This window comes from Pygocentrus nattereri, chromosome 14 (genome assembly GCF_015220715.1).
Source record: "Pygocentrus nattereri isolate fPygNat1 chromosome 14, fPygNat1.pri, whole genome shotgun sequence".
In the NCBI taxonomy this organism is placed as follows: domain Eukaryota; kingdom Metazoa; phylum Chordata; class Actinopteri; order Characiformes; family Serrasalmidae; genus Pygocentrus; species Pygocentrus nattereri.
The window spans coordinates 37,155,961-37,228,049 of record NC_051224.1 but is presented as its reverse complement, the minus strand read 5'-3'; the positions used below and the strand labels follow the sequence as shown (position 1 = coordinate 37,228,049).

At 39.5% G+C, this 72,089-nt stretch overlaps 3 protein-coding genes across 4 annotated transcripts; 1 reads left to right on the top strand and 2 right to left on the bottom strand.

The window, feature by feature from the left end:
• The first annotated feature begins 16,761 nt into the window (after nt 1-16,761).
• Nucleotides 16,762-25,003, top strand: alkbh7 (alkB homolog 7). Its single transcript, XM_017721968.1, has 4 exons — nt 16,762-17,156; nt 19,419-19,592; nt 20,782-20,906; nt 24,277-25,003. The coding sequence occupies exons 1-4, from the start codon at nt 16,860-16,862 to the stop codon at nt 24,395-24,397; spliced, it is 717 nt and encodes a 238-aa protein (XP_017577457.1). The 5' UTR covers nt 16,762-16,859; the 3' UTR covers nt 24,398-25,003.
• Nucleotides 25,004-25,895: 892 nt separating this feature from the next.
• Nucleotides 25,896-36,114, bottom strand: gtf2f1 (general transcription factor IIF, polypeptide 1). 2 transcript variants are annotated; one of them, XM_017721967.1, is made up of 14 exons: nt 36,029-36,114; nt 35,395-35,463; nt 33,872-33,918; nt 33,626-33,698; nt 32,780-32,973; nt 32,460-32,630; nt 32,041-32,249; nt 31,389-31,545; nt 31,136-31,194; nt 30,339-30,476; nt 30,161-30,234; nt 29,453-29,591; nt 28,758-28,890; nt 25,896-27,282 (listed from the first exon to the last, which is right to left on the bottom strand). In XM_017721967.1, exons 2-14 carry the CDS (start codon nt 35,404-35,406, stop codon nt 27,078-27,080), a joined length of 1,611 nt encoding a protein of 536 aa, XP_017577456.1. In that variant the 5' UTR covers nt 35,407-35,463; nt 36,029-36,114; the 3' UTR covers nt 25,896-27,077. The 2 variants fall into 2 exon arrangements, with proteins under 2 accessions (XP_017577456.1, XP_037400701.1); XM_037544804.1 differs by having other exon boundaries at nt 30,164-30,234.
• Nucleotides 36,115-38,899: 2,785 nt separating this feature from the next.
• Nucleotides 38,900-65,016, bottom strand: LOC108442092. Its single transcript, XM_037544625.1, has 17 exons — nt 64,908-65,016; nt 60,944-61,252; nt 59,067-59,384; nt 58,490-58,795; nt 57,502-57,913; nt 56,686-56,699; nt 54,484-54,635; nt 50,222-50,537; nt 48,158-48,475; nt 47,121-47,426; nt 46,469-46,750; nt 45,820-46,137; nt 44,776-45,081; nt 44,124-44,405; nt 42,754-43,080; nt 40,202-40,519; nt 38,900-39,176 (listed from the first exon to the last, which is right to left on the bottom strand). Exons 1-17 carry the CDS (start codon nt 64,999-65,001, stop codon nt 39,013-39,015), a joined length of 4,542 nt encoding a protein of 1,513 aa, XP_037400522.1. The 5' UTR covers nt 65,002-65,016; the 3' UTR covers nt 38,900-39,012.
• Between the last annotated feature and the right edge of the window lie 7,073 nt (nt 65,017-72,089).

The window sequence follows — 72,089 nt, the reverse complement described above, 5'->3', positions numbered from 1 at the left end:
TTTCAAGATGTTCTATATAGAACCATACACAACACATTCTCCATCAATCTGAAGATCTGTTTAATGATGTAAAGAACCCTTTGCATGTGGTTCTTGCTTGTTCATAGTTCTATATAGAACTGTTGTCTAACTGTTTACTCAAGAACTTACGTTTTCTTCAGACATAAGTGAAAATACCTATAGGTTCCAAAACTGGAGTTCAAAAAATGATTACAATGATTAAAAGCTACAGAGAACAACCACCTGGAAGACCTGATAGACACCAAAACTGCCCCATCAGATAAACAGCACTTTCATCTCTGAGAGAGAGGAGAAAGCCAAGGTGCTTCAGATCTGAAAACATCCACAGGTGTTTCTGTCCATCCTTCCACTCAGCGCTGTGGGTCTGAAAGGATGTGTAGCTGATCAAGTAGAACCTCACTGAGAAAAGGAGACGGACACATCAAACAAGGAAGCTGAACGATGGACTGACCACCCCCGAGGGCAGACCTCAACACCACTGAATGTGATTATTTGGATTGTGAGAAACAGAAAGTGCAGAATCAGCTTCTAAGGCTAAGTTCACATTACATGCCTCGCGGCTCAAATCCAATTTTTTCTTAGATCCGATCTCTCTGACTCAATGTTTTCACACTGGTTTAGGTAAGTGATTCAAATCTGATGTTAATGTGAACGAACCGGCATCCAGAAATGACCCTCATGAGCTCCTCCTACTCAGTAACGTCACGTGACAATCACTGCAACATCAGCACAAACTAACGAGCAGAACGAGCTTCACTGAGAAGATCATTAACTCTGATCGGCTCTCAGCTTCATTATTAGAGCCAGACGAAGGAGAAAAAGGTGAGACGAGCTGCTTTTCCACCGTTTACAGGCTTTAACTTCTGTTTGCCGCTGTTGCCATGGTAACGCTGAATGATGGCGCAGGCGCAGTGGAGAAAAAGCTCATGAATTCCGATCTGAGGGCCACATTAATGACGCGCGGCCACAAATCAGATACGTATCCGTGAAAGCGAGTCTCCTGAAAAGAATGGAAGCTGTAATAAAGGTAAAGAGTGGACAGAGTAAATACTGAAAAATTTGTTGTTGAGGCTTTTCTGTTAGGATATTCTATTAAATTTGCATTTGCTGTGTTTCTTATCGCTACAAAACGAATAACTTGTATTTAATGGCTGTTTTGACTGGAAATTAAATAAATAAGGGTGGGCTGTGTGTTTCTGGACAAGGCATCACTCAAACCTGCAGTGTGTTAACGATTGTATTGCTTCTTTCAGTTGCTGCGACACGCTATTCTTAGTAGCAGACACGGAATTAATGGATGGAGATTTCCCATCAGTGTCTGCTCTCTCTCTCTCTCCCTCTCTCTCTGTCCACCAATGCTGACTAATTCCATTCTGAAAACGTGTCTCATTGACTGACTGTGTAACGAAATGCTGAATGACAGAAAGTCAGTCATCTGAAGAGTGATGGTGTGTTTTAAGACACCTCTGCCTAGAAATGAACAGATTGGTTCCATTTTAACCTGCATGGTATTTTTTTAACAGTATTCAGAAAACTGCTCCAATATTTCTTCCAAAATCAAGGATATTTGTAGGAAGCTGGTCCATCTTTGTAAAAAAAACTGGAAAGGCTTTCAACTGTACACTTAAAAAGTTGAAATAAACATGTGAAGAACCTTTAAAGAAATAAAGATTAAAGAACCTCCACATAATATAAATTGGTATAATGGTGGTTGTTTAGTCTACATCGCTGATGACACTGGAACTCAGATTTCAGTGGAGCCACATCATCCCATCTCATCCCAAAGGTGGTCAAAGGAGCTTCATCACTTTGATACATCCCAAAGGTGTTCAAAGGAGCTTCATCACTCCAACTTATTCCAAACGTGTTCAATGGATCTTCATCACTCCACATCATCCCAAAGGAGTTGAAATGACCATCATCACTCTGATACATCCCAAAGGTGTTCAAAGGAGCTTCATCACGTTAATGCATCCCAAAGGAGTTCAAAGGAGCTTCATCACTCCAACTCATTCCAAAGGTGTTCAAAAGAGCTTCATCACTCTGATAACATCCCGAAAGTGTACAAAGGAGTTTCATCACTCCAACATATTCCAAACATGCTCAGTGGATCTTTATCACTCCAGTTCATCCCAAAGGAGCTTCATCACTCAATCACATAAGATGGCCAATGGAGCTTCATCACTCTAACTCATTCCAAAGGTGTTCAACAGGTCTTTATCCCTTCAATTCATCCCAAAGGTGTTTAGAGAATCTTCAGCACTCAAACTCATCCTACAGATGCTCAGTGGAGCTTCATCAGCCTAATTAGCTCCAGTGTAAGAGACCAGGAGCAAATAGGACCAGGACACCAAACATGTTGAGTTCACTTGACACTTAAACACGTAAACACGTTTGACTTTTTGCCAAACTATTATTTACATTGAAATGTCTGACCATTGACAGCAGAAATCAGCATATGCTTCATAAAGCTTTTACATGCCACACAAACACATAACATTCATATTTGGCTTTTCCTGAAAAGCTGTCAGTTAATTTGAATGCACTGCTGGACTAATGTCCTGAGAGTGGCCATGGGAGCTGTCCGTGGTGCTGAAGCAACATTTGTCCGGTCTGTACATGTTAATAGGAGTCGCCTGCAAACATACAGCATGATCAGACTGAATCACTGGATTAGACTTATCATCACATCATTGTTTGTACATTATAAACTGTGAACAGGCTCCTGCCAACAAAATAATTAAATTATCTATTTACAATTAACTAATGAAATAACAAACTAAATTGGTAACAATAAATGAAATTAAACCATTAATAAACAAAATGAAAATAAATGTTAAAAGCATTGTTGTTATTATTATTATTATCATTATTATTATTATTATTATTATTATAGTTGTCATTGTTGTTGTAAGTTATTTAGTTATTTTTATTATAATAAAAGTAATGAAATAGCCATGCTAAATAATTTTATATAATTAATATAATCATATGAAAGTATTCAATAAAATACTGTGGTACCATATCAGTATAAAAGAATATTATAATGTTGTAGTGCTTGTAATACCCTTATTAATCCTTAACAAGCCCATAAATAGCTGTTAGTCAACCTACTGCTGGTCACTTCATCATTAAGCAGTAACTATGGTGAATTAATCTTTTTTTTTCAGAGTGCTTACAATGTTCGTATTAAGCTTTATTAGGCCAGCTAATTAACTGGCTGCTCATTGTTTATAAAGCAAGTTATTACTGAATAATGCGGTAATAAGCTGCCTATTAATTTCTGACTACTGACATAAACGTTTAATAGGCACATTTCAAGGACTCTATAATGTTTCCTACAATGACGTGTTACCGAAGACATTAATAAACATGTAATAAAAACATAATAGTAATAATAATAATAATAATACTAATAACTATGTGTGTGTGTGTGTGTGTGTGTGTGTGTGTGTGTGTGTTTGATGGCATGTGAAATTATCTCCTGCCCTTCCAAATGAAAAACCTAGAGGAGGAGCAGACTGGAGTTCCAAACAGTGGCCTAAATTCATTAATCAAACCCCAGAGGACGCTTGCAACACACACATATACATCATCAGATCTCTACCCGTGTGTGTGTGTGTGTGTGTGTGTGTGTGTGTGTGTGTGTGTGTGTGTGGTCATGTGTCACAAACAGATTCTGGAATGTCTTCTAAATGGCAGGAATTTTTGTTTCCCATCTGGTGATGGTTCCACTGTCCAAATATCCACAAACCCCTACAGAGAGAGAGAGAGAGAGAGAGAGAGAGAGAGAGGGTGATAGAGAGAGGGTGATAGAGAGAGGTGGAGAGAAGGAGAGAGAGAGAGAGAGGGTGATAGAGAGAGGTGGAGAGAAGGAGAGAGAGAGAGAAAGAGAGGGTGATAGAGAGAGGTGGAGAGAAGGAGAGAGAGAGATAGAGAAAGAGAGAGCAAGAAGGAAAGATCATAACTCATATTAGAGCTTGACTGATATTATGTGATCAGTATCAATACCAGGAGCTAAACTAACTGATATAATCAGCAAAAGTTTTAAACAATGCTTCCAAGTCATGCTTTATGAGAAATTGTACTACATAACTTTTTATACACAAACAATTATTCAAATTGGAGCACTTCAGCGTCTGTTCAATGCCCTTACATCATGTTTCCAGACTAAAGTTGGGTCATTTTTGTAATCATTTTTCATGCTATCTGGCCCCTTAGATTAATTAATTGAATTAATTAATTAATTGACCATTCGAAGTCACAGATGTTTTGAATTATTGCTACTATTTCCTCTGAAATTCTGAGGAAAGCACAGATTCTAAGCCTTCAATCCATAGCATATTTGCCTTTGAGATATTTTATTATGCTTTGAACTTGATAAGTTTTCATCAAATATTCAGCCGAGGTAGTGTGGGTCTTCGATAGGACTGTACTGTAAAGACTCCTCCTTAGCAGCCTATTGGTCACACAAATGGAGCAGTCCTAATTTAGTGCATGGCCAAAAAAGTCCCGTTGGAGCCCACTGTATTGTTCTCTTGTAGTACGATAAACTACATATATACAAATACTTATAAATAAAATATGATGTATGGACGATATATGGTTTGTGGATAAATGCTTTCATTAATGAATCGGGTAATAAGGTAATGAGGACCAATTCAACAGCGTGAACAACTTACATTTGAAAACAAATTCTGCTCTAATGGCTTTGTTTTTCAACATTTTCCTAATTCGTGCAGAGAGAATTGTGGGTAGCTGAAGGCCTGGAAGGATACATCTGTGTCCTCAAAGTCACTCAGAATGCAGGTTCTGTTTCTAGGCTGTATAAGAAGAATTCCTCACTTTGGAACGGCCTGTTATGGCGTAGTGGCTGAGAAATGCAGCCTACCTCAGCTACAGCCTGGGCTTCGGAACACAGCTTTTGTGTGTGTGTGTGTGTGTGTGTGTGTGGGTGTGTTAGGCAGAGGTGGACAAAGTACACAAATCATGTACTTGAGTTAGAGATACCCAAGGTAAAATATTACTCCAGTAAAAGTAGAAGTTCTTACTCTAGACCTCAACTTGAGTAAAAGTGCAAGAGTATTTGCCTTCAAATGTACTTAAGTATAAAGTAAAAGTACTAAAGTATTTGCCTTCAAATGTACTTAAGTATAAAGTAAAAGTACTAAAAGAGTAATTCTGGCTCTGATGTCCTGTTATCATTTTTATAACCAGACTGGCTTCATGAACTCATTTCAGGTGAAAGTCCTCCAGCGTCTCTCTTGGTAAACCAGTCTTTTAATAGAACGTCATTAATTAGTGACGCTGACGTCTATTAAAATGATCATAAGCACCAAACACTGAAGGTAAACAGTTTCCATCAGGGAGAACCGAGTGGCTCTGAAATCACTTTTTACACACAAACAAAGTTTCAGTTTAAGATTACTTTATAAATTAGTTACAAGTTGAATAAAAACTTCCTTTAAATACAGGTTCACAAATAACTTTTCCTTTACTGTATTTACTGTGTTGATCTGTAGGCCTCTGTTCATAAACATAAACTAACCAAAACTAATTTACTATAAAATGAAAGTGTTTGTATGAATTCAGAAAAAAAGAAACAGGCCAGTCACGACTGCATATGTGGACATATTTCTATATTGTGCTCTATTTACACAAAGTTAGGTTAGTTCATCATTTATGTTGAACAGACTCTCCCAAAGTTTTACGCTGCTGCGCTGACGTTGAACCGCGTGCTGCACTGGGTCGGTATGACCAACAGGTCAAAACCAGCTCTAAACAAAGTGACCGCTGGGCCCTGATTGGTGCTCTGGCTTTGCGCTTCTTTCGTTTTGACATGTTACGTTTTTTATACACACAGAAACTAAAAGGAACGACTTCTCAAAATGTAGGAGGAAAAAGTCGGATATTAGACTCTGAAATGTAGTGGAGTGAAAGGAAAAAGTTGCCCAGAATGGAGAAACTTCAGGACAGATACAAGAAAAAAAACTACTTAAGTACAGAAACTAATTACATTTACTTAGTTACAGTCCACCACTGGTGTTAGGTGGGAATTAAATGTCAATCATGATTTGTTGAGATGTTGGCCCATTTTATCATTTTATGGAAAATGACCAAACTGCGATTAACAGAATATTATTTTTTTCTAGAAAATATGTAAAACTCATAAAAAAGTAACCCTACTGGACCGAAGACTAAAAAACAATCAATAAGAAAATCACACACTGTATCCACACAGTGACTTAGTTTTCAGATTTGCGCTCAGTGGAGCTCTAAGAAGCGGGAACTCCAGTCTGGACATGAAGGAGTTACAAGTAAAACAGCAGTAATGCGTTTAGACTTGAAAGGGTTAAAACACTGTAGTGCTAATGAATCTTTAGCTGTGTGAAGCTGCATGTTCAGGCATGCTGGTGTGTGTATATGTGTGTGTGTGTGTGCGTGTATGCGTGCATGTGTGTGTGTGTCCTGGTGTGTTCAGCCTTGTCACACAGCCGGAGTTCAGCAGGCAGTCGCTCCAGGATGCCAAATCCTCTCCTTTTACACCAATAAAATCCCCCCTCCCCCAGCGCATCATTACAGCATGCAGTGCTAATCTAACAAAGCTACAAACCGAGAGAGATAGGGAGAGAGAGGCAGAGAGAGACACACACACAGAAAAACAGAGAGACAGAGAAAGAGAGAGGCAGAGAGAGAGATAAACAGAGACAAAAAGAGAGAGAGAGAGGGGGGGAGAGAGATAGAGAGAGATAGAGAGAGAGAGAGAGAAACAGAGAGATACAGAGAGAGAGGGACTGAAAAACAACCCTCAAAAAGACAGAGGAAGGAGCGAGAGATAGAGAGAGAGAGAGAGAGAGAGAGAGATAGAGAGAGAGAGAGAGAGAAAAACAGAGAGAGAGGGACTGAAAAACAACCCTGAAAAAGACAGAGGAAGGAGCGAGAGATAGAGAGTGAGACATGGAGAGAGACGGAAAGAAATCAGGGAAAGAGAAAGAGGGAGAGGAGGGACAGATAGAGACACAGGGAGGGACTGAAAGACAGGGAGAGGAAGAGAGAGAGAGAGAGAGAGAGAGAGAGAGAGAGACAAACATGTAGAGAGACAAAGTCTTGTTTCCCGAGTTTACACTCAGTCAAAGCTCACAGTGTAAACCGCTGCACTACTAAATCCTCGCTTGGTGACGGCGTGTAATGCTGCCACACTAATGGCCATAAAGAATACACAAACGGTTCAAAGACTAAGATTATGTTGCTGTGTAGCTCTGCTGCAGCCGAACTCAATGAATCATGAAGATGAATAATTCATAAATAGCACATACACTGAGTTCTGCGCTCCTTATTTAACCTTTCTCTGCCAGCTTTAACTCCTACAGCTCTCACAGCAGCACTACAAACACCCACCCTGTACCTTTGCTCACAGCAGGACAGTATATCAGAAACACTAACCATATAGGTAAAATTTTACACTGTCAACAAATGCTGTAATTTTACGATACTTTAATAAAAATGACAGCAACATACTGGTTTGGTATGTTTTATCATACACACACACACACACACACACACACACACACACACACACACACACGCATATATTTAGGGGATAGGGTTCGGAACAGATTCCTCCCAATAGAAAGCACCCTATAAGTTATGATTTTGTATATATTTGGTTCATTTTGATCTCAATTAATGCCTTTTGTTGAAATAGGTCGCAAATAATTGCAAATACCTAAGGTCTGAACACTTAATAGGCTTTTTTACAGTGGGACTGCAGTTTAAACTAATTTGGTTTGCCCATATGTACACCAGAGAATATCCTGTCCATAGTCATAATAATAATAATAATAATAGCAATAATAAAAATAATAATACAGGTTCCACTGATTGCTTGGTAATAGACTATCGTTAACAGTGAACATGCTGCCAGCTCTGTGCGTCAGTATCCTGTATGTATATAAGATGAGCATGTGGAAGGGGGAACTGGGCCATTTCTCTTCATGTGGAGTAGTTTATTTGGGGAAAGGCCACGTGGCCCGCTCGCTCGGCTGCTAGAGCGGTTGGGCTGATGCAAACGCAGCACAATACATTTTTAAACAGCACAGAATCACTCAGAGCCCCAAAGCAGGCCAACCGCTCCTAAGAAAGCCTGTATTCAGCCTTCAGCCCCACTGCACCTGTCTCTAAGCCTGTCGTTTTCTGCCCCTACCCAACAGACAGCCTTTTACCCTTAAATAACAGCCCACAAACAATAATAAACCGAGATAAGAAAACACAGACACGCCAAAAACAGAAACAGTGATACGATTCCATAGAACAGCTGTGTTTTCAGCGTACCATTTAACACAGATGCCATTAAAATTAAGCAAGTAATACCACTCATATACTTCATATACTTCATACAGTGGACAGATGGAAACCATGCAGCAAAGACAGCCTATTTTGAGTTAACTGTTCTTGTGCTGTCACAAAAAGCTACACATTTACACATATCCACCTACTCAGCCAACAGCAGTTTAGCTCCACCCACTCACCCTGAAGTTATAAGGAGTGTTTCAGTCTGGACTGCTTTTAGAATGTGGCACAATACAGGGCGGCCAATCAGAGCAGACCTCATTTCCATGTATTAGTCTTAGCGGCACAGCCTGTTTAGTTCTTCTTTTTTAGGAATTCAGATTTTTATTAATGATATACAACAACAGGTACAGCACGGCTCACATATACAATTTGTAAAGTAGCCATTCACTACAAAATCAAAAGAAAGAGAAAGAGGACAACAAATAATAACAGCAATACAAGGTCCTTTGCACGCTCAGTTCAGTTGCATGTGATTCCAAAATTCCTCCCATAGGTTCTTCACTCTCCCTTCACCATTAATTCTTCCCAACATAACTTCATAAGATCATTTTGTCAATCCACTCTTTTAAATCAGAAGTTTTAGGGCCCTTCCAATTACGCAATATTACCCTGGTGGCTGTAATTATTCCCACTTTTATTACATTAAATTCATTATTTGTTATGTTAGCAATTTCTGTTCTATCTCCAAGAAGGCAAAGCCGGGGTTGCTGAGGTAATGTAAGTCCCAACCATTTTCCCAATATTTCAAGAATTTTACCCCAAAAAGGATATGTAATTGAGCACTGCCCGATCATATGAAAAAGTTGCCCGTCCCTTTATGACATTTCCAGCACAAATCATTATCAACTACGCCCATTCTCTAAAGTCTGGTCTGGATGGTGTCTAGTAGTACCTGTGAAAAATCTAATACTTCTGCCTACACTTGACAGAATTCTCAACCATACATCGTAATCAATAGTACAACCTAAAACATATAGTTTTGAGATTCCCACACGTATCACTAGTTAACAGATTAGATGTCCTATAGAATATCGATGCTTTGTGAGCTTCATGTTGCAGATTTAAATATTCAATCACAGGGTTACATTCTCTGGTATGGAATTTATCCTGAACACAGTGCCTTATCTGTAAGTATTTCCAAAAATTCCTGCTGTCTCAGCCTGTTTGATTCTAAGGGACAAAGAGAGGTTATAAAGTGGTTCAAATATAATTAAGACTGTTTCTAGTGCATAAAACCGCCCAAACCTGATTAAGTGTAGAAGAAATACGGGGGACTTTTAGCTAAATAAGCCAGCCACTCAGTGTCTCCTGACAGAATGAGACGATCTGGGTGGTACGATCGCTGCAGCAAGCATCTTGTAGAGTTAAATAGGCCAACTTCTTCGCTAGAGTGTGAGAGAGAGATGAAGTTGTCAGAGTTCACTGCAGCCAAAAAAGAACTGCTCAGACTGTTTAAAAGTCGTACTGTGTTGGTTTCTTGGTAGAAAATGCAAAACCAATTTCAAAGACTGAACTTTGGAGGTGTGGAAAAAATGTTACATGTAGTTGTTGAGGCTGTGTATTTTTTTAACATACTGTATTTGTTTTGCTTCCTTCCTAACACTGAAAAAAGCATATATACAGTATGTTGTACTAACTGGCTGTTTTGAGCAGTAGTTAAATATATGCAGGGGTGGTCTCTGACTTTTGCACATTAAGTAGAGGAAAATACGCTACAGATGCCGCAAATACGGGTTAGGTTGAAAAACTGTCCAGTCTCCTCCATCAGAGACTCAGTATGGGTGTGAAATCATACATAGGGCTTTACTTGTATTACAATCAATACAGTGGTACACAGTCACATGACTAACATGCTCAGTCTTGGAGCTCTAGTGATTTCCTGTGTTCCTCAGAGCAGCTGCTGTCAATCAAATCCACTGAGAGTAGGCCTCCACAGGGAGAGGAGAACGAAAAACAACCCGGCAGTGAACTGCGTGTGTGTGTGTGTGTGTGTGTGCGTGTGTGTGTGTGTGTGTGTGTAAAAAGATGCCCCATCTAACCTTTAAGTAGGACTACTCAAGTAATGATTATTATGTGACTCAAACAGTCCATCAACTAACAACTATCACTCAATTAATTGACTGTACTGCCTTCTTCTATTCCTCTCTCTTTGACACCACCATCATTCCAAGTCTGGTAGGACTGGGAGTCTATCCCAGAAATACATTTCTGGAGTCATACAGCCCTCAAGCTCTGTCCGTGCAACAAGCAATTTCTTTTTCTATAGTGCAGTGTAACAGCAGAAACCACATCGCCCCCTACATTCCCGTAGTATATTACAATCTGTCAGATTAAGGGATGCATGATGAGGTACCGGCTGATGACTGCTGTTTCAAAGATCATCAACATCGGGCCAATGCTTATATGTGGCCAATATTTCAAACTGATATTTGATCATGCGTTTATTGTATTCCGAATAAACACTGTTATTTTTTAGGTGACGTTAAGACAGTGCAGCTAAAATGTCTCCCATCGTGCACACAAGCAAAAAACCTGCAGCTACTCAGCCGTTTGAACAGCTCCTTCATAAATCAAAACATTTTGATGAAAACAGTCCAAAAGCTACAGCTATTACAGCAAAGGTGATGGAACGTATCGCACTGGATGATCAGCCTCTCTCTGTTGTGGAGGATGTTGGGTGTCAACAGCTGCTTGAACATCTTGAGCCACGTTACACCAAACCCAGTTGTTGTTATTTGTTGGATGGTCACAGATTAAAAAATGGACCTCCATTAGCCTTATCCCGGACATTTTGGACATATGATGTGAGTGCTGTGAGTATTTTCAGTTTAACCGTGCGGAGGATACACAACAATTTAGAATTAAGTCCACCGTACACCGGATGCGCTGTGCCAAGTAGCATCACGTAGCAGAGCGCTGCTACAGAATGCTGGCAGTGAGAGCTGATAAAAGCTAGGTTTAAGTTAATAATTACACTCTACTCGAACAAATTGAAATAAAACATAAAACATTCAAAATCACTTTGCAAACTTACATGGCATCAGTTTACTGCCTCACGTACTGGCTGTTTTCGAGCTGAAAAAGGCTATGATATTAACGTTAGCTGAAATATCTTACTGTTAGCATTTGTCTGTTTATCTATAAAACTGGCTGCTTTTCTCTGTGTGAATTTACATGTGAAGTACTGTGGTTTTCTGTGGTCTCATTATGGCTTTAATTCAATGTAGTAATGGTATAATGCTCACAGAGTGCTGGGGTGTGTCGACGTTGCACATTGACCTTCATAAAAGCAAAAGTTTCGGATTTTTGGATGGTGCGTGACAGTGCGTCAAATTTATGGTGGGCCTTAAAGCAGGCAGTTTTGGTTGCTCAAGATATAAATATATGTACATGTAAAATATGCACTGCTAGATATGTACATATAAAAGATCAAATACCGGCATTGACCCAGAATTCTCATATCAGTGCATCGGTAGTCAGAATGACTGTATGGATGAAATGAACATTATAGAGCACTTTTTAATGAAACATTAGAAGCCGTATCGCCCCCTACGCTTCCTGTAGTGTATTACAATCTGTCAGAGTGACTGTGTGGATCATATGAACATTATAGAGCTTTTTAAATGAAACAGTAGAAGCCATATTGCCCCCTACACTTCCTGTAGTGTATTACAGTCTGTCAAAATAAATATACAGATCCTACAAACATTATAGAGCACTTCTTTATGTGAAACAACAAAAGCCACATCACCCCCTATGCTTCCTGTAGTGTACTGCATTCTGTCAAAATGACTGAGTGGGTCAAACAAACTTTACAGATCATTATAGAGAACTATTTTTTTTTCATAAACAACATCAAGGTGCAATTTTTTCCATCATCAACAGTTCTGATGGCTAATTACCATTGTTCATTACGGACGTTACAGATTATCTAGTGACTTTAACGGTTGATAAATCAATTTTAAAAGTTCTAATACATAGAATCAATAATGATCAATCATGAAAGGCATATACATATTTTCACCACATTGGCACACATGTAGACAGTACACGCCAAGTTATTTTCCTTATATAGTAAAAAACCCAGGCCGTATCTTGTCTTTCCTTCTGTCAGCCCTATCTTCCACCCACAGAGCTATAGAGTGTAGGGTAGATATATAGCACTCTTGCTAGTGCCTTGTACTGTGTCAGCACTCAGGCTCACAGTGGCTGTAAATCTCTCTGAGTTACAGACTGCCTAATGCCCTCTTACTGCTATAAACAGCCCTGTCTGACCATTACAATTAAGGGTGATTACAGTCATTACAGCCAGTTGGCCTAATTGATGAGGAAAAACAGTCAATGTGGAGTATGTGCTTGTGTGCGTGTGTATTTGCTGCTAAGCGTCCTGTCGTGAATCACCTGTCAGTCACTCGAACTGACTCAATGCACTTTCTGACACTGTGACAACAGTAGTCTACTTCAGCGGTCGTTTGTTTTGGGGGGAACTCAGAACATTAAAGAGGCAGTATTTTTTCTTGTCTTTTGGCTTCTACATCATAGGTCATGCACAAGCAGAAAGCAACATAGCTTGGCGGTTGTCATGACCACCGAATTGAAGATGTCATCATCCAATCGGCATTGTGAAGGCCGTTGTGGATGTTTTTGAGCGAGCCCTGCCTGTTGGTGCACGTTGATGTAATAAAAACTCTGAAGACATTTTAAGGATGGAGCAAAAGTTTACCTTTTGATGAAGAGCTATGGGACAATGAAGAAAAGGCTCATTTTGATGTCCATTTGACTTGAAAGCACCACTTCATGCCCTGTGGTGAACAAAGAAGCGTTCTAGAGCCGATGCGTTTAACCTCTGTGATACAAAGAGCCGAAATACACTCCCTGCTATATGCAAGCTATCATAAGGCTGGCAACATTACTCATAAAGCAACATCATCAGAAGCAGAAGTTTAGAGGCTCTGGCAGTTTTAGACTATAGTCTGAGTAGCTGATTTTGGTATATAACAGTGTTTAATACTAGACTTACTGTCATATGATGTCATTTCAGTGCGCAGGAGTGTACAACATTATGACCACCTCCTTGTTTCTATGCTAATTGTCCATTTTATGAGCTCTGCTTACTGTATAGCTGAACTTTGTAGTTCTACAGTTACAGACTGTAGTCCATCTGTTTCTCTGATACTTTGTTACTCCCTTTTACCCTGTTCTTCAGTGGTCAGGACCCCCATGGACCCTCACAGAGCAGGTACTACTTGGGTTACGGATCATTCTCAGCACTGCAGTAAGACTGATGTGGTGGTGGTGGGTTAGTGTGTGTTGCGCTGGTCTGAGTGGATCAGAACATAATTTCTTTTTCAAGAAAATTTGTGAATTTGGGTTCTTTGAGGCCAGAGTACAGAAACCCAGCAACTACCATTAGGCGTTTGGTTGGTGTGTTCTACTTAAATTTACTAAGCTGTTCCCTTGACCGCTCACGTCTAGTACACAGACGCATTGCTATGTAAAACGAAAACCTTCAGCTCTTCCACTTCCACTCTTCTGGGAAGCTTTCTACAAGATATGGAGAATGTCTGTGGGAAATGTTGCCCATTCATCCAGACAAGCATTTGTGAAGTGAAGGGTCTGGCTCACAATCTCCATTCTAGTTCATCTCAAAGGTGTTGGGTGGGGTGGAGGTCAGGGCTCTGTGAAGGCCAGTCAAGTTCTTCCACATCAAACTAATCCAGCCATGACTTTATGGACCGTGCTTTGTGCACTGGGGCTCAGTCATGCTGGAACAGAAAAGGTTCTTCCCCAAACGGTTCCCACAAAGTTGGAAGCATAGAATTGTCTAAAGTGTCTTGGTTCTGCAGAAGCATTAAGGTTTCTCTTCACTGCAACTAAGGGTTATAGTCCAACTCCTGAAAAACACTCCCATAACATTATCCCTCCTCCACCAAACTTTACAGCTGCCATAGTGCAGTCAGGCAGGTAATGTTCTCCTGGTATTCGCCAAACACAGACTCATCCATCAGACTGACAGTGTGATTCATCACTCCACAGAATATGTTTCCACTGCTCCAGAGTCATGTTATCTAACATAAGTATTTTATGTGTGTGCATATTCTCTGTGTTAAACTCTAAAAAATGCACATTGTAAGATATGCAATAAAATCATGTAAACATGAAGTTAATGAAAGTTTTTTTTCCTGACACATTTAAATAATTTAATGTTTAAAAGCAGGCAGTTAACATAGTAACAATTATGACTGTATTGGGTGTTTTCAAGCACAAATAACACATATATGTATGAAAGATATATTATGCAAATATGCCTAATATTTGCTTCACACACACACACACACACACACACACACACACACACACACACACACACACATTTTTTAAAGCAGCTTCTCCTTCTGGGTTGTGGGCAATATACGTGCATGTATATTTTAAAACATTTGCCTGGCTCTTTATGATATATGTGCATATAAGGCCATGTATAAGATTTCCATATGGGTCTGCTATTATAATAAAAATAATCATCAGACATGAAACAATCGAAATGTTACTGTAGAGATTAAACAATATTTTAGGACCTAAATCTTTCAAACAAATGTTAGGACAGCAGGCAAAAATAATTGGCTTTACAGTTTTCCGTGGACACTCAACTCCTTTATAATGGACCAGCTCACAAGAAGTGCTTCAATATGAATACATTGTGTTCTTTTCCATGCTGATGATGATTGAGTCAACAGCGCCCTCTGACGGTAGCCATAGGGAGTAACAGACAAGGCCTATTCAGCTTTGGTCAGTACTCAGGGTGAAAGACGGAGAATGAAATGTGATGTGAAGAGACAGAAAAAATTGTTTTAGTGTATTTTTTTAAAGTCATTATAAACAAGGGCAGTGTGTATTTGTGTTGCACTCTGGCTGGATACTATAATGGCCTAGTTTACCTATAAATGGATTAAACTGTTGATTTCTGGCTGCAGCAGATTTTTTTCTTAACTTTAAAAACATCTGCATCCTAAAATCAACCTGTAGCAAGGGTAAATGTTGTGTCTAGGCTAAAGAATGAGTGCTAAATGTGTATTAACCTATTCATGTACAGCAACATTTAGTATAAAGCCTAATGGTTTTGCTTTCTAATGGGAGCTGGCTTAATGGTAACAACAAGAGGCCACTAGTTTCCTATAGAATTCTGGTAAATTCCATTAGAAACCCATTAAATGCATTAAGAATCAATCAGAGGTCACATATTAAACCATTACATTGTAAAAATCCAGCCATCAGTAGACGCCAAACCACAGTACTAGCAGGAACCAAAAAAAAGAAACGAGTTTAATGGGACAGCCTGGTACAATACATCCCTGCTAGAAGCACCAGCATAGGACAGCATGGATGCCGGCAACATCGGCTTATATTGTGTTCTGGGTGCTGGGATGCTGGGTAACCAGCTGAACCATCACCACGCCAGGATAAACCAGTATTAACCAGCTTGGACCTGCAAGAAATGCATGCTGGTCTATGTTGATGAGTCTAAGATCAGCATGACCAAATACCGATTGCGGACTAGAGGGACATACAGCCCTGGAACACTGGGGCCTGTGGAGCAGTGGAACTGGGTTCTCTGGATGGAGCTCTATCTCTGTGGTGAGCCGGAGTGATCCAGAACCGATCATCCAGCATCAGTACCTCACTACATCTCTTGTGGCTGAATGCAATCAAATCCTCACAGCAACGTTCCAACATCTAGTGTAAAGTTTCTCCAGAAGAGCAGACACTGTTATTGCAACAAATGTGGACAGGCTTCCTATTTAAGAGGAACTTCACCAATTTTTCAAAATTTCTACAAAACATAACCGTTGAGATATAAAAGTCATTCCGAGTGGTCCGGCGTGAAACCCTCCGCTCTAGAGAAACTTCAGAATCGTTTCGTAGTGGTGGTGACGGGAACCAGACGTCCGCCTCCAAAAGCTCCCTCACATGAAATGGTTATAAATACCCTACCTGGTGTCAGAGACATTGTTTCACGACAGTTTTGTGAGAACGTTTTGGCCTAAAATGTCTTGTTAAGCCATTTACTTGAATCCATTCGTGGCCGAGGGGTACATGCAAGGCGTTGTGAGACAAAATAGTCACCTAGAAGAGACGTGTAGGTTCGCCGGTGGATTTGGACAGTAAATAAAACGGCTGTGACTGTTTCTATCACCACCACTGTAAACAAACCTGAGTCTGTTTCTCTACAACGAACGATTTCTGGAAACTCCGGAATTCTGGAAAAGTCGGTGGAGTTCCCCTTTAATACTCTTGATTACCGAAGAAACACTCGCGCTCCAGCACAGCAGGCGGCGCCTTGCGGAGACGCCAAGTAAATAAGGACTACATTACCCACAGTCCCTAGCAAATTCCAATATGGCTTCACGGGTTACAGGACAGGGAAGAGGTCGTGTTAAATAGCAGATTTTTACTAGAATAAGTGAGCTTTTCTGTCAGTGTACGGAAGCATGAGGCTAGTTATCAGAGTGCTGAGACAGTTTGAGGGGAAAACGCGGCTCGGTCCGGTAGTTTGGCTCAGATCTGTGTCGGACAGTCCGCCTGTACGCAGTGATGTGAGCGATATTAAGGCGGTTAAAGGAGAGCAGAGCTGGCTGTGTGCGTCCTCTGCGCCTGTTTTACAGACAGTGCGGGGACACGTCGAGGTGAGAGAAAACTTCATCACAGAGGAAGAGGAGAATGCTCTTCTCAAAGAGCTAGAGCCAGGACTGAAGAAGAAGAGATATGAGTTCGACCACTGGGATGACGTACGTACCAGCATTCACAAACTGGACTTACGTTACTGATGACGCTGATCAGCCTGAGCATTACAGCCTCCTCCTTGTTTCTACGCTCACTGTCCACTCTATCAGCTCCACTTACTGTATAGGGTCACTTTGAAGTTCTACAGTTACAGACTGTAGTCCATCTGTTTCTCTGATACTTTGTTCCCCTGTTCTTGTTCTTCAGTGGTCAGGACCCCCGTGGACCCCCATGGACCCTCACAGAGCAGGTACTATTTGGGTGGTGGGTCATTCTCAGCGCTGCAGTGACACTGACGTGTTGGTGTGTGTTGCACTGGTCTGAGTAGATCAGACACAGCAGTGCTGCTGGAGTTCGCCTCAAGTTCATAATATAAGCAAGACACCGACAACAGAGTGATGTACAAATTAGTGTGTGTTGTGCTGGTACGAGTAGATGGGACACACAGTTTTTAAACACCGTGTGCACTCATACTCCACCCTGTTAGACACTCCTACCTTGTCGGTCCACCTTGTAGATGTAAAGTCAGGGACGACAGCTCATCTGCTGCTGCACAGTTTGTGTTTGTCGTCCTCTAGTCAGCTGTTGGCTGGATATTTTTGGTTGGACTATTCTCAGTCCAGCAGTGACACTGATGGTGTTTACACAGGTGCAACACCGCTGTGTCTGATCCACTCGTGCCAGCACAACACACACTAACACACCACCACCATGTCAGTGTAACTGCAGTGCTGAGAATGATCCACCACCCAAATAGTACCTGCTATGTGAGGGCTCCTGAGGGTCCTGACCACTGAAGAACAAAAGGGGGTAACAGAGTATCAGAGAAACAGATGCTAAAAATACTACAAAATACTAAAATACATTAAATAAATTGGCCATTTTTATACATTTTCAAAACTATTTGATTATAACATTTTATATTAACATTAATATAATAATAAATCCATCATGATGAAGAGTGAATAGAGGATAAATAACCGATTGTCATCTAGGTGAGCAATTATACAGTTTCCAAAGATCAAGATCACGGAGATAGAAATGAAAATAATGAAATATTAAAAATAAGAACACCTGAATAAACTTCGTTTTTCTTTAGTTTTTACGGCACACTGAATGCTAGTGAAGACACAAGCATGCTTTCCCTTAAAGGGCCCATATTCTACATTTTCCTGATGGTTATTCGTTTATCCTACAGCCCACCTATGAGGTTCATCTGGGTTTATGTATCAAAACCAGGCATAATTCCTTATTAAACATCCGTTTCCGACCTCTTCTTATCTCTCAGAATTAAACAGGCTGGTTTTGCTGCTGTGTCATTAAGACTGAATATACAAATAAGCTCTGTTATGATTGGCTGGCCTAGATTATGGAAACACTCCTTACAATAGGAAGCTATATGGAATCGTGCATTTCATGACATCAAAAAAGAAAGTTAAAAAAAAAATAATAATAATTTTGCAGCTTAGTTTCTGTATATGGACAGGTACAGTACGGAACGGTACATTTTATACAATTAATATTTAAACGTTTATATTTACATGCTACATCAAAAATGATAAGGGCCCATAAATTGTATTGGAGCTTTTAAAACAGTTCCACATCAGAGACACCTGGTGGACAAATGGAGGAAGTGCAGCTGTAAATCTACTCTGTCCTTGGAGGATGCTGCAGGTTTTAGGCTAAATGGTCCATATCTGTCCTTTTTTTTTTTAAACAAACATGTAATGTGTTTCTAAAGTAATAATAGTAATTAGTAAAATAAACGTGAATTTGGGGTTTTAGAAGTAAAAAAAAAAACCAACATGTTGGGGCTATATTGAGAATAGATCACAGCTATGGAATGTAAAGTAAAAGCACTCAAATCTAGACCTGGAAAGTTTCATGAAGAGTGTGGAGCTTCTGCTGTCGAAAGAGTATTCCAAGAAGATTCCAAGACTAACCATTTTATTAAACAGTAGGCCATAGGTTATCATTTCATAATTATTAGACAGCATTATAATCTGAAGTTATAGCTCTGGGTTCTAAAAACAGCTGTTGGTTTTGAGCTATTATTGGTCGGTTTCTGTGAATTAAACTCACTTAACTTAAGAGACTTTGTAAAAAAAAAAAAAAAAGTTTGCAATGCCCATGGTATTTTACATTAAACCACCCAGTTCACTCTAGGCTTAGGCTTAATCTATGAACATTATTGTAGAATTAGAATGTTATAATAATATATTCTGCATCATTAGTCATTTTCACCTTTGCTTGATCTCTTCGCCCAGGCCATTCATGGTTACAGGGAGACGGAGCGGCTGCAGTGGGGGAGTGCATGCGCTGCATTGTTGGGCCGTGTTAGAGCCGTTGCTTTTCCAGAAGGAAGTCCTCTGCTGGGGCCTGTGCATGTCTTGGACCTCGACAAGGCTGGCTACATCAAACCTCATGTGGACAGTGTAAAGGTATGGCTTTCCATTCCAACTACTTTTGTTGGCCAGACGTGATTTGCCCAGTCCTGCAAGCTTAAATGAAATATAACATATTAGAAGAAAGAAAGAAAAAAAAAACTAAATGTATGCAAATAATATCATGAAAACAAGAAGATGAATTTCATTGAGAAGAAAGTACAAATAAGGAAAACATTTACTTATTTGTCCTTATTGGTAATGACAAACAAAGCTTTCCAAAGGCTTTTAACAACAGTGCACATTACTGACACCTGGTGGTGAAAAGCACGAACAGCAGCTATGCATCTACTGTGGGGGATGATTCAGGATAAGAATCCAAGTCTTTATTTTTGAAAGCATGTCACAGGTTTCCAAGCTACTGCAGGTAATTATTGACATAAAGATGACACTGGGGTGTGTTAGCTGAATCAAAATGATATCATCTTAGAGGCTTATGATAGTTTACAGCTGGCTTTATAGCAAATCTGATAAACTCATGCATAATCTTATTGACTTATTTACGTTTTCCTAGCTTTCTACTCATTTTTTCATAGTGTTCTGGGCTTCATATACAACATATAAATCAGGATTTAAGTGATCAGCATTGGCTTAAAATTAGTGCAACCTGCACTGGTTCGCTTCTGTTAAATCAGTTCCCAAAGCTGTTGTGTGACTGTGTGCCGAACCACACTTTGGATGTTGTGTGTTTTTTGTGGGAAAGCCGTCGACGCATGGCTTCAAAGTAAAGTGGGTCGCTTCATTCCAGAGCTTCGGTATCAAAAGTGACATCATTAGTGCTTTAATTAGTGTTTACAAATGTTTTGTTAGGAATAATCTTCGTAGATTTTAGTAGTCATTTACACTCTTAAAATTAAAGATGACAAAAATGTTTTTTTTTTTAAGTGGTGCCATAGAAGCGCCTTACAGTAGACGGTCCTCCAAAGAACCTATTTTGCAAAAGTGCATGTGTAAAAACCCGTTTTTTTTTGGATGTTTAAACAACCTCACACTCCTCCACAGTGTAAGAGATAAAACTAGATTCATGCCAAGAACCATTGTAGAGCCTTTCTTTTTAACGGTGTGGTTGTGATTAAGAAAAAGATCATGCCAAGGGTTCTTTGTGTGTTCAGGGGTCTATATAGAATCATTTTCTTTACTAAAGAACCCTTGAAGAACCATCTTTACCTCTTTATTGTCTCTGCAGTTCTGTGGAAGCACCATTGCTGGGCTCAGCCTGTTGTCTGACAGTGTCATGCGGTTGGTCCGAGAGGAGAGCCCAGTGGATTGGGTGGATTTGCTGTTAAGTCGCCGTTCTCTTTACATCCTGAGGTAAAAAAAATGAACAGACAGGGCATTATGTAAAGTGTTTTTTGGTTAAAAAAAAAAAAAAAGAGTGTTCCTCCTTACCCAAAACACAGCTGATCAGCCGAGATGTGTCTGGCGTCTGAGGTTTGCTTCTTCTTTTTCGCTGGAACTAACAAGCAGTTCAGACTTGAATCTCTTAAAAGGCCAAAATTTTTATACTTTCTTTTAATATTCCTTGCAATATTTGTGTGGGTTTATATACCAAAAACAATGACAGTTTCTTTTTCAAACGACCATTTTTCCAGCAACACTTTATCACTTAGAATTAAAGAGGCTAACACAAAAGGTTTCTGCTTTTTTTCTGGTGGAAGGGGTTGGCAGTATTCAAGCACGTTTGCTACGGTGTTCAGGGCTTCTTTGCTTTCATTTGCTTTAACTTTGCAGTTGTAAAACTGCTGTATTAAAGCAACAAAACACTCGAGGTTCTGTGACTCGATCCTGGCTGTGATGTTATTTGCGATAACTGACTCTCTCAAATACTACAGCTCAATTGTGATTTTTTATATATATATATATATATATATAGTGCTGGCCAAAAGTATTGACACCCCTGCAATTCTGTCAGATAATACTCAATTTCTTCCTGAAAATGATTGCAATCACAAATGCTTTGGTATTAATATCTTCATTTATTTTGCTTGCAATGAAAAAACACAAAAGAGAATGGAAAAAAAAGTCAAATCAATTATTATTTTACACAAAACTCCAAAAATGGGCCGGACAAAAGTATTGACACCCTCAGCCTAATACTTGGTAGCACAACCTTTAAACAAAATAACTGCGAACAACCGCTTCCGGTAACCGTCAATGAGTTTCTTACAATGCCCTGCTGGAATTTTAGACCATTCTTCTTTGGCAAACTGCTCCAGGTCCCTGAGATTTGAAGGGTGCCTTCTCCAAACTGCCATTTTGAGATCTCTCCACAGGTGTTCTATGGGATTCAGGTCTGGACTCATTGCTGGCCACTTTAGAAGTCTCCAGTGCTTTCTCTCAAACCATTTTCTAGTGCTTTTTGAAGTGTGTTTTGGGTCATTGTCCTGCTGGAAGACCCATGACCTCTGAGGGAGACCCAGCTTTCTCACACTGGGCCCTACATTATGCTGCAAAATTTGTTGGTAGTCTTCAGACTTCATAATGCCATGCACACGGTCAAGCAGTCCAGTGCCAGAGGCAGCAAAGCAACCCCAAAACATCAGGGAACCTCAGCCGTGTTTGACTGTAGGGACCGTGTTCTTTTCTTTGAAGGCCTTGTTTTTTTTCCTGTAAACTCTATGTTGATGCCTTTTCCCAAAAAGCTCTACTTTTGTCTCATCTGACCAGAGAACATTCTTCCAAAATGTTTTTGGCTTTCTCAGGTAAGTTTTGGCAAACTCCAGCCTGGCTTTTTTATGTCTCTGGGTCAGAAGTGGGGTCTTCCTGGGTATCCTACCATAGAGTCCCTTTTCATTCAGACGCCGACGGATAGTACGGGTTGACACTGTTGTACCCTCGGACTGCAGGGCAGCTTGAACTTGTTTGGATGTTAGTCGAGGTTCTTTATCCACCATCCGCACAATCTTTCGTTGAAATCTCTCGTCAACTTTTCTTTCCCGTCCACATCTAGGGAGGTTAGCCACAGTGCCATGGGCTTTAAACTTCTTGATGACACTGCGCACGGTAGACACAGGAACATTCAGGTCTTTGGAGATGGACTTGTAGCCTTGAGATTGTCCATGCTTCCTCACAATTTTGCTTCTCAAGTCCTCAGACAGTTCTTTGGTCTTCTTTCTTTTCTCCATGCTCAATGTGGTACACACAAGGACACAGGACAGAGGTTGAGCCAGCTTTAATCCATTTTAACTGGCTGCACGTGTGATTTAGTTGTTGCCACCACCTGTTATGTGCCACAGGTAAGTAACAGGTGCTGTTAATTACACAAATTAGAGAAGCATCACATGATTTTTCAAAGGGTGCCAATACTTTTGTCCACCCCCTTTTTTATGTTTGGTGTGGAATTATATCCAATTTGGCTTTTTGAGGTTTTCCATTGAAGACTAATTAAATGAACATTTTAATATCAAAGCATTTGTGATTGCAATCATTTTCTGGGAGAAATTGAGCATTATCTGACAGAATTGCAGGGGTGTCAATACTTTTGGCGAGCATTGTATATACTGCTCAAAAAAATAAAGGGAACACTTAAACAACACAATATAACTCCAAGTAAATCAAACTTCTGTGAAATCAAACTGTCCACTTAGGAAGCAACACTGACAATCAGTTTCACAGCTGTTGTGTAAATGGAACAGACAACAGGTGGAAATTATTGGCAATTAGCAAGACACACTCAATAAAGGAGTGGTTCTGCAGGTGGGACCACAGACCACTTCTCAGTACCTTTCTGCTTTCTGGCTGATGTTTTGGTCACTTTTGAGTGTTGGTGGTGCTTTCACACTCGTGGTAGCATGAGACGGACTCTACAACCCACACAAGTGGCTCAGGTAGTGCAGCTCATCCAGGATGGCACATCAATGCAAGCTGTGGCAAGAAGGTTTGCTGTGTCCGTCAGCGTAGTGTCCAGAGGCTGGAGGCACTACCAGGAGACAGGCCAGTATACCAGGAGACAGGCCAGTACACCAGGAGACATGGAGGAGGCCGTAGGAGGGCAACAACCCAGCAGCAGATGAAGGCATTGAAGCTATGGACTGGCCCGCCCGTTCCCCAGACCTGAATCCGATTGAGCACATCTGGGACATCATGTCTCACTCCATCCACCAACGCCATGTTGCACCACAGACTGTCCAGGAGTTGGCAGATGCTTTAGTCCAGGTCTGGGAGGAGATCCCTCAGGAGACCATCCGCCACCTCATCAGGAGCATGTCCAGGCATTGTAGGGAGGTCATACAGGCACGTGGAAGCCACACACAATACTGAGCCTCATTTTGACTTGTTTTAAGGACATTACATCAAAGTTGGATCAGCCTGTCGTGTGTTTTTCCACTTTAATTTTGTGTGTGACTCCAAATCCAGGCCTCCATTAGTTAATACATTTGATTTCCATTGATGATTTTTGTGTGAATTTGTTGTCAGCACATTCAACTTTGTACAGAACAAAGTATTCAATGAGAATATTTCATTCATTCAGATCTAGGATGTGTTATTGGAGTGTTCCCTTTATTTTTTTGAGCAGTGTATATGTAAGGTAATGTACATACATACACACTATGGCAAATGGCCAGTCGCTTTATAAATACAAATAAATTTGCCACTGCTTTACGTCAAAAGTAGTTCCAGCTCTGAATTTATTTTAAATGTTGCTTATATATTCTAAATGTTGTCCTTCTCACCTTTACAGGGATGAAGCACGCTTTAAATTCACACATGAGATCCTGAAGGATGACTATTCTTTTTTCTCAGGACAGAGGGTCCCTCGCCATCGTCGTATCTCTGTTATTTGCAGGAACCTTCCTGTTTAGATATTCAGGTGGAGGACTTTAAGGAGCAACACTGGTTTGGGAGGCATTAGGTGGATCCCACTTTCTCTGGCTTATATTTAAAAGTTTTGTCATTATTATAGGCCCCTTTTTCAAGACTGTGCCGTAAGTTCGTACTCAGAGTACTACAAAAACACTTTGATACAATGTGACTTGCAAAGACGTGGATGTGTGAGGCGTGATCTTCAGTGGTGGACAAAGTATAAAAATCTTGTACTTGCTTGGGTGCAACACATGGCACCTTAATAGAAATTGGTTATCAAACATAACTATACTTCAAAACATTTACTCTTAATACTGCTTCTACCACCAGTGGGCGCTGTTAGAACACTTTAGAACAACCTTGGCAGTTGTGGTGTGTGCAGTATGCTGTTATTGACTATCTGTACCCACTCAAAATTGCAGATAACGGAGGATAAAAGGCTTCTTTAAATAAAAAGGCCAAAGTGACCTGTTGTTTGCATAAAGGTGAACCCTCATTCATTTATAGTTTAAAGCTCAGAATGATATTTACTGATCTTAATTTGTCGTCTTTATCAGTCAGCATTAAACCTGTCAGCTTAATATGTTCGTATTTATCATATAAAACGGTTCATGTTTGCCTTTTTTATTAATGTGTTATAACTCCTTATTGATGCTTTTTAAAGTGTTTATGACCCAACTAATAACCATCAACAAGCTCATTTTAAACCTTTCATAAACCCTTTATAAGGGTAGTCTTACTTTAAAGTGGTACCCACTACAGCTACAAGCAGTGTTTCAGCCCACACTGCTTTAGAATGAGGCACAATACAGGGCAACCAAGCAGGACATGTCATTTTTCAGTTTTATCAAATGTTATACATAGACCTCAGGGGAAAATATGATATGGGCCCTTTAAATCCTGCAGGTGAAAACGAACCAGTCATACTGCTTGACGGTCGATTGTACAAATAAATATGACAGAAAGTGTCCTTGCACATACAGCTGATCTTTGTATTGGTCTAGTGATGCCCCACCCCACGTCATACTAAAAGGACAGCAGCTTTTTGAGGAAGGAATTTTGGAAGTAGAAGCATTTTTCCCTAAGAAAAATCAGGACAATCTCACACCATTCTTTGATTTTCCACTGTAGCTACAAAACCAAAATGTGACGTGGTGGCAAGTAGCCTGGTTAAATGTTCAGACTGCACTGGTAAACTCCAGAACTTCCACTATATGGCCACTATTGGTGGAGGAGGGATAATGGGTCTGGGACAGTTTGTCAGGGTTTGGGCCCTTAGCTCCAGTAAAGGATAACGGGAATACTACAGCATACCAATACATTTTAGATATTAATGCCCTTGGGTTTAAAATGGGTTGTCTAAAAGTCTTGCATAGATGATGGCCAGGTGTCCACATACTTTTGGATATATATATTGTATATTAAATTGTGGTTTAAAATCCAAAACATACATGCGTATCTGACATTTGACTCTCCAGTTAAATATGCCATCAAAGATAAACACAAAACATACTTTATTACAATTTTGTAACGGTGTATGGAAAACATCACTTATTGAACTAAAAGTCAATCTTAAATCAATAAAATAACAGACGGTTTAATCCTGTAGCCTGGCTGTGCTCAGTCAGTCCATCTGAACACTCTACAGGAAGTCAAAACACCTCACACACTAAAGACGTGGCTCAGAAACACCTCAATACTCAGTGGAAAATGGTAATCAAAAACTCATCTTTTCCTCTCTTGTACATGTTCATTCAATCACTGCGCACATTTGTGCTTTCTCTTCTTCTAAGACACAACCAACTCGTCAACTAATCATCAAGCCCAGGTAAGTAATTTTAAACGTGCAGTTTCCAAGAATGGCTGAGAAGCACACAGATCCAGCATTCCCCAACAAACAGCAATAGAACCAGGTGTATGGTTGGTGTGTCATACTCATGTTATTGTTGTGAAGTCTGTAGACGGGTTCCCTCCCTAACTGAAACAAAATAAAGCCCGTAGGATACGGTCCCATCATTCCCCAACAAACAACATTTTAATGCTGGCAGGTCTGAATAAAACCTGATAATCCAAACAGACCAGTGTGAACAGGGGAAGAACATTCCCAGAACAATCCCAGAAATGAATGAAACCGTGTTCTCCGAAACACCGGTTTGAATGGTCACATCTGTGTGAGACTGCTGCCTCTACAGCAGGCTTTCCCATTCACTCTGTTCTAGAATGTTCCCCACCAATTCACACTGTTCTAGAATGTTCTACCTCCACTCATTATGATGTAAATTATTCTCCCCATTCACCGTGTTCTAGAATTTTCCCCACCTATTCACAATGTTCTATGATGCTCTCCACCCATTCACACTGTTCTGCAGTAGAACGTTCTCCCTGATTCAGGCGTGGTTTATTGGTTATTCGGGAATGGTATAAAGTCAGCTGTCACCATGGAGAACAGTGTGCTGTGGGGTGTATTTTACAAAGTATTCCCGCAAAAAGCTGGACAATTTAAAGTCAAATCAGTCCAATAGGAATGTCTCATAACTTCTTATTGGACAGACTTAAGTTATCTGGCTAAGCTAGTAAAATACTTTCATGGGGTTAAGGCCTACTGCTAACATTAGCATCTTGATGTTTGCTGGATGGATGCTGGGTGAGGACACACTGGCCTTGATCAGGGTGCCTGTTTTACTCTGTGAGGTAGAAATGCATCTTGTCATTGATGTTCTTTCTCTCTGGGTTGAGTTTCTTGAGGATTTGGGCAAGCACGTTGACTGTCTGCTCGCTGCTAAGGCCGGTGCGCTTGGTCTGGAACTTCTTCAGCAGGTCTTTGGTGGTCATGGGCTTCCTGATCAGGTACCGCCGCACTGCATCCTCCGTCAGCTGCACATCACTAAAACAAAGAGAGACAAGGAGGGTCAAATGGAGGAAAGATGCTACTTTCAGTTGCTTTTGGAATTAGTAGTAACTGATTTAAAAAAAAATCAGAAATAAGAAAAAATTGTGTGGGCATTTGGGATCTCAATTCTCCAACTCAGTCTTATATTTTCTTCCTTAAAAAGTGTTCACACAGCTATTTGAGGTAAAAAGAAAAAACAAACAAAAAAAGGTCATTAAAAGGAGGTCATTATTTTAAAAGCGGATGTAAACTATGACAATTTACTGTTAATAGTACCAACAAATACACTACATTGGCAAAAGTATTCGGTCGTCTGCCTTCACACGCATATGAAATTGAGTGACAGTACATTCTTAATCCATAGGGTTTAATATGATGTTGGTCCACCCTTTGCAGCTATAACAGCGTCAGCTCTTCTGGGAAGGCTTTCCACAAGGTTTAGGAGTGTGTTTATGGGAATTTTCTTCCAGAAGCGCATTTGAGGGGTCATCCATCGAATTGCCAAACGGAGAAGTGTTATTGGTCACTCCAGAGAACACGTCTCCACTGCTCTAGAGTCCAGTGGCGGCGCTTTACACCACTGCATTCCACACTTTGCATTGCGCTTGGTGATGTAAGGCTTGGATGCAGCTGCTCGGCCATGGAAACCCATTCCATGAAACTCTCTATGCTGTTCTTGAGCTGATCTGAAGTCTGGAGATCTGTAGTGATTGACTTTGTAGAAAGTTGATGACCTCTGTGCACTATGCCCCTCAGCATCCGCTGACCCCGCCCTGTCATTTTATGTGGCTGAGTTGCTGTCGTTCCCAATCGCTTCCACTTTGTTATAATCCCACTGACAGTTGACTGTGGAATATTTAGTAGTGAGGAAATTTCACGACTGGACTTGCTGCACAGGTGGCGTCCGATCACGGTACCACGCTGGAACTCACTGAGCTCCTGAGAGCGACCCATTCTTTCACTAATGTCTGTAGAAGCAGACTGCAGGCCTAGGGGCTCGGCTTTATACACCTGTGGCCAAGGAAGTGATTGGAACACCTGAATTCAATGATTTGGATGGGTGACTGAAAACTTTTGGCAATACAGTATATCTCCTGTGTTTAGTTATATCATACATAAAGACACTAAAGAGTCTGCTTAAATTTTTTTTTTTGCCACTTGAGACATGCAGCATAAACTCGCTTTACTGGTATGAAAAAACATCTGATTAAGAAAAACAAAAACAACAACAAACAAAAAAAAAAAACAGTTCAACATCATATTAACAGATGTGTTACGTGAACAATAACAATAAAATATGGTGCAGCACAGAATAGCAGTGAATAACAGTACAAACATAACACAATACATACTAACAAACAACTCAAAAACAACAGTGTGGATACCATTATCAGTGCACACTGATAATAGTAATGATCATAATAATAATAATAATAACAACAATAATCATTTTTGTCACCCAGACCCACCTGGAGCTAGGTGTAGATTTGCCAGATGCTGGCTGAGGGGTGCTCTTCCCTGAGGGGCTCTGAGAGCTGGGCTCCATCTTCAGCCTTTTGGCAGCTGGAGTGTCTGAACTGGATGTGGCAGCCTGCCGCTTACCTGAGGCATCACAACACCACAGAGGAGAAGAGTGGACCCAGAAAAAGAATGAACGGAGTGAGAAGAACATGAATGCAACAAGGAATCATACCATGATCAAATTATTTTGAAAGCAGTATGGAGGGGTATTGTTAGCATTATGTCAATGCAAGTTCTCTTATCGGTTCTATTTTTTATTTTGGGTAAATCCCTTACCTACCACCCCGTGCGGATTTGTATATTGTCTTTCTCTTGAAATGTATTAGCTTGACCTTATGCTTTTAGCCCAGTTTCTCTCTACTACTTACTAACAGCTGACCACAGTGTAGGAGTGGGTACCTTTTCTTTTGGCCCATCTTTTTTCCTGTTTTTGACCAAGACAGGGAGACGGGAAAGTTTTTTTTTTTTTTAAACTTAGGACCTCTCGCACCCGAAGCCAGAATCATACCCCTAGACTGCCTTGGACAGCAGGAATGTGGAGGGGCCCTGAGTCTGAAGCCTTGCCAGAGCTTCTGTCTTGCACTGTATTATAAAATATCAGCACGTCACAGGGGGGCATCCATAAAGGGCATCCATAGTGTACCTTGTTCCAGTTTGCTGGCAGCAGCACGCAATGTGTTGGAGGTTGCTGCATTGTCAATTGAGGGCGTTCCTGGACGGCTTCCTGTTCTGGAACTTCCAGCGGACCCTCGACCTCCACGCTTAGGAGGGGTACGCTTCTTCTGCACGTGGAGAAAATGGAAACAGTCACTCCTCCTGTTTGTCTTTTTTTTTCTTCATTGTTTTTCTTGTCATCTTTCATGCCTTCTATATTTTCTACATTTAAGTAATCTCCCTGAACTAAAAAGTTGCATGCATCATTTCTTGGTTGTGATACTTGGTTAAGCATCCAAGTGCCAGAAGACAACGCTGATCCTGTCAAGTAAGCATTACAACTGTCTTCGCCATTTTAGTCCACTCTTCCAATAACTGTGTTTCAAGCAGAATAAAACACTGACAATCTCAGGTTCCAGGGTGAAAACTAAAGAGTGTCTGTATGCGACTGGTTCAACAAGCATAATGGAACAATGAGAACAATGATGACTGACCAGCAAAATCACCAAACCTCAATGCCAGTTCTCTATTTGGAATAGCAGGCGAAATACAGAAACAGACCAAATTTGCACCCAGTTTGTGGAAGAATGGACAATCTTAAAAGACTAGTGTAACGCTTATCCAACAGGATTGATGCTGTTGTTAATGCAAGAAGATGCATAATCAAGCATAACCAACAAGACAGGTACTACATTACTGCCATGAAAAGTGCAGAGGCTGTCTCTCCCTCGATGTCGCTGTCCTCTGAGCTGTCGGACTCTCCGCTGCTCTCTAACAATAACAACAGCACACAGTCACCCAAAGGTTTTTTACAACAGCGACAATACACTCTAAAGCAAAAACTGTCTAACAAAAGAAGCAAGAGTGTTCAGCACCTTTCTCTTTCTTTTTCTTTTTCTCTGTCTGTACCGGTGTCTTCTTTCCTTCCTCCTCCTCCTCTTCCTCTTTGCCTTCTTCTTCATTCTTGTTCTCTTCCTCACTCTCCTCTTCACTCTCTGATGCCTCATCGATCCCTAAACAGGAAAAGAGCTTTTTCTTCACAAGTAGCATAATGTCGAGTGCACGGGATGTGCATGTGACTAATGAGAATCTGTTAAGTGTCAATGAACAGATAATCAGTTGAAACAAAGGGGAAAAAAGCTGCCCTTAAAGCACCACTACGTAAAATTTGTTTACTAAAACTGAAGTAGAATTACAGTGTCAGGTGGGAAAAACCCCACTAAAATACAGTGTTTGTGCGCTGCTGTGAGTCACCCTATAAAGCCTGAAATATGACAATAGTAAATGATTCCATCACATCCTTGGATGATACGTCCTTCACCAAGTTCTCTTTGAATAAGTGAGTGAAATTTCAGTATTCGGCAACTGGCACCTCATACAGATAAAGAATTTGACAAGGTTTAGAGTTTAGGAGCAGCCTCTGTTCAGACAGGGAGGCCACAGAGCTCCACCAACGGCACGAATGCTTGTTTAAAAATAAGAAAACATTTTTTAGTGCAAAAACAGCAAGTTGCATGGGGACCAATCTGGCACAAGATCAACACTTTACATAATTTTTCACAGCAGGATTTAGGGATCAGTAGTGTGTGCAGTGCAGCGATCATGTAGTGTACACTAGGCATAAAGTGTTCATGTTTAAATTTAAGATCTACTTCACACTTTAATCCCTGACCTTTAGGAACATCGTCTCCTTTATTGGGCTTCGCCTTCTCTGGCTCCTCTTCTTCAGAACTGCAACAGAAGCAAAATCAATGAGACCCTGTAGGTTCAGACATAAAGTCGAGTAGTAATGGGGTATATTTAAAGTTTTTTGTAATAAATTTAGCAAAACGTCAAAGGCAAACTGTTAAATCAAAAGTGATTGTCAAATCGAGAATTTTATTGTTACTGGTGTCCCGTTGCCACACGATCCTCAGTGCTGTTACCTGCTCTCATCTGACATGTAGTCCACTTCCAGACCTTCAAAGTCACCATCATCGCTGTCTTCCAGTCCCTCCTGATCACTGCCCTTCCTCTTCTTCTTCTTTTTAGCCTTGGCCTTTGAACTTATATCCTTTTTGCTTTTTGACTTGCCTTCTCCATCTGCCAAGATTACAATGAAACAAAGACACCAGCATGAATAAGGACTTTCTGACACGATTTTGAATAAGCGTGCATGGATTTGACAGGCCGAATGGTTCAGAATAAAATGTGCAATCACCCCCGAAAAGTTCATTACCCGGAGGTCAATGTTACACCACAAGGTGTAATGGCTCCCTTCAGTTTGCGAGGAGATGCGACCCCTGAGCAGAAATCGTTCTGCGGGCTCCACTTTAATAAGAGTGAAATCTCATAACTGTGCAACATTATTTTTGTCAGCAGTGAATCTCCAACAGCTCAGAGCATTTGGTGTTGGTTCCACAGCACTGGATGACCTCCGAAATTGCACTGAAAGAGCCAGGCAGATTCATACTAGGTCTCAACACTACATCACTTAAATTAAAGAAACACCCCAGGTAAAACTAATCCAGTTCAAACAGGGCTTTAGTTAGCCAAGAATGCTATGACCAATAGGACCTCCCCCACTCTCTTTATCACCTTCGCCTCCGCTGCTGTCACTCTCATCACTGCTCATCTCCAGATCATCTTCAAGATCATGGATACGCAGGTCTCCTCCTTTGCCACCTTTCTTCTTCTTTTTCTTCCCACCCTTTTCTCCTGCCACCTCCTCCTCCTCTTCCCCATGCTCTTGCTCCCTTAGACGCCGCTGGAGCATGATACTGAAGTGGTTCACTACTTTATTTCTCCTAAACACATTCACAAACATATTATACATAAATAATTTGTAGCTCATTATTTTAGACACAACAGTGTACAAATAAAAAATATAAACAAGTCGGAAAGCAGTGCATGCATCCAATCATTGTATACATTTACCATCCAGCAGGTTGCATTACTCCCAGAAACACTGCTTTAAAGCTTCTGAACAGTCGTGTATGTATACCTGACGAACTCACCTGCCCCACTCCTCCTCAGCCTCTTCAGCCGTGAGGGTGCGGTGTTTAGCCTGTGGTGTGAAGTTGTACCAGCCATGCACAGGAAAAGCCTCAAAAGCTCCATCAGCACACTGAGTGAAGATGTAGTAGGAGGCATTCTCTGTCACGCCTCCTTTCTTCAGGCCCTTAAACCTAAATATCGTGTCACAGAGTCAGTAAAGATTGGTGGATTTAATAGAAATTGGGGGAAAAAAAAACATTAAAACTTACTCTGTTGGTTTTTAAATAATTAATTCACTTTTAGTTGAAAATAAGAAGACTTAGGAATGTTTTATAAGTACCGTCTCCCAGCTTTGCCATTGACTTTCAGGAGCCATGGCTGGTCCTCAACCTTGAACTCCTTGGTGATGATGCCATACTTCTTCCTACGCGCCTCCTCTCTCTGTTTCTTTCCAAACTCGCTGCCAGCGCCTGCCTCAGGGGTTTCCTCCTCGCCATACATCCGCCGGTTACTCATGTCTCGCTCCATCCGTGCCTAATCACGGCACAAAAGAACAGCATAAGTACAGTGGATGGACACAGACAAAAAACTTTGCTAATATCAGTGCGAAAAAGGGGCCAAAATAAAATAAGGCATTAAATACATTTTTGGCACACCAAGGGGCAATAACCGCCACAGTTAAACAGTACCTAAAGATGGATGAGCTCGGGAGGGTGGGGCAATCGCTATCACCCCAATGGTTTTTAATAAATCTTCGTTTTCAAAGCAACACGTGACTGTTTTTGGTACTAAATCACGCTTGTGGCCAGTGAAAATTTGTTAAACCTGTTTGCCCCCATTTACATTCATAGTTTTATAAGCACAGTAACTGTGATTAAAAGAGGTTGGAACGTGGTCGTGTTAAAATTCATTTGCACTGTTTTTGGTACATATACCTGTTTAAACATAAAAAGTATACCTCAAGGTAAAAGCAACGAAAATGGACATTTTAAAACAAGGGGTGCCCAATCTTGGAAATTCTAGATCCAACAAACGAGTGAGACTGAGGGCCTCCATTAGACTAAAGAGACTAAAGGCCTCCATTAACTGTATCAGATGTGTTAGATTAGGGTTGGAGCTAAACTGCAGAGTAGTAGATCTCCAGGACCAGGACTGGGCACCCCTACTTCAAACCAAGCCTGCTTACCTGTGTCCATGTGGAACAGTTGACTTTATCACCTGCATTGAAAGCCATTATGTTGTACCTCTTACTAGTATTCCTGTTGGACACAAAAGAGGGCACAGTCTCTCTGAACTGGATACAAACTCAGTCATCTTTACATTGGATTTCTGTTTGCCTTTGAGCTTTTACATCTACCCGTCAACATCCAGCTTGAAAGCTGTGGTAAGACGCATTATAATACCAGGATTGAGGTCTTAGGGATACACTTACTTGGGAACTCTGACAATGTACTCCGTTCCAGTGGAGCTACTGTTCCCCTAAAACACAAGTGTGAAGACAAATTAAATTCCCTGTTTAAACTGAATGTAATATGTCAGTGACTGCTGTTAATTAAATAAAGAGGCAGGCAGAGCAATAGTTAACTATAATAGTCCTGTCAGCTCAGCGTACCAACGTACAAGAGAGAAACTGAAAGAACCGCACAAAAATCGTACCACACGAAAAGCTTTTTGCAGGCCTTAAAGGTGAATTCCACCAATTTCTCAAAACTTCTGTATAATCCAGTGGTTCAGAATGGTTTGGTGTGAAGGGTTTCATTTGCAGAGAAACTTACTAACTCAGACTTCTTCACAGTGGTGGTGACAGAAACAAGGGGTCCAGATGTCGACAACACAAGTACAGACATGTTATTTACCCTCTAAACCCACCTGTGAAGCCTCATGTGTCTCCTGAGCTTATTTTGTGTAAAGTAATGCTGATGACAGTAAAATAATGAGCAATCTGAAAAAAGGGGGTTACTTGTTTGACTCGGAACACCCTTAATGCATCCCTCCACTATTATTCTACTTCTTTTGGCTGCTCCCTTTTGGGGTCGCCACATCATCTGCCTCCATCTTGCCCTATCCACTGCCACACCAACCATCTCCATGTCCACCTTCACTACATCCATAAACCTTCTCTGAGGTCTACCTCTTCTCCTTCTACCCGGCAGCTCCATCTCCAACATTCTTTGCCCAATATATCCACTATTCCTCCTCAACACATGTCCAAACCATCTCAACCTGGCCTCTCTGGCTTTACCTCCAAACTGCTCCACCTTCACTGTCCCTCTGATCTGCTCATTTCTAATCTTGTCCAGCCTCATCACTACCAACGAAAATCTCAGCATCTTCATCTCCGCCGCCTCCAGCTCAGCCTCCTGTCTTTTAGACAGAGCCACAGTCTCCAAACCATACATCATAGCAGGACGCACTACTGTCTTGTAAACCTTCCCTTTCACTCTTGCTGCTATCCTTCTGTCACACATCAGCCCTGACACCCGTCTCCACCCACTCCATCCTGCCTGCACCCTCTTCTTCACCTCTTTTCTACACTGTCCATTGCTCTGGATGGTTGACCCAAGATATTTGAAGTCATCCACCTTTACGACCTCTACTCCTTGCATCTTCACCTTTCCACCTGCCTCCCTCTCATTCACACACATGCATCCCTCCACTATTAATGAATTAAAATATTTTAATTGATTAAAATACGTTTTAGACCCAAACTTTATCACAAACCTATCGCAAAACAGTGCATCAGACACCAGGCAGTGTATTAACACCCACTTCATGTAATATCTGTTTGAGAGGGAGCTTCTAGAGTAGTTCAGATCTTCAGACGTCTGGTTCCTATCGCCACCACTGTGGACAATTCTGCCTCGTAAGTTCCTCTAGGACAGAGTATTTGATACCAAACCTCTCTGAATGATTTTCTTGACCCGTGAAGCTCCCCTTAAATAAATTCCACGTTACCAGCGAAGTCATGACTGTAGACCTCCTGCCGTCCTTCACTTCACAGAAAGTCCAGTCTGGAATCTTCAGCTGAGGAAAGAGGAGGTGGAACTCATGCACGTGGTTCACTTAAACGAATTAGACATGACAGTGAAGGACACCAGTTAACGAGCTCGGAAACCCCAGCTAAGGGTTGTCTCTTTGAAGGGCCAAAGAGACTGGAATTGGCTTTCTGATCTAATTTTCCCCGTTCCACCTTAAATGGTGCAGCGGTTACATTCTGGCGCCTCAGGCACTATTTAAGGTGGAACGGGGAAATTCGAACAAAAAGCTGGAGGATAAGAAGCTAAATAAAGCTTCGTCGTCACAGGCGAGGCAGAGGCAGCCTTAGCAGACGAGACACCAGCATACATTGCATATTTAAAATGAATCCGAGCAAAATAATCTCATCTACAGAGAATCCCTGCTAACCTCGTTAGCTAGGTTAACTCAGCAAACGGCTAAACGACGCTACCTACTCTAGAAAAAACAAACAAGAGGCTGGCGTTCAACACAACAATATTAAAAAAGCAAGTCACAAAACGGCCATTTGAAACTAAACTAAATGAAATTAAACTAAACTAAACTACATGAGAGAAACCAGCACAACACAAACCGTGTTAGCGCTCTTTCCTCGGCTGCCGGTGGGTTGGCAATGCTGCAGTGCCGCCTAGTGGCCCGGAGCCTCTCAACGGTGACCGGCATTACGATTCAAGAAGAATTATTTTTCAGCTTTAAGATTAAAGACTTAAATTACTTTGGCATTAATCATTTTGAATATATCAGTGTCGATTTTATTGTATTGTCCTGCCTTCCGCCCGATGACCGCTGGGATAGACTCCAGCACCCCCCCCCACGACCCTGAGGGAGATTTTATTGTATTTTATTACTTTATTACTTTACACTAAGGTGACATTGTGATTATTTTTTTTAATAACGAATAGTCATGAATTAATACAGTATATTGAGGAGAGGAGTTAAGTTTCTCATAACTCGTGTCCTCAATATAGTTAAAGACGGCCTCAGTACAGAAGTCTCTGGCCTAAATATAGTGATTTGTGGCTCCAGTATAGTAATTTGCTTCCTCAATATTAAAATTTGTTGTCTCAATATAGTAAATTATGGCCTCAGTATAGTAATTTGTCGCATCAATATAATAATTTGTGGCCTCAATATAGTAATTTGTTGCCTCCATATAGTAAATTATGGCTTCAGTATAGTAGATTGTGGCCTCAATACAGTAATTTGAGGCCCAAAATATAGTAATTTGTGACCTCAGTATAGTAATTTGTGGCCTCAGTATAGTAATTTGTGGCCTCAGTATAGTAATTTGTGGGCTCAATTAGTAATTTAAAACTATAAAAATAACCCCAATATTATAATTCGTGGCATCGATATAGTGAATTGCCTTAATGTAGTAATTTGCCTCAGTATAGTAATTTGTGGCTTCAATAGTAATTCACGACCACTGTATATTTTGTGGCCTCAATGTAGTAAATTGTGGCCTAAATATAGTAATTAGTGGCCTCAGTATGGTGTCACGTCAGTATTACAATTGTTTAACATCAATACAGTAAATTATGGCCTCAATATATTAATTTGTTTCCATGCCTTTTCAAAAAATAATCACCATGTCACCTTAGGGGCTTCTGTACTTTATCACCTGTCTGTCTACACATTCCCAGCTCGTAGCTCATCTGGCTCAGTTCCTACTTTGCTGTTGGCTCAGTTGGCAGAGTGTCGGCTGTGGACAGAAACAACACGGCTAGATTTAGTTTTCTCAAAAATTGGTGTTCGTTGTCAAAATCTTTATAGGTAGCTTCCTACATAAAACTGTGGGCAGGATAGTTTGATAGCCTAAGTCACCTTGTCTTGAGTAGTAATACTGGACAACACAACAGATTGTCCAAAATACTTGAAATAAGGCTGAATTAAAATTAAAAACACAAGTTACTACCCCATAGTAACGATATGAACATACTGGCTGGGCGGATAGCACAACTTGTTAGACTATGGCCCGGTTCTCGGTTTGGCTAGAACTTCTGGAAAATTCTCCGGCTCAGGTTCCCATAGCAACGGAGCAAAAAAGCGCGGAACGCCACGGAAAGGAAAGCCGCTATCAAGGCCTCCACAGCTTCTCTGAGGTAAAGATAATTTTTAACGTGCTGCCGATTTTATTAGTTATCGTCTGTTGATATTAGGATGAATGAACAAACTGTATATGGAAACTGGAAACCGTCACGATAACTGGTGAGTTTTGTTCGGCTAAAATACTTACTGTTAGCTAACTCAGCTAAAAGGCTAATAGCTCAGCCGTTAAGCTCTAAAATGACGGGCTACCTAGCTAATGCTAACGCCAGCTGTTTTCTGCATCCTGAGCTAAAAGACGCTGATGCGAGCTTTTATGACCAACTCAGCCAACATTACCCCAAAGTCTGAAGAGTGAAGGACAAATGTTTGTATGAAGAGTGAGATAACCCGAGGACTGTGTCCTTTTCAGCACTCAGTGCAGATTTATAGATGTGTCATATTTATGAAGCCCACACACTTAAAAAGATGGTTCTTCAAGGGTTCTGTAATAAAGGCAACGGTTTTATTTAGAACCATGTGTTGTATATAGAACCATTTCATGCTTAAATGGTTATGTGCACTGTGAAATGGTCTGTAACAATGTGATATAATTGTTATTTGATTATATATATATATATATATATATATATATATATATATATATATATGTGTGTGTGTGTGTGTGTGTGTGTGTGTGTATATATATATATATATATATATATATATAATATGCAATAATTACAATTTCAACATTAGTTTTACATGCTAAAATAATAATAATCCCTGCTTGTGTTAAAGTCAAGGATCATGTTTTTTACTGTGCTGATAACAGATGTACTAGTTCAAAAGTAGTTTCTCATATGAAAAATTGTGGATGAAAAGCTTAAATCGTTGCTCAATGCGCCTCCGCCACCAGAGGGCGCAGGAAGCACGTTTTAAACATATAGCTGTTGGCTTCGTTGACCAACCAAAGAAATATAATATGTGTGTATATGTATTTACCTTGTTTGCATCAGTAAGCAAATTCAACAATAATCAATTACAATACCAATTACAATTTATTTGTTAATACACAATTCACAAGATTTTTGATACAAACATTTGTTTGAAATTGATTGTTGGAAATGAGAGCACCTTGCATATTCACAGTAAATGCTTTTAAACAATTCACTTAATAATGATACTTGCTTATAGTAAAGTTAAAAGAGTAGTATTGTAATGATACTTATTTTTGTTAGATATAATTACTGTAGACAACAGAATAGAAAGGAGTACATCCGTGTATTTAGTTTTGAATATTTTGAATATAACAGTAATGATAAAAATGATAAACACACTCAGCGAAAGGTAACAGGCTTGAGAGTGAACAAAGCAGGCTAAGCCTTGGAGCGAAACCTCCATTTACAGCATTTAGTGGTGAGCGCATTGATTTCCTTTTTTTTTTTTTTTTTCATTTCATTCAGAGATTCAGAGAGCCTTCTTCACAGCATTAATACGTTACTGAATTTCCGACTGCATCACTCAATCTGATCACTCCACCTTCACTCTGACCAGAGTGACTGAGAATCCGTAAATCAGAGCGATGAGGAAGAGTGCGATGAAGGCACACGTCATGTTCCAGGTTTCTGCAGCCATGTCCTCTGTGGTGGTTTCAGACATGTTCTCGTTGAAGTATATACTCTGTTCAGTAATTTCTGTAGGAAAAATGAAATGAAAAATGCAGTTAAACACTCCTTATAACAGTGTGAGTCGGCGTGGCTCAACTGTTGTAGGCTGAATAAGCCAATATCTGTTTTTTATTACATCATCAAAATGATTAAATCAAAAAAGGGCTGTTTTTGGAGCATAATTACCTGCAATTCATAATGCCAGTAACATGCATCACCTGGCAGGTATATACAGATCCTGGTGGCCTTTCAGAAGACAGGGCTTGCAGCTGGCTTTTAACACTGAATTTCCCATCAGGCCCTATTTAGCTAAATATGGCTTATTTGTGTAACCTGGTGGTTGGTTAGTGTAGTGGGTAAGATCTCTGGCTTCTATGCTGTTGACTGGGGTTCAATCCCCACCTGGGCAAACACCCTACACTATACCAATAAGGGTCCTTGGGCAAGATTAATAACACTGCCTTCGCCTACCTGTGTAACAATAGTCAAATTGTAAGTCGCTCTGGATAAGAGCGTCTGCCAAATACTGTAAATGTAAGCTGGTACTTGATTTTACACCTCCAAGCTGATTATTGTTTGTGCTAAAATCTCTGCTTGTTTCCACCTCATATGAAAGCCTCAGGAGTCAGATGCGAAGAGGTTTGCATGGCAGAAGCTTGAAAGGCAATCGAATGTGTGGATAAATAAGGGCCACATTGTTCTCATTCCAATAAGTCTATGTTTCCACCTACATTTAGGCCAAACTTTCACAAAAAAAAAGTTTGTGCTTCTCATTATGAGAAGTGCTATGGATCCTAGTGCTGTGGATACTACTTGAGCTAAAAGTTTGATGGACATCTAAAAGAGGCGGGGCTTGTCAGAATGTTGGAAATGGTCAATTTTGGTAACATTTGAAATTTCACAATACTTTGAACACATTTCCTTACTTAATAGTCCTGAACCAAATCCAACAGTGGTTGCATTAAGCTGTTTCCTGAAGAATCACGATCAAATCGAATTGTTTTAGGGTCAGAGATTTACACCCCTGACTGGGATGTTTCCATGTTACTCACCATATAAGTTGACCAGCTTGCTGATGATTGGGGTTAGGGATGACTGATGGTTGATTACGCAGGAAAATGTCCCATGCTCGTGCGCTGATGCTAGTAATGTCAGTGCGCTGTGCATGGAGAAATCTTGGCCAGCAGAATGAGGGCCCACAGGACTATTAGTGAAGCGAGACACATCCAGCCTCTTCTGATCCAGCTCCCAGTGGACGGAGATATCAGCAGGATAGAACCCAGTGATCAGGCAGAGAAGAGTGGAGTTATGGGAAGCATACAGGTCAGTGTTACTGGGCCTGAGAATTTGGACAGTTGGGAGTTTGGTTTCTGTGTGTACAAATCAAATAGAAGAGCTTAGAATGAGGAGGTAAATATTTTAATTAGTCAGCTGTAGGTCTATAGCTTAAGGCTTTTAATAACATGAAAAAATTAAATTATTGCAAGATTACATGAGATATATTCCAGCTTTTTTCAACCTAATCACACTTGTTACACTTGGTTATCGCTAAGTGTTGCATGACTTCATTTTTTACTATTGTACTACTAATTAGAAAAAAATAGTTGATTAGTTGAGTAGTCCTCATTATCATGGTTTGAAAAACTGTGTGTTTTCTGGACATCTGTGAAAGTATTTTGTTAGTAGCTTCTTCATAGGGGCTGGTTCCAGCAGAAGATGCTGCAGTTTGAGGTGTGAACTGAACCCTGCAGAAGATGTTTTGTGGTAGTTGAGTAAATTTCAGTCTTAGGCACTCTGTGTACAGAAGTACAGAGAACTTCTTCTGTATTACTGATGTAATCTGTAGGCTAAAAATCACCACGGCTTTCAAAAACTCTCTCACTAAGATTTTAAACTGGCCCTGATCTGTCTGTACGATTGGAAACAAACAATTGTTTATGAAGCGAAATGCTAGTGGCAAGCAGTTGCATCTCCTCATCACACTTCAAAGCAAGATATAGACTTATTGGTGAACCATGAAACATTCATGATATTCTATTTAAAAAGGTAAACATTCTGTAACCTGATGTTTTGCAGGTCAGTCATATGGCCCTTTGATATGTCAGGGAAAGTGGTTCACAAAATCTCTCCAGTCTGGCTTGTGAGCCTGGAATTGGTTTCACTTTGCGTAGTATTTCCACTGTAATAAAGTACTTTGGGCTCTGGGTTTAGGATAAAAAAGCGATTTCTGTTCTCTTGTCCAGCCACTTCACTGCAGTTTTTACCACCACTTTATTTCAGGCACTGTTTTCAAGTAGTTGACTGCTGCTCACAGCGCCAACTACTGGATTTATTAGTTGACTAGTCAACTGGTCCAACACTTTGCTAGCATGAATAATAGATTTGTCTTTACTTAAAAAAGAACAGAAAACTTGAAAGAAAGCCAGTAGGTCGTTCCTGAATTTTGTGAATAAATGGTTTGAAATATGTCACTTTAATATAAGGTGAACCTGAAATTCCAGCTTTTTTAACAGTACAGGTGCTGTTCCTGGATCAGATTACAGAATGTTTTTTCTTTCACAGTGATCACTCCTTCAGATCAGGCAATCATAGTGTCATAAAGTTGTACTCAATCAGATGTATGATTCATATATCAATATCAATCAGAAGTGCTATGTGTGATGCTGGCAGTTTTGTGTGGTCCTGTTCCTGAGTCTGTGGGCTGTCTATCCTTCAGAGAGAAACTGAGGCAACAAATGTGTCAAGAACATTACATAAATCTTCAAAAGTCGGCTACTGTTTCCACTGTTCACTGAAGCTTTCCTCTACTTCGTTGTTCTGTCTACTACAGCAGCGTGCCACTTTCTCGTCACCATGTTTACTCATGTACACATATGTGACACATGGTGAAACATGGCGAAGAGAAAGAATGTTACTGTCATCCTGTTGGATAACGTCAAGAAATGCTTTGTCAAGATGTCAAACTAGGTGGAAAAATACAAATAATTATGACATGCAAAACTTTTCGTTGGGGTGTTGTAGGGCATCCCAGGGTCCACATTGCTGTTCTTTGATTATGTCACACTTCAAGGCGTGTTCATTGATCAGAACGCTTGTATGCAAATAATGGAAATTCCTGTTCATTTTCTAAACAAAAATATGGCACTAGTGAAAAATGTATACTATAAAACAAAAATCATGATACTTAACGGATTCTGACAGCTACGTTTCATGATTGATTGGAAGGGGCTTGTAGCCTCTAAAATTGCATAAATGTTAAATGTTCTTTAACTTATGTTTCCAAAATAAGCAAAAACATAAAATGATTCTGAATAAAAAAAATCTTAAAAAAAACGAAACAATAGCTGCAGGGTTCTGCATAAATGACACGTCACTTGCTTCTGGCTAAATCCATTCCACTCTGTTGCTGTAGATAGTGTGACTAAATACAGGCTTCTTTTGTTACTTCAATCTCTTTCCCTCATTTATGACTCTTTCGTTATCATTAAGTATGTGTACATGTCACTGTAAAGTGAGGTTATGAAATGATTGCTTGTGGTAATTAACTGCATGCTACAGATACAGATTAGATTCTTTTAAGATCCTTTTTGATGTGAGCACTTGCCTCTGACTTTTATAATGTTGTGATCCTGTGTTTTGTTGGAGCACCGATGGTTTACTTCACAGGAGACCTCAGCATGTTCATTCCATGTTGAGGCTGATAACCTCAGAATACTCTGTACACTCTGGGTGCCATTAGAGTGGTCTTTAGGGGGTCCTGTTGTTATACCTTGAGACTGTACGACCTTTTTTACTTTCCAAGCAATAGAGAAGTCCGTGACCCTGTGACCAATAACCAGACAGGTCAGAGGCACATGATCAGCTGACCTCATGTCACTGAGTGAAGGACCCAACAGGTATACCTGCGCCAACGGAGCGGAAGGTGCAGTCACTGTGAGACAAAGAGATAATATTAGCAGAAGGAAGTACAGATATTTAAACATCTGGTTTACACCAGGAAGAGTACAATATATAAAAGTATATTAAAGAAATATCAAATAAGTTATGATTCCCCACTTACCCTCTATGTAGTTGATTAGGCAAGAGTTGCGAGGCTAACATCACCAACAAATAATCTGGGCTTTTTGGGAAACTGAATTCTAACAAACACTAGAGCTAAGTAACCGAAAAAGCTGACAAAACTTCTCTGAACCCATTCAAACCTCGTCCACATCTTAAGACTCTGTTGTCTAAACTGGCTGCTCACAGGTTTCAGTCACGCAAGGCTTTGTTAGTTTTGTAGTTCACAGTAAGTCATACTGTGCCCTCAACCACATTGACAAGCTTGGGTGACCTGGATGCAGTTTGAGTGGGTTGAGAAAAGGTGTTAGTGTATTTGTACAGGAACTAAGTTTTAGCGTTTAATAGCAACATTAGTCTTGCAGCTCCAGTTATAAACTAAAGAAGCAAAAATTGGACTCCACAGATGTCATGGCTGATCGAATACATCCAGGCCAGTGGTCGCCAACCCTCATCCTGGGATGCCCTATCTTCCTGCTGAGTCTACGTCCAACCAAACTTGTTCCAAGTCATTGACTTCTTCAGAAGTCCTTGATTGGCTGGATCAGATCCATTAGAAAGGGGATTGGCAGTATGCTAGATGACGTTTGGACCTGAACTTTGCAGGAAAGGAGACCTCCACTGAGAGGGTTGGTGACCACTGATTTAAGAAAGTGGACAATTGAGTAAACTTGGTTCTAGGAGTGATGTCATAGAAGAACCTAAAGAATTTAAAGCAAACTTCCTGAAGCAGTACACGGAACCCTTATTCTAAATGACAACAGTGTGAGTGTGAAGAACCTCCACTTCATGTTATCAATTAATAAAGGTTTTATACCCATTAAATGTTCTCCCTAGAACTATATATCCAAACCCATCACCATTTAGGAACCTTTATTTTTAAGAGTGTAGTCCTCTAATTAGTCTTTTTATTACCTGCACAATCACTGATTTTCTCCTGGGTTGTTTCCTGAAGATCATTGACAGAGCAGGTAAATTCCTTCCCTTCGTTCCACTCTTCCAGCAACACATCCATCTCACTGAACACTTTCATGCGTCCATCCGCTTGCATCGTGGCTTTACTAGAGTTATCAGTTCTATTTCCAGAGTTGGTAAGCCATGTGATCTTTGGTTTAAATCCAGTTCCAGTACACAAAAGTTTCTGTAGTCCTGATTTCTTCACACTGGGAACCAATAAGAGTTCCACAGAAGGGCCACCTGGACAGAAGCTCAAATGTTTAGGATTAAAAACCAAGAAGGAGATTCTGGCTTAAATATCTTAAATACAATAGTTTGGTGAAAACATAAATGTACAGTTTCCCTCATTACTCCAAAATGTAGTCACCTAAGACATTTAATATCTGAATCGTTCTTCTTTATTGCGCTAAAATCATGGGGCTAATGCAGCTGACGAGTAACGGAAGCTGTCTTAGTCGTAGTTGATTGACTACATTTAGGGTAAAAAAGTACATTTAGGATAAAAAGTATGTAAAATTAATTTTTTTAAAACTGTCATTTAAATGAGATCTAAAGTATATAATCTGTTTGAACAGCGTGGAAAATGTGCTGAGACTGAAACATTCCTCACCAAAGATATTTCCAGTGGTTTGTGATGTCCAGTGCTTGGAAGGGCTTTGTTGAACCTTACAGCTGAAGTTGGTAGCTTTCTTGTGGTGTTCGGTAGGAACAGTGATGCTTATGGTCAGAGAGTGCTGGCCTTTGGGCAGATCCACATACTGAGATGGAGCTAGTGAAGTTTGATTGACCTGGAAGGAGACAGAAAGCTCACCAGAGGGAACATCTCTCGCGGAGCATTCCAGAACAGCATCTTCCTCCAGTTTGTCTTTTGCAAGAGGCCTCCGGATCTCCACTATAGGAGTTTTCACCCCAAACTCTGAGGAACAGGAAAACATTTCATCCTAATCATACATTAGGAGTGGGAATCTGACATATTTACACAATATTGAGATTTTTTTGTTTTTGAATTTTATGTTTGAAAGAATCTTGAGAATTTCACTTTGACTGAAAAATGAGCGTATACCGCATGGAATAATATTACAATCAATTTTAACGTTTCCAAATCTACATTTAGGACAGTGTATCAATGCATTTTCCACTAAATGTCATGATTGGCCCCTCTCTGTCCTGTCCATGTGTTTGTGTTTGTGTTTTGGTCTAGTCCACTTGTTTTCTGTTTTGATCCCCAGTCCGGCCCCTTGTTTTGTGACGCCGCCCCTGATTGTTCCCACCTGTGTTTCCACCTGTCCCTCGCTATCCTTGTTTTGTATTTAAGCCCTGTGTTTGCCCCTTGTGTTTGCTGGTCTTTGTTTGAATTGTTGTTTGTTTGTAAGCTTGTTTTGACGTGCTGTTTGTATAGTTTGGATTTGTTTGTTTGGTTGTATTTTGTTATGTCTGTCCCTCATTCTATCCATGTTGGATCTTTGAACCTGGACTGTCATGACCACGATCCTGGATTTACCCTCAATAAAAGTCGCTTATCTCAGCGTATGTGTCCACCTCCTCGCTCCTTGTTACACTAAACATGCAGAAGAACTGCAGGCATGAGGAAGCACCACCAACATCTATGGATACGTTTAATGGTGTAATTGGGAAGATTTCCTAAAATGCTTACCTATAATGTCAACAGTTTTCTCTTCAGGTTTCTCATCACATGGCTGTTTAACCCTGCATGTTATTTTGTGATGTTGCTCCCAGTCTGTTGCTGACAGAGTCAGGTTGCTAACAGTGAGCTCAGTGCTCCTGCTGGGTTGTTGGTTTTTTTTCTCTGTACTGGTGTTTTTGTTCTCCTTTTCATCCAAAAGCCATGAAACTTTGGAGTTTGGCGCAGCTTCAACAACACAAGAAGCTGTTACTAGTGCACTTGGCTGTAGCGACGGATCAGAGAGATGAGGTTTCTCCAGATGTATCAGTGGTTTGGCTGATAGATGAGCTGAGAATCCAAGAGAATTATAAAGTCCAGTCAGAAGTATAAAGTATAAAGTCCACCACTGATTTAAGAAAGTGGACAATTGAGTAAATTTGGTTCTAGGAGTGATGTCATAGAAGAACCTAAAGAATTTAAAGCAAACTTCCTGAAGCAGTACATGGAACCCTTATTCTAAATGAGAACAGTGTGAGTGTGAAGAACCTCCACATCATGTTATCAATTAATAAAGGTTTTATACCCATTAAATGTTCTCCCTAGAACTATATATCCAAACCCATCACCATTTAGGAACCTTTATTTTTAAGAGTAGTCCTCTAATTAGTGTTTTTATTACCTGCACAGTCACTGATTTTCTTCTGGGTTGTTTCCTGAAGATCATTGACAGAGCAGGTAAATTCCTTCCCTTCGTTCCACTCTTCCAGCAACACATCCATCTCACTGAACACTTTCATGCGTCCATCCGCTTGCATCGTGGCTTTACTAGAGTTATCAGTTCTATTTCCAGAGTTGGTAAGCCATGTGATCTTTGGTTTAAATCCAGTTCCAGTACACAAAAGTTTCTGTAGTCCTGATTTCCTCACACTGGGATCCAATAAGAGTTCCACAGAAGGGTCACCTGGACAGAAGCTCAAATGTTTAGGATTAAAAACCAAGAAGGAGATTCTGGCTTAAATATCTTAAATACAATAGTTTGGTGAAAACATAAATGTACAGTTTCCCTCATTACTCCAAAATGTAGTCACCTAAGACATTTAATATCTGAATCGTTCTTCTTTATTGCGCTAAAATCATGGGGCTAATGCAGCTGACGAGTAACGGAAGCTGTCTTAGTCGTAGTTGATTGACTACATTTAGGGTAAAAAAGTACATTTAGGATAAAAAGTATGTAAAATTAATTTTTTTAAAACTGTCATTTAAATGAGATCTAAAGTATATATTCTGTTTGAACAGCGTGGAAAATGTGCTGAGACTGAAACATTCCTCACCAAAGATATTTGCAGTGTTTTTTGATGTCCAATGCTTGGAAGGGCTTTGTTGAACCTTACAGCTGAAGTTGGTAGCTTTCTTGTGGTGTTCGGTAGGAACAGTGATGCTTATGGTCAGAGAGTGGTGGCCTTTGGGCAGATCCACATACTGAGATGGAGCTAGTGAAGTTTGATTGACCTGGAAGGAGACAGAAAGCTCACCAGAGGGAACATCTCTCGCGGAGCATTCCAGAACAGCATCTTCCTCCAGTTTGTCTTTTGCAAGAGGCCTCCGGATCTCCACTATAGGAGTTTTCACCCCAAACTCTGAGGAACAGGAAAACATTTCATCCTAATCATACATTAGGAGTGGGAATCTGACATATTTACACAATATTGAGATTTTTTTGTTTTTGAATTTTATGTTTGAAAGAATCTTGAGAATTTCACTTTGACTGAAAAATGAGCGTATACCGCATGGAATAATATTACAATCAATTTTAACGTTTCCAAATCTACATTTAGGACAGTGTATCAATGCATTTTCCACTAAATGTCATGATTGGCCCCTCTCTGTCCTGTCCATGTGTTCGTGTTTGTGTTTTGGTCTAGTCCACTTGTTTTCTGTTTTGATCCCCAGTCCGGCCCCTTGTTTTGTTCCCTGATTGTTCCCAGCTGTGTTTCCACATGTCCCTCGATATCCTTGTTTTGTATTTAAGCCCTGTGTTTGCCCCTTGTGTTTGCTGGTCTTTGTTTGAATTGTTGTTTGTTTGTAAGCTTGTTTTGACGTGCTGTTTGTATAGTTTGGATTTGTTTGTTTGGTTGTATTTTGTTATGTCTGTCCCTCATTCTATCCATGTTGGATCTTAGAACCTGGACTGTCATGACCACGATCCTGGATTTACCCTCAATAAAAGTCGCTTATCTCAGCGTATGTGTCCACCTCCTCGCTCCTTGTTACACTAAACATGCAGAAGAACTGCAGGCATGAGGAAGCACCACCAACATCTATGGATACGTTTAATGGTGTAATTGGGAAGATTTTCTAAAATGCTTACCTATAATGTCAACAGTTTTCTCTTCAGGTTTCTCATCACATGGCTGTTTAACCCTGCATGTTATTTTGTGATGTTGCTCCCAGTCTGTTGCTGACAGAGTCAGGTTGCTAACAGTGAGCTCAGTGCTCCTGCTGGGTTGTTGGTTTTTTTTCTCTGTACTGGTGTTTTTGTTCTCCTTTTCATCCAAAAGCCATGAAACTTTGGAGTTTGGCGCAGCTTCAACAACACAAGAAGCTGTTACTAGTGCACTTGGCTGTAGCGACGGATCAGAGAGATGAGGTTTCTTCAGATGTATCAGTGGTTTGGCTGATGGACGAGCTGAGAATCCAAGAGAATTATAAAGTCCAGTCAGAAGTTTGTAGCTTTATGGGGTTTTATTTGCCCCATACAGGGTTTAGAGGGTTACTTTAAAAGTGTATTTCAGTACATATTACTTATTACATATTACACATTATAATCTGTAACATAACACAGTGGATTACTATTTCAAAGTAATGTAATCTGATTATTTCCCAGTACTTTTGTATTACTTTTCTTTTTAAAGTCATGTAATTAAATAAAAACTAAAAAAAAAAAATCAAGAAGATTAAATTAACACAAGATATTGTTTTTAATGAAGCAAAATGACAGGTAATAGGGGACTTAATGGTCTGTGATCAATCTGGCTGACGTTTTATTTTGAAACCCTTCATCAAAAGTAATTATGAATAGAGGTCATTCTAAAACTGACTGACCATTATTTGTGTTCTGCTAAAAGGCTTGTGGTGACTCTTAAGGCTTCATGTCGGTGCTTCCTGCTTGGATGTAGAGTATCGTGTTTGTGATGTTATTTTTGTTCAAAGTAATAAAATGTTCCAAAAGTTTTAAAAAGCATACATTTCTCACAAAAAGTGGCAATGGATTTATTTTTTTATCTGTTGATTTACACATATTGACATTTATGTGGCCAGGGTTCTTAGGAGAATGTTTGCATGTTCTGTTATTCTTTTGCCCCATGCTTTTCTTCTTAGATATCGTTAATGTTAGCTTGCTTCAGCATGTTAGCAAAAGTTAGATTCATATCTAGTCCAATTGTAGAATTTGCTTTTACAGATTTATTATTGATGATATTGATATTAGTTTCTGTTAGTTCACCCCAAATTAAGCATTTTTAGGTCATTTAACTGCTGTGCTCAAACTTTACATGTAAATTTGAATGTGAAATGTATTGGTATATAATCATATATCATTGTAGAGTCAAGCCAAATAGAATATATCAATAATTTACTGGGGGGAGGACAGCACTATAGCTTAGCTTTTTTTGATGCTTACATCTTTAAGCTAGGTTACTGAAAGCAAGCTCAACCACCTTGAGATAAACTAGCTCATAGCCGTGATATTCACTGTTATTAACATCTTGTGAAATTGCTGTTTAACCTATGAAAAAGGATCACACTCAGTGTGCAGTATTGAAGTGTAGGGTTTATCAAGTATTTTGATCTCATCTGAAGATAGCTTAACGTCAGAGTAAGGTGATAATCTTAATAAACAGCCTGCTTCATTGCTAGTGAAGTCAGGAGAATCCTTGGTAATGGTAGCAAACGCGCAATCCGCAATTCACCGGCATTCTTTGTGATGATGGACGGGAAGGGGAGGCGGATCCAGTACTGTTATAGTTCAGCTACTAAACTACTGGAGCTTGAGTATCTTGAATCTTGACAAATACACCTTTAATGCAACTAGTTGCAGGTTTTAAGTTGTGTGTAACATATTTTTGGCGCAATTTAGCAGTTCAGAATTCAAAGTTGCGTGCAACACAATATATTACACAATAGAGAACCAGTCTCTGGTTGCAGTCATTCAGGAGACTATTATTATTTTGATGTTTGAGTTTTTATTGTTTGCCCTAGACAAGACAAGCCTAGAGCGTATATTAGCTCCCCGGCTAGCGGCAGCTACACACACATCACCCTGCTGCTGCCAGCTACGTCAGCTGTTTACACTTTTTTTGCCGCAGTGCTTATTGTGCTGTATATGTTGTATATGTTTTTTTGTGGGTTTTGTTGATCGCTGCTGAGTGCTTACCTTTGCAGTAGCTCCAGGTTGCAGTATAGTTTTTGGAATTGTGGCTTGCCTGACAGGTGTACTCCATATCGTTCTCCAGCTGATCTGCACCAATGTGTAATTCACTAATGTGAGTGAAGATCTCTACTGTTTTTCCTTCTTTCTGACCTTGACTTTTTAAAGTTCTCTCTGTTGTAGGCAATTCCTTCATATCCACGAACCACATTGCTTTTTTTATGTCAGGAGAAAAACCATCCAGCAAGCAGAAGAGCGTAATGCTGTTTTCATCTTCTTTACTCAGCACAGTGATGTTGGGCTCCACTACAACCGCAGCTATAAACAGTGAGAACAAAAATCACATCACTGAAGCAGTACTGTAAATTTCCAAAACTCTTTCCATATTATATAATAAAAATGTCTGAAATGTAAACAAAGTCATTCAGAATGGTTTGATGTGAAATGCCCAGTTCTAGAGAGACATCCCAACAACGATGCTGGTAGGAACCAGATGTCTGAGGAGTTTAATGCCTCTAAAAGAACCTTCACAAACTTCACAACCTTAATACATGAAACACATTTAAATACATCGTGATGCGTCAGACATTGTTTCTAGACTTGAGATAAAATCAATTTTATTGCTAACAAGTATTTTAGTTTGCTTTTTCAAAACTCTCCACACAGTTAGTACAATAACACTCTTTGGAAAGCATGAGTACTTTTATCCTTGCTTTAGTACAGAATGCATTTAGTGGATTCTTCTGTTCACTTCTCACCAGTTTCAGCCTTTAACAAAGCTGTATTTCTGTAGCTCAAACTGCAGTAAGCTTACAAACACTTACATATACTTACACTTAATCCCAGAAACTAATATGAACATATGAAACTAATATGAACTCTGCGTATCAATTTGCTAAACCCAAATAATTATAATGGTTATAGAGATATATATTTTCCACTTTGTCTCTGTCTGTCTCAGATTAACTTTAGACCAGAGAAATCTGTGGCGTTTCTGGAAGTTGTTGATATGTTGCTTGGCCTAGTAGATTTTTAACTTGTTTACAGCTGCAGCGACAAACTGTTTACTGACATGGGTTTTCAGAAGTAGTCCCAAGTCCATGTGGTTACTTTTATTACAGAAGTATGTTGGCTTCTAATGTGAGGGTCTTCTAATGTGCCTCTTACACACAAAATTTCTCTGGATTCTCAGTATCTTTGATTATTGATATTTATATGGATGTTTATTATTTGATTATTGATATTGTTATTGATTGTAGATCAATCAGTCCCTAAATTCCTTGTAATGATGCGGTGCGGACTGTTGTTCTTAAGCTGTTGGACTATCCCCTCAAGCGTGGTGGCAAATCTCGACCCATCCTTATGATCATTTCACAACTTCCCAGCCTTACGTTGTTCTGTCTTATCTTTTTTAACTGTGTTGCAGGCATTAACTTTGAAATTAGCACATGCACAAAAAATCTATAAAGCTCATGAGATAAAATATTTAATGTCTCTTCTTAGTGCTGTTTTAAAGTAAATAGCTGTAAAAGACAGTTCACAAACTACTGCTTTCTGTTTCTATGTGTATTTAACCTACTGTTCCCACTTTATTGGCATTGGGTTTGAACTTTTAATGAAACAATGCAAAGTAAATTTTTAGTTTAGAAGTACAAAATGAATATTTTAAATTTAAATTTAAACGATTTTAAATATTTTTATTAGTTGAAACCTCAAAAACAGCCCAACTGAACTGCCCTGTTCCACTTTTTACAGAGTTGTTTGTTATCAGCCAGAATAATAAACTAATAATAGTGCAAAACAAACACAGAGCAAATTATTCCTGTTATTACAACATTACTTTTGATGTTTTAGTGGAATGAGTTTATTTAAAGATGTTTCTGCAGTGTTTCTGTAGCTGTGCAGCAACAAAGTGACCTTCTTAGTGAATGTAAAAACCTATGAACACACGCAGGGCATTGGACAGCAAAATAATCCCCAAAGAAAACCTGTTTATTTCAGATTCACCATTCTAAACACCACACATAAAAACTGAGAAGACTCACTGGTGGTTTTGGATGGTAAATATAATGGCTATAGTTGTGTCGTAGACATTGTAGACATCATTACCACTATAAAGAAATCTGAGTTTCTTCACAATAAACCATTCTGAATGTTCACATCTGTTCACATGCAGCTGTTTTGAAAAGTTGTAATAATAGCAAGTAATATAATTAAATAAAATATACTTGAAACACATCACTGGTGCTCACTTAATAACATTTACATTTCAAATCTGATGTGAAGCAGTGGTTAGTGTTCGCTACATCACCGAGATACAAATTAAATCTTACGTTAGTGGTTGGGTGCGTCCGTTATTTTTAGGGTGCAGCCTTTTTTTCGGGTTTCGGGTTGTGGTGGAGAGAGGAAGGAGTGCAGGACAGGCTTCAGCGAGCACAGCGCACAGTGAATAGCAATGTTAGGCAATAAGAGGACTGAAATAGCACCCAAAAAGCAGAAGTGAGAGGCCAGCTGTGTCCCTGAGACAGAGTACAGCACACCTGCGCAGGAAGAGGTGCTGTATTTGCATGCATGTATGTAATTAGTTATGTAACAGTTGTTTTTCATGGTCAGTGACTTGTTTCCAACATGGGTGAATGCCTCTTACACATTTCACTAATAAAACAAGACATTTAACTCAGGCTATGTTCACGCTGAATTTTATTTTAATTAAATTTTGAGATACAGAATACAGTTTTTTTTTTTCGCTCAAAACATTGAACATTTATTTGTGTATAATTATAACAAAGTTATTACAGTAAAAGCAGGACTTAAGGGTATTTACAGATATAAAACGTAGAAAACATAGAAAGTGACAGAAAGTAAGTTTGATGAGGGAGATGTTTCCATCCTTGCACCCAATAATCAGTTCACCTGGAATCATAATTTTACACTAGTTAGATCACAATGTATACGCAATGTTTATAGTGCAAAGCTCTCTGAAAATGTAATAAGTGAATTCCTTCACATGATGTCATATTTTTAATGTAAATGTGCCCAGTGCATAGCATCACATCACATATACTTCAAAACTGTGCTGGATTTTCTTCAAACTAAATAACTTTGACAGAAACCATGCTATAGACATATCATGGCAGATATCATATGCTGTCTGGAGTTTTTTTCGATGTCAAAGTACTGTTTTTTACAAAGAAAATTTAAGTGTCAACCCCCTTTTTAAGGTTAAATGCATGTAAATAAACTATACTTGTACTGTATTTCAGCACTGCAGTTAATTTTCATAAATATAATGTAAATTAACAAAAAACTCAATTTCACAGTGATGTATTTCAATGGTTGTTACGGTTATTGTAAAATACTGTATTTGAGAATAACTACACCGTAAAAAGTGGTTTGTTGCTCAGTCAAATTAATTTATGTGGCGATAAGTCAATAAACTACTAGTATTCAACCTAAACAAACACTTGTTTTTATTCAACCTAAATAAACACTTGTTTTTATTCAACCTAAATAAAAACTTGTTTTTATTCAACCTAAATAAACACTTGTTTTTATTCAACCTAAATAAAAACTTGTTTTTATTCAACCTAAACAAACACTTGTTTTTATTCAACCTAAATAAACACTTGTTTTTATTAAACCTAAATAAAAACTTGTTTTTATTCAACCTAAACAAACACTTGTTTTTATTAAACCTAAATAAAAACTTGTATTTATTCAACCTAAATAAACACTTGTTTTTATTAAACCTAAATAAAAACTTGTTTTAATTCAACCTAAATAAACACTTGTTTTTATTCAACATTTATAAACACTTGTTTTTATTAAACCTAAATAAACACTTGTTTTTATTCAACCTAAATACACTTGTATTAATAAAACTGTTGCCATCAAATTTATTTTTGCTGTTTTTTTGTAAGCTGAGCTGATGAAGCTTTTTTATGGAGTAGTCAAACCAGTATTTCCAAAGAATTAAATGGATGCAAATTTACAGACTTTTACCATAACATATTTTAACTGTTATTTAACAGGTTTTGTCTGGCCAGACTTTTTTAAGTGTACAGTATGTCTACCAAAAATTGGCTTGTGACATAACATCATAATGTTATTGCATCTGTCATGCCATTTCAGATAACAGTAACACAACACTCTTACATTACTGAACAAAATCTGTAATGACAGAATGTGACATCTGCTGTGATATGTTTATGGCATTGTTATGTCAGTGTTATGTAGCAGGTTAGCGTATTGCCATATTTTGAACTCACCTTCACAAGAGTGGCACCAATGCAGTAGATCAGGGTGATGAGGAAGAGAAAGACAAATGTTAAGGCAGTGCTCTCCATATTACTGTCTTCTGTCTCCACTGACAAATTTGTCTCATTGGCCTCTTTCCAGAACAGCTCTTTCATCAGGCATTCTGTGGCGGAAAAAAAGTGTACACACTGAATATTGAGGTTACTACCATCTATTACGTTAATGCTCAGTTTAGGTTTTATTTGCGTTCGGCATATTGGAAATGGACATTTTAAAGGTATCATCATTTCTGCGCAGAAATGTTTTTCCCCAAAAATATTCAAATTAATTGTGCACTAAAATGTGCATTTTTCTATTCTTAGTTTTGCTTAGAACATGAACAGAACATTTAATTTAACCAGCAGTGCCCAAATGTCTGCACATAGCTCTACTTATAGAGATGAAGTAAATTTATTAGTAGCTAAATTTAGATGAATGTAATTTTTGTTGTTGAGAGATTGGACACGACATGTTTTTTTGAAGTGAAAACAAATTCACCCTGTATAGATGCACAAGTACTTGGTTAGCTGATTTTAACATGGGGGGGAAGCATAACATTTGGCCTGTGCAAAAGGACATTTTATATTCTATGTTTTTTTTTTTGAACTCTTAAAATCAGCAAGTAGAAATAGAAATTATGCATTAAAATGTGCAGACCAATGTCATGTTTAAGTGTGTTGTCTGTAGCAGATGTGTTATTTTCATTTAGAGAAACAAAAAACCATTGACCACAGGGCGCTCACGCTTTGGTAATGAAAATGCTTCTATTTTGCAAACTACGACTACAAATTATCAGCATATTAAAGAATGAAAAGTAGAATCTGTGCAATTTGTAACGGGTGGGGGGGCGAGGAGTCGGACGCATACGCTGAGATAAGTGACTTTTAGTAAGGGCAGATCCAGGGTCATCGTCTAAACGGTCCAGGGTCATAGAGCCAACACGGAATGATTGGGGGGCAGACATGACAGACAAACCAGAATCAAACAATAAACAATCAGCACGATCAAACATCCCAACAGTTCAAACAAAGACCAGTAACCAGACAGGGGAAAACACAGGGCTTAAATACATAAGGGTAAATGAGGGACAGGCGCAGACAATCAGGGGTGGAGTCATGAAACGAGGAGGCAGGACTAAAAACCAAAAGGAAGCACATGGACAGGACTGGGAAGGAAACACCAGGAGCATATGGACAGGACTGGGAGGGGCCAATCGTGACACAATTTCACAAGTTTCAGAATTTCTTAGTATTTGTTATGTCTGTCTTAGAGTTTTCTGAACAAAGCTTCAATGGAAGAGATAAGACTAAAAAATCAAATTTATTCTACTGTTTATTTTCAGGTTTTCATGAAGAAATCCTACATTTTCAACTCAGATATTTGGACTGCAGGCACACACACACATACACAGATACATTTATACATCTGCAGGGGTCGAGAAGAAAATTGGAACCAAGCTGTCTGTCTGACCAGCTCACAAGATACCAGCTACTTTTATGAGAACAATAAATTCCTTAAGGTTTTACTGTATTTATGTTTATCTAATACTTTTGCACAGTATTATGTAGATATAATTTTCTTTTTAATGCAGTTACTTTTTATTTGGTGAATTGAGAAAAAGAAACATAAAGTGTGACCTGTGCGAAAGTAAAGGTATATTATCTTTAATATTGTATATTTTTACAGCAAAAATTACACAATCAGCAAAAATAGAGTGTGGTTTTTGTTCTCTACTATCTACCTGTCTGTCTGTCTATCTGTCTCTCTCTCTCTCTCTGTATATATATATATATATATATATATATATATATATATATATATATATATATATATATAAAATGTTCAATGTTCCTGTTTTCTTTACACTGTATGTTATATGTGTATAATCAATAAACAAAAAAATGGCCCGAAATGACTTGTAAAAACGTCTGGATCCATTGACTTACATTAAAAGTATAGATATAGATATATAGATATAGATATATATTTGTGTGTGTGTGTGTGTGTGTGTGTGTGTGTGTGTGTGTGTGTGTGTGTGGTTGATATCTTCTGAGCTATGTTCTGGTTCCAGATTTCTCCTGGACGAGTTACCATTTTAGAAATATTTGGGAATGTGGTATTATTATTATTATATATTAAAGATTGTGTATATTAATGAAAAGGAAAAAGGTGACCCTGAGTTGTTAAGCTGTTGTTCAGAGACATTATGGAAAATATCTTTTCCACATTGACCAGAAACCAGCATTATTACATTATTACTATGTTATGGAATTAGTGATTAATGCTGGACAGAGCACAGATGGGACACTGAGCGTTTAAATGTTCATCAAACAGAAGCTTGACGAATGACACACGAACACAGACACACACTTTGTCAACATGCAGGGACAAATCTCTTCAGCTTTGAAGCATTCTTACGATGTAGCTCAGTTTTATTGAATGCGTTGCACGTCATCTCATATTAAAGAGTGTATTTGTCTGTTTGCCTTGATTCAGTGGGACTGAGAACAGATTGGACACGAATTAGAGCAAATTAGGATAAGATTTAGTGAAGGTGACTTTTTCTTGATCATTTACGTCTTCTCTTGCCTTTTAGAACTGCTCTGCTATTTTTGAGTACTGCGCTGGTCACTTTTGGTCAAATATATGAAAGTAGCTATCAGTGCTGGTCCTTTTGGAGATGGAAGAATGATGAAATAATATATAATGCTACAAAGCATTAAACCATGCAACAGTACTGTTTTGGTCAAGTCTACGAGAGCGCAAAGCAGCATTTACGTACTACACAGGACATACAGTATGCTGAATATTCTTTTTATTATAATTTTTAAAATGTGTAATATTTCATCTGACATTTTCCATGAAGCATCAACACACAAGCATCAAACACACTTAAAGACAAACACATGGCATTGTTTAAAGAAACAAAAAAACAGGAAGACAAAACTAAAAATAAACAAGCATGACTTGCAGACGACACATTTTAAGACTATGCTATGCAGCCGGGGGTTGAGGGAACGCTCATGCTGAGGCTCACTACGGTGGGTTTGCCTGAAGCATTGTCAAGTGATCTGGATATCGTGCGGACGGTTGGGTTAATGGCCTCATGGTACACTAAGCAGCTGAACACCGTCCCTGTCTCCCATTCTGCAGAGCTGATAACCAGCTGGCTGTAAACTGAATAGAGGCGATCTTTTTCAGTCTCAATTGGGCAAGAGGTTCTGTGCTGGTAGACGATAGAGTCGTCCTCTGTACTGTTCAGTATTTTATCATTAGCAAGCCAATACACAACCACGTCTTTGGGGTAGAAGTTTTTCACATAGCAAGTCAGGGTCACGCTTCCCTCCTGACTGTTCTCTGGTGGAGCGAGTAAGTAAACGGAGGGACACGTCTTTTCTCCTCCTAAGAACATGAAATCACAGTGAAGGTCAGAACTTTTTTTGTTGAGAACTCGGATCATGCTAAAAAAGAAAGCCTAGTCATTCAAATGAGAAGTCCCACATAATACAGCCCTATTTGAGCTGGATTATTTTTCCAGGTTTTCCAGGGGTAGGGTGGTGTGTATGACTGGATTGAAGTTTTAGATAAAATAGCTACAAAATTACCTGAATTACTACATATAGGCTGAAATGAAAGGTTATGGTCTGGTCTGACTGTTGATGTCAGCCTTACACCAAAAATCAATAACAATAACAACACATCACTGGACACAAACATCTGTTAGATGGTTTCGTTATTGTATTAGTGTGAGGTGAATTGGAACAGGACTGCAGGTTCAGCAAATCGCAGAAGACCTTTCACTCCACGGTTATTATCAGAGTGTAAAACTACGCACGGTGCAGATTTATACTGGATTAAAATCACTCCACAATTATCATTGTCAGACTGTAAAAACTACACACATGCATGTAATTTCATAGCTTCACACAGAGCTTGAACAAATAAAAGAGAAAAGTAAAGAAGGAAAAGGATTCCTACCGTTTTTTCTACTGTATGTGTATGGCTTTTTGACTTCGGCGAATAATTTGTGCTCCACCTCACAGGTGTATACTGTGCCTTTGCTCCAGTCAGCGTAGTCGATTTTAGCAGTAGCTGTGAGAAAAGTACCGCCTTTTTCCCCATGTACATCAGATGTGATTTTCTGACCTTCACGCAACCACTGGATATCCCTGAAACCTGGACGTCCCTTAGCATGACACTGAAGTTCACCAGCTCCCCGGACCAGCATGTCCTCGATGCAAGGCGGAGTGATTTCTACCTTTTCGGTTTCCTCATCTGATCCAGCTGCATGAAAAGGGAAGAGGCATCGAAGATTTGGAAAGAAGCACACAAGTATGCACACACTAAAGTAATTTCTCATCCACTTTTGTAAGTTCAAACCTCAGTTAAATAAAGTCAAAATTCCATACATTACAGCCCATGTATGTTGAAAACTTTATTAAATGAGAATAAATATGGCATAAGTGAATTGAGTACTACAGAGTATTTATTTAAGTCCAAGTTTACAAGAATTATATAAGCAGCACTGGTGAAAACAAAATGAAAGAATACGTACGTGTATATTTAGCCTCTTTGGTAAAGGTCTTATCCTGATGCGTGACTTCACACTTGAGTGTGAAAAGCATGTCCATCCAATCCCTGGCCGAGATTTCCAAAATGCTTATGGCAGTGTATGCGGTAATATTGGTTGTCTCCTCGGTTATAACTGTTGGCTGGGCCTGCGCTGTGACATCCTCAGTACCACGAATCCACTTAAATGTATGTTCTTTAGGTGAGAATTTTCTGGCTATACAGACGAAGGTAGCTACTCCAGTTTCTAATTCCGTTTGGATGGGAGCTGTTAGAAGCAGAGTTGGAGCCTGCACAGGCACAGCTGGAAAACAAACAAACACAGAGATGTATGCAGCAGGTAGCACAGCAGGTGGTGCAGTCACAAGCAGAAAGTAGGCCTAAACCATGTTGCCACAGTATATGAAGGTCACAATGTTGCATAACATGACTTGACTGGCCAATTACAGGTAACATTAACGTGGTTCATACAGTCCTATCTGTTGATGCCACAGCACACGTCTGATACTGTGGCAACCAGAAAGCAGGAAATCACGAGCGACAGAGAAAACAGGGAACAGGACTTCTTTAACGACGGCAGGGAAAGACCACAACATAAGCATAGGAACCTGATTGTGGTTAAAATGCTCCAGACTGCATGTATTACGGACCCTGTTTGGGCAACAAGCCTCAAAGACGTTAATATATTGCTGTTGTCAGAACAAAACCTTGTATCTCCATTTTTGTCGTTTTTCAGTTTTTGACAATTTGAAAATGTCTGTTGCTCTTTATGTTGTGTGTAAATTTAGAGTCGTCCTCTATACTGTTCAGTATTTTATCATTAACAAGCCAATACACAACCACGTCTTTGGGGTAGAAGTTTTTCACATAGCAAGTCAGGGTCACGCTTCCCTCCTGACCGTTCTCTGGTGGAGCGAGTAAGTAAACGGAGGGACACGTCTTTTCTCGCAGAAGACCTTTCACTCCACGGTTATTATCAGAGTATAAAACTACGCACGGTGCAGATTCATACTGGATTAAAATCACTCCACAATTATAACCACACACACTGCAGATGCACGATGAATTAAAATAACTCCACAGTTGTCAGCGTCAGACTAAACACGTGGCCCAAAATGGCTTGGAAAAAAGTCTGGTTCCAAGTTAAAAGTAAGGTATGTTTTTTTCCTTGTTCTGTAAAGTTACCGTTTTGGAGATACGAGGTTTTGTTCCGACAGCTGCGATATACATGTTTCTGTAAGGTGTAACCTAAACCAGATAACAGCACCCTGTCACACGACTTGTGTAACGACTTCATAGGCTTAGAGCTCCATTTCAAACCCCTGTTCCAAAAGAGGACAGTTACCTGAAGACCTAGACCTTGCACACATTAGAAAAAGATTCATTCAGTCACCATTGTCTCTTCTTTAGGAAGGGGACCTTTTCCTACGTCAGGTCAGCTTAAGTTCTTGCAGAGTTTCAGTTAACTAATATATATGAGTTCATTTTCACTGTAGGTCAATCTTACATATCTCTGTTTTCTTTATCTTGTTTGGAAATAAAAAAGTTGTTCATTCTGTAAAGATGCACTTTATATATATAAATATATATAGTTATGTTTATATAAATAGTTGTGTATAAAGAGTTTTCCCTCAAATGAATGAGCCTATTAGTGAGTGTGTTTTTTGTTAATGGTTGGAATAAATTAAATACCCACAACTGTAAGTTTCATAATTCATAATTCCTTCTATTGAATCTTGTGGGAAACATTGCAAATAAACAGCAATGTTTCACAAGATTTTAGAGCAGGAGTTTGGGTTTGAGGTGGTGGTGTTGATGGTGTGCTGTCCCCTGTGCCCCTGTGCCCCTGTGCTGTGTGCTTACGTGGCTTCACTGGTTTTTTCACGTCGCCGCTAATAGGTGTTGTACTGCCTGGATAGTCCGCCTGGCAGGTGAACGACTTCTCCGCTTCCCAGTCAGCGACCTTGACGCGAGCGTGGGTCACCGCTGTATAGGTGCCACCCTGCTGGACAGCCGGGTACTGCAGCACGTCGCTGACGTCGCCGGTCCAGGAGAACTTGAGCGGCTCGGGGGGAGAGAACCCGCTGGTGGCACAGCCGATTGTGATGAAGCCATCAGAGGAGGGGGTGCACGCAGACACAGTGAAGAGAGAGGTGGGCGGGGTCTGAACGCCTGTGAAACACACACACACACACACACACACACACACACACACACACACACACACACACACACTCAGCGCTTTAGTATGCTTTATATGGAAATCCCTCCTACACGCTGTAAAAAGGTTATTTAACTCAACAAAGTGACACAATTTTACCACCTTCATTTCTTTTGTCGAAAAGCAAAAAAACTTTCATTCTGTTGACGTTTCGCTCGTTTGCTCACAAAGTTAAGGCAGTTTTAGAAGTTTAAGTCAAAAGACCCAAATGATGCACCTTTGAATAAATAAGCAATTTGAATAAAACAGTTTAATCTTTTGTTAAGTAAGAAATAGAAATTCAGTAGTGCAATGAAATCCACATTTTACATCATTTATATATTTATAGCTTGCGTTAACTCTTTAAAGTTGCAGCACACACACACACACACAAGCTTACACGTGCAAAAATATCAGCGCTGTATGAAGATTAATATCACATTCATTAATATGACCTCATTTAATTACAGACCTTTTTTAGTAGATTAGCACTTTACAGAGTGGCCATTCCAACCTGACCAACACTGAATGACCGCTTCACTCTGAATCGCTCAGTTGAGCTCATTTAAAGCCAGATAGGGCTGTACGTTTATAATTACATGGGAAAAATATCGGTTAAACCATCGAACTTCACAGAAGCGCTCATTTAGTCAAAGACTTGTTTTAGTGATTAAGCGCAAAGGATTTGCGGAGCACGGACAGCGGATACACTCACTACAGACTCTAACGCGCAGCGCAGTTTCAGCTTTGGCTTCAAAGAATTTAAAGAAATCGCTAATAAACACTGAGCTCAGCGACTGTTTGTGTAATGGTGTCGGTATTCATTTGCGAAATCTTGTAATAACACGCGCTTTTTATTTTTCAGTTGCTTATCTTCTCCAAAAACAGGTGTTGTGCGCTTTTTCCATCTTTTTTTTCAGCGAATAATACTGTTTTATATTTTAATATCCCCGAAAAACATCATATGGACTTGTTATTATTATTACTAGTAGTACTATTGTTGTTGTTAGCAGAATTAGTATTAATATTATTACAATCGGATGCATTGCAATTCCTTGAAATATAGATGACGACTTAGTTTATACATACGTTCATATATATATATATATATAGTAATTAGCTATTAAAGTATTAATACATAATTAGGATGTCGATGAAAATGACACTAAAACCGAACTAGCATTAAAAACAACGAATATTATGTTGGCTTCGTCAAACAAACAAATACGATTAGTCGATTAACAATTTTCTAATTCTGTCTGTACGCTAATGCAGTAATCGTACGGCAAAAAAAAATCGCGATTAAGTTTTTCGCATAAGAGCAGAAATTTTGCGACCCATCGTCGAGCAAATGTTTGAGCATCGGCTTATATGTTTTTAGAGCATTTTGACAATTTAACAAAACTAGTCAAGGCGATCTCAAGTGTCACGCTCATTTTGGCATTAATCGGAATATCTTCTTTTTGCTTTTCCGTGCTGTTTAATAACGTGGGACATTAAGACCTCGGCATTCCCATCCGCACAGATCAAATGAATGATTATATTATTACATATTATTATAAATTAGCGCTCGCTTTGCCGCTCATTCATCAGTTCAGATTTAGCGCCGATTTGAAAATAGAATATCTATCAGCAGTTAAACGGAACAACAGCCTGGATAAAAAGATAAAATAATGAATCGACATTTTTGCTGAACGGAGTGAATCAGATGTTTTCTTACCAGATGAGACGGTGACCGTCGTTCCTTTACCCCAGTAGTCAAAAGCGCCGTCACAGTGACAGACCACTACTCTAACACCCAGCACAAACACTGGACCACGACTGGTCATCTATCGCGGTCTGATTAATCCAGATGATTAGGTCAGATATTCTGTTAGACTCTAATAACTCTCCCATTCACTGTAAGTTCAGTAGAAGCGATTTATGAACGATCCTGACAGAAGACAGAATATTAAACCCATACATTCATATCAGCAGCGTCTTCATGAAGCCGATCGATGTTAATATTCTTAGATTAGTTTGCCCTAATAATGTAATAATGTTTCTTTGATTTCTTTAGTCGTCATTTGAGTTCACGTTGAACGCACACCAGCCACTGATCTTCATCTTAACGCGTCGATTTGTCTGCATTTTAAAGCGAAGACGGACAAACTAGGCTCGAATATTTAAACGGCGATAGTCGCAGACGAATTTATCAGCGTTTAAAGTGATTCGAATCAGGTCATTTCTTACCTGAGGTCACGGTCACGGAGGTTCCTTTCCCCCAGTAGTCAAAAGCAGCGTCACTGTAATAAACAACAACTCGAACATCGAGCAAAAAGACCCATAACGCCGGATCATCGATCACGACGCGATAACGTTGAAATATTCTACACTCGCACCGACATTTAAAGCGATATCTAAAGTAGAGGCTTCTGGTCGAGAGACAAGTCTGGATTTTAAATACAATAAACAACACCAGCGATGCAAAAACATCTTTATGAGGACTGTAATGCTGATCTGTGCTGACACTGAGATAGTTTAATGTACTAATTATTCAGTTTCTTAGTTGTAGTTTGAGTCGCAGTTCACTTTAAACCGTCACTGATCTTCAACTTAACGCATCATCTTGACTGCATTTTGAAGCGAAGACGGACAAACTAGGCTGAATTATTTAAAGTGCGATAGTCGCAGAGTGACAAGACTGAATGACCAGCGATTGAGGTCATTTCTTACCTGAACTCACGGTCACCGATGTTCCTTTCCCCCAGTAGGCGAAAGCGTAGTCACAATGATAAACTACCCCGCACTGCCCGCACAATATACTGCTCTATAGAGCTGTAGCGCGGACTGAAGTAGCCCAGACTGCAGCTTTGCGTTTTGACGCAAAGTTCTACAATTCCGCTTTAGTGATTTTACCGTTTAGCGTCTGTTTCTAATAAAATTGCCTTCTTACCTGAACTCACGGTCACCGATGTTCCTTTTCCCCAGTAGTCGAAAGCGTCATCACAATGATAAACTACCCCGCACTGCCCGCACAATATACTGCTCTATAGAGCTGTAGCGCGGACTGAAGTAGCCCAGACTGCAGCTTTGCGTTTTGGCGCAAAGTTCTACAATTCCGCTTTAGTAATTTTACCGTTTAGCGTCTGTTTCTAATAAAAGTGCCTTCTTACCTGAACTCACGGTCACCGATGTTCCTTTTCCCCAGTAGTCGAAAGCGTTGTCACAGTGACAAACTACCCCGCACTACCCTCACAATAAGCTCATACAACAGAGCTCCTGAGTTTTGCCTAATACCGCATAGAACTGTATAATTATTGCGCAAAACAAAAGAGTTTGAAAGCTATGATTTAGACGAGCAGCGTCTGTTTGTGCTGAATTGGCTCTTACCTGAAGACACGGTCACCGATGTTCCTTTCCCCCAGTAGTCGAAGTATCACTGTGAGTAAACTGACCAATTCACTGCGCAAAAACGGCTATTCTGCCCAACACCGTGTCTACCTTCTCCCTCTCGCTTTAGACAGCCCCCCCTACCCCGGCGCTGAAATGTATCACTGCATGTTGGAGTAACGTTGGTCAGCTTTTCCCAAAAAAACCCACAAAATGCGCCCAAACGCAGAGAAATGATAAACAGGACCTACTTACCAGAGGAAACGGTGACCTGCGTTCCTTTCCCCCAGTAGTCAAAAGCCCAGTCACAGTGACGGACTACCCCGCACTGCCCGCACAATAAGCTCATACAGCAGAGCTCCTGAGTTTTGCCCAATATCCCATTTAACTTCACGTTTCTTTCACAAAGTTAATGAGTTTGAAAGGTCTGATTTAGACGAGCAGCGTCTGTTTGTGCTGAATTGGCTCTTACCTGAAGACACGGTCACCGATGTTCCTTTCCCCCAGTAGTCGAAGTAATTATCACTGTGAGTAAACTGACCAATTCACTGCGCAAAAACGGCTATTCTGCCCAACACCGTGTCTACCTTCTCCCTCTCGCTTTAGACAGCCCCCCTACCCCGGCGCTGAAATGTATCACTGCATGTTGGAGTAACGTTGGTCAGCTTTCTCCAAAAAAACCCACAAAAAGCGCCCAAACGCAGAGAAATGATAAACAGGACCTACTTACCAGAGGAAACGGTGACCTGCGTTCCTTTCCCCCAGTAGTCAAAGTAGCCGTCACGTCGGTTGATTATGCAGAGCAATCGACCAAAAACTGCTCACAGATGATCAAATATGCCCACATTTAAATGAGCACAATCCAAAATGCAACGGACCACCTAATGTTACCTTAAAAACCGCAGTATATTTTTATTTTATATTTCTATCAACCAGCGAGCAAACAAACATACAAGAACCTTCTCTGAGAATATGAATAGTTACCACTATAGTTATTTGAATCTTCTACCATCTGCATTCCAATCATCTACAGCAGCATTGGGCTGCTCCCTTTCCACAACTGTTAGGTAGCACTAAAGTAAGAGGTTTATTAATATATTATTTTCGTATCATTTCGTTCACTTAATGTGTGTGCTATTATGTATTTTTATTATGCATTTTTATTCACTAATGTGTAAAACCACATTGCATTTCTGAATTCTAATTCTAATTCTAATGTACGATGATATATTACAAACCTCATTTGCTTAAAAGTTGAGACAATGTGATTATTACAAGAATCTGTGATTTGTGAGTTCTCTTCAAACTTTTTAGCTGATGAAAGTACAAAGAAAATACTTTCCAATGTTTCAGCTTAATTGTGTTTTGTAAATATAAACTAATTTAGAATTTGATCAAAGAAAAAAGTTGGGTCAGAGGGATGTTTACCACTGTGTTACATCATCTTTCCTCTTTAATAATTTGGGAACTGAGGATACTAATTGATGCAGCTTTGCAAGTGGAATTTTTGCCCATTCTTGTCTAACGGAAGTCTTCTGGTTTTTAGAGGTATATGACGCTATTCTAACAAGTAATATTTGTTGAAAATAAGAGATTTATTGAAATTATAGGACTATCCATCCATCCATTTTCCAAGCCGCTTCTCCGTCAGGGTCGCAGGGATTATAGGACTATTTCCTGTAAAATTACAGTGATGGATTTTAATTGTCATAAATATAATTGCTGTTTTAAAGAAGAATGATTTAAAAGTACAGTTATCCTACATTTACAGAAAGAAAATACTTTTATTTGTACAGTATATTAATGTATTTGAATGGTAATAATAATTAAAATAACATTTTTTTCTGTGTTATACTCTACTGTTTTTGTGATAACACTAATAATCTGTACTTAAACCTTTCTTTATCATTTATAAAGGTAATAAATCTGTTTTTTTTTCTGGGCTATGACACTATTCTAACCATAAAAATATGTTGAAAGAAAGAAATTTCATGAAACTGTAGGAATATTTCCTGTAAAATTTCAGTAATAGATGTTAATACCGTTTTTTTACGGTTTATGTATGTTTTTAAGTTTACAGAAATTCTGTTTTTTAACAGTCATTTTCTGGTGCCCCTACTGCCAGAAAAGTACCATTTTTTTACACTTTTTTTTTTTACAGTGTGGCAGTGTCTTGCTGAAATTACCATGAACTTCTTGGGAAAAGGCATCATCTTCATGGTGGCATATGTGTCTCTAAAATCCAATATACATTTCAGCATCATTGCTACTTTCAAACAAGTCATCCATGCTGTGGGCACTGATGCCCCCCATACCATGACAGATGTTGCACCTTTCACTGATAAAAGTCTAAATGGCGTGTTGATCCTAAGATTAGAGAGCTTGATATCCTTTCTTCTCAAAAACAAGCTGAAACCTGGATTTGTCTGAACACAGCACACATTTCTACTGTCTTTCGGACTATCCGAGATAAGCTTGAGCCCAGAGAACTCGGCAGTGTTTCTGCATAGAATTTATGTATGGCTTTCTTCTTGTTAAACAGAGCTTCAAGTGAGCTTTGCTCACTATTATGTATGTTGGTTGGTCAAAGACCTAAATTATTTGTGATTTTGCATTGAGAAATGTTCTTTTTGAACCTTTTGGCAATTCCCTCATGGGGTTTGGCATGAGCTACAACCCATCTGTGCTTATACAAGAGCCTTTGGTGGATGCTCCTTTATTACCCAATCATGACACCCTTACATGTTACCAATTCACTTGCTTATTGTGGAATGTCTGAAACCAGTGTAATTTTAATATTCTATAAACTTTTCACCATTATTTTTCTCACTCAACTTTTTTGAGTGTGTTGCAGGCATCAAAGTAAAATTTTGTTTATATTTACGAAATACAATCAAGTTGGTCAGCCAAAATATTAACATTTCTTTATACTTTTGTCAGTTAATTAAAGGTTCAAGAGAGTCAACAAATCACAAATTCTTGTTTGCTCATGTCTGGCCAACCAATATGGGCTTCAGTTCCTTTCATGTCATTTTTATCAGCATAACATTGTAATTTATGAGAAACTGTAGAACATAATGAAGCAGCTTCAGCAAATTATTATAAAAAAAAAAACAAAGAAAAAGAATCTCTCACTTTTACAGTGACTTGAACTTGAAGCACGTCTCTTATTATTGGAGAAGGCTGCTAACCTGTTTGCAGTCTGCTGACCTGGTCAGTCTTTTTTTAACAAGGGCAGAATGTAGTCCAGTTACACAGAACAAAGTGTAAAGCAGGTAAAGAAAACCTGTTGGTCAAAACATTTGGCTGGTTGCATTCTATAGGCAGATAAAATAGTGATAAGACCTAAATCATTTGAGATTGTCAGACACCGTTTTAGCCAGAAAACTCCTCAGGTGTATTTAGATTTTCTCAGTAGTAAGAGGCTAAGCTGCATGCTGAATGAGATCTTCGTGGACAAGCATGACCCAGAGCAAGAAACAAAAGCAATTAATAGTTTTAAACTAACTAAAGTTGAAAATAAAATGAAACAAAAATACTAAAAATACAAAACTCCCACTTCAAAAACGGAAGAAAAGGTAACTCAAATAAATGGCACTCATCCACTACTTTCCCCAAAATTCACAGTTTTATTAAAGCTTTCACAAATTTGACAATGAATGCAGAACAAATGGAGTTGAGTGAAGGGTGCTGAGCGGGTCTGGACAGGTGTACTTCCAGGTGACATTGGAGTGGAGAGAACCCTGAATGTCTCCTTGTTAGTGGCTTGATGGCCTTTTATATACAGAAGGACATTCTGTGTGGTCAATCATGTACCTGTACAACTGTGCACTGTATGACAAAACAGAGGAAAAACACACCAAATGGACACAGACAGACTGCTACCCACTAATACCCCCAAGATCAAGACAGACCCTGGCTTTTAAACTTGTTACACAGGTAACAGTCTGGATGGTCCACAGGCATTCCGTTGTGGTTTTTGGCCCTGTGCTTTAAGCATAGAGATTTCTTCAGATTCTGATTTTATTATGCACCATGGGTGAAATGCCTAAAATCCTTGCAGTCCTTGTTTGAGGAACATTATTTTTAAACTGTTTGGGTTGTACTGAACCCCAGCAGTCTTCTAGTTATCAATTAAAGTGTTGCAGAGAACACTGAGCAGCATATCTTGGCAACTTTGTTATCTACAGTTCCAGCTGGGAAGATCATCTAAAGTATGTTGAAGCTTTCTTCTGGAAGATTTCAGCTGCAGGCTTGACACTGAATGTGGAGAAAACAAAGTTCCTGGGATATTGGCTAGGAAATAGATTGGTCAAGCCACAGGTTGATAAGGTGGAGCCTATTAGAAACAGTTTCTGGCCTCATACTAAGGGTGTAAGTCCTACCTAGTCTTAGTCAAATGGTATCTGTGTTTTATTCTGCAGTTTGCCATTATTACTTATCCACTGAAAGGACTGACCATTCTGCAAACTCAGTCTGTTGGTGAGGTGTCAACACTTGCTTGTCACCCTAAGAGATTCTTTGTGCTCCAAGCTTGGCCAGACCTTGCCAAACACTTCACAGTGTTGGAAGTGAAGTCATATTGATTTAAGGTAAAAAGGTAAAAGGGGAACTTGTGTTGTACCTCAGCTGGAAGTTTTCAAGGGAGACAAGGTAAACCACTGTGCAAAGGAAAGCTCTTCAAAGGTTTTTGCAGATTTTGGTCTCCTAACAGGTTCCTTGAAGTGTCCTCACTAAGGATAAATACTCACTGGCTGGACTCACTGGTTCATGAGTTAAATGGTTCAATCAACTTTAACTGAAGTCAGCACTACTTGAAGCTATAGTAACCCTGCTGCATCACTTTCTGAGACTAATGAAAGTCCTGACCATATTCTAAATGCATGATAGAGCATTCTGACCAACTCCATCAAATTTCTGTACGGATCCACACATTTCATTACTTCAACCTCACTTCCACTTCACATGAACAATAACTGCCAAAAAATCAACAGCATTATCTCAGACCCCTAAAACCACAGCTAGTTTTGCTTCTGCTGTCTGATAAGTGGTACCCCTGCATCCTGCCCCAGACCACCAGGCACAGGAACAGTGTTTACCCTCAGATTGTGAAACTGTTGCCACCAACATGCTCACTCTCTTAACGGTGAATGCCAACGTCCTTCTTAACTCTTCTGAAATGGCAAAATTCCTCAATAACTCCTGAGCTGTAGGTTGCTCTCTGGACAAAAGTTGACTCTTGCTGTCTTCACAGCTATGACATACTGTGAATTGTGTAGTGCCATCATTATCCCATCTAAATATTGTGGTACTGGTAAGAAGGAGATGTGGGAGAGGCCATTATTTCAGAACAGCCAGGCACAGCAGGCAAGTTATTTCTTGCCACACATTTGCACTTTATGATAGACACACTAATCCACACAATTAATCTCACACACAATCAACACATACACACATTTCAAACCAAATACAAACAACATTAACAATAACACAGCAACAGCTATTGTCTTTGGCACACTTAGGGGCACACTGTTGAGCATGTGGTGGATGCCATAGCCACAATATTTCACAAGTCACTGTGTCAAACTAAGTTCCTTCTGGGTCACAGCTCTGCAGAGCTGAGAGTCATCACTTGGATGTGTACTACCGTCCATTGCTATAGTGTTGCTGTTCATCCTCCTGTATACCTTCTACCTTTAGGTTGTATGTTAATAATGTTATTTAACTCTTGTGTGGTGTTGGGGTCTGTGGGACCGATTTTCAGTGTTTACCAAAAAAAATTTATTATTATTTCAGCCTCAGATTCCTTGGCCTTTGCTCTTTTGCTGTACATGTAAAAGAACCCATTTTCAGAGGTTCACAATGTTCACCCCTACACGTTTGTATTACACATGTGGTGTTGGGTGAACCAGTGGTATCATAAGTGTGGTGGGGCTGTGTCCTTCACTCTGTTCTTTTCCTATATGGCCTGCAGTTAGTGTGTGTGTGTGTCTGTGTGTGTATGTGTGTGTCTGTATATATATATGTGTGTGTGAGGGTGGACAACATGGACAGGCTGCTGACTGGCTACAGCTGCTAAAGGAGAACCCTACACTGGATATTTTTTACATCTGGTATTTTTACATAAATTGTAATGGCTGTGTTAAAAAAAAAACCCAATAATATGGTGAGTCCACCAGACCACTGAGTAACAAAAACATGAACACCACACAAGGGTTAAACTACAACCCTGTTGTTTCCAAAAATATTGGGACGTTGTGAAAAATGTAAATAAAAACAGAGTTCAATTATGTATTAAAAAAAAAAAAACAACTTATGCCCATTTTGAGTTTGATGCAGTCAACATGTTTCCTAAAAGTTGGGACATATTTACTCTTACCAGCATTCTGTAAGCGTTTGGTAACTGGGGAGTCCCAACTGCTGTAGTTCTGGAAGTGAAATGTTTTCCCATGCTTGCTTGGCATAGGATTTCAACAGCTCATCAGTTCATGGCAGCATGCGTTGCTTCAAAATCTGTATATATTGTTCAACATTAATGGTGCCTTCACAGATGTGCAAGTCATTCATTCCATGTGCACTAATACATCCTTATACTATCACAGATAACGGCTTTTGAACTGTGTTCTGAAAACAAGCCACGTGGTCCCTCTCCTCTTTATCTGGGAGGTTGCGGAATCCACGATGTCCAAAAAGAATTAAAAATGTTGGTTCTTTGGACCACAGGACACTTTTCCAGTTCAATTCAGTGAATCTTAAATTAGCTCAGGCCCAGAGAAGGCAGCAGTGTTTCTGGATCCTTTTTATATATGGTTTCCTTTTTTCATGGTAGAGCTTTTATTTGCATTTTTGGATGCAACAGCGAACAGTGTTCACAGACAGTGGTTTTTGGAAGTGTTTCTGAGCCTAAGCAATGATTTCCACCACAGAATCATGTCTGTTTTTAATGCATTGCCACCTGTGGACCCGAAGTTTCAAGACTGGATATGTTGTCTTTGTACTGTTTTCAATTAAATATGGGGTTTAAATGGTTTGCATCATTTTAAATGGTTTGCATGACCATCATCATTGCATTGTTTTGATTCAAATTTTGTACAGCATCCCAACTTTTTTTGTAAATGCGGTTGTACACTGTACACTTGTGTATATGTATAATGGCAGTTAAAATCTAATGAATAAAACTCACTATAGGAACATTCTCAGACCTTTGCTTGCACTTCAAGGAACTCAAGACAAAGAGATGATGCATCTACTTCTCAAGATGTTACAGTTTTTATCAACTGAACCTTAAGAAACTTCTGCAAACTATGCAGATTATAAACGTGAGTATATTAGATTATCCACAAGTGGAGGGTGCCCATAATTCAAAAGGGAATGGTTTCGGTTCCTCTCCTGCAACAGACAAATGAGAAGTGGAGAGCATCTAAAATTTCATCAGGA

Excerpts from the sequence above, each read along its gene's own strand:
- alkbh7 (XM_017721968.1), top strand. The coding sequence starts at position 16,860 with ATGAGGCTAGTTATCAGAGTGCTGAGACAGTTTGAGGGGAAAACGCGG. Across the intron at positions 19,593-20,781 it reads CTCATGTGGACAGTGTAAAG|TTCTGTGGAAGCACCATTGC; the intron begins GTATGGCTTTCC and ends TTGTCTCTGCAG. Across the intron at positions 20,907-24,276 it reads CGTTCTCTTTACATCCTGAG|GGATGAAGCACGCTTTAAAT; the intron begins GTAAAAAAAATG and ends TCACCTTTACAG.
- gtf2f1 (XM_017721967.1), bottom strand. Across the intron at positions 32,631-32,779 it reads AATGGCAAAGCTGGGAGACG|GTTTAAGGGCCTGAAGAAAG; the intron begins GTACTTATAAAA and ends CACGATATTTAG. Across the intron at positions 28,891-29,452 it reads TGCCAGCAAACTGGAACAAG|GTAAGCGGCAGGCTGCCACA; the intron begins GTACACTATGGA and ends GTGATGCCTCAG.
- LOC108442092 (XM_037544625.1), bottom strand. The coding sequence starts at position 65,001 with ATGAGCTTATTGTGCGGGCAGTGCGGGGTAGTCCGTCACTGTGACTGG. Across the intron at positions 46,138-46,468 it reads GAAAATCAGTGACTGTGCAG|CTCATCTATCAGCCAAACCA; the intron begins GTAATAAAAACA and ends TTGGATTCTCAG. Across the intron at positions 40,520-42,753 it reads CAACATTATAAAAGTCAGAG|AAACCAAACTCCCAACTGTC; the intron begins GCAAGTGCTCAC and ends TTGTACACACAG.